This window comes from Jaculus jaculus, chromosome X, assembly GCF_020740685.1.
Source record: "Jaculus jaculus isolate mJacJac1 chromosome X, mJacJac1.mat.Y.cur, whole genome shotgun sequence".
Taxonomy (NCBI): Eukaryota; Metazoa; Chordata; class Mammalia; order Rodentia; family Dipodidae; genus Jaculus; species Jaculus jaculus.
Window position 1 is genome coordinate 84,459,130 of NC_059125.1, and position 72,089 is coordinate 84,531,218.

The following is a 72,089-nucleotide window of genomic DNA, read 5'->3' on the forward strand; positions in this document are numbered from 1 at the left end:
AGTATAAAAGCAAGAAGCTATGGATGCAGGTGCTCAGTCAGGTCTCTTTCTTTATTTTTATTTTATTTTTTATTTTATTTTTTATTAGTTATATATATATAGTGTATATATAGCCATGATGGTACCACCGTTAGCCTTCTTCCTATTTTCCTCCCATGGGGAGTATGGGTCTTTCATTTTGGGTTTGGCCATCAGTTATGGGTAAGAGGTAATGTCTCTGTGTATAATATCTCAACATGCAGCTCTGACAATCTTTCCACCCCCTCTTCCACAAATTTCCCTTAGCCATGATGGGTTCATTTTAGGTCTATTTCAGTGATGAGGTCTTGGGAGTTTCTGTGTCTCTTGATATCTGATTTGGTAGAAGCAGTGTTCTCTGTGTTTCTCTCCTTCACCTTGCTCTGATACCAGATTCACCAAGAAAGCAGCACTTGCTCATTACCCCACTAACTCTATGGCTTCATCTGGAGCCCTGGTGAGGTGCAATGGGCTGATTCTCTCCTCAAGTTCTGTGTCCATCAGATAAAGAGAGCAAATTCTTCAATGGAGAGTGGGGTCAGTGCAAGATACGTGGATACCTATTATCATTTTAGAGAGAATGTAATAGGTGTAGACCCTCTTTTAACCCACTATTGGTGGCAGCTTGATATTGGAGAGTGGACTCACTTTTTGGATATGGTTCTGACTTGTTTGCCTGTTTCAGGTATGGCTTCCATTCCACCAAGTGGATCCATTAGCCATATCAAGAGCAGTTGGTACCCCACCATGGCTGTGTGGCACTATTGCATTTGGGTGAGCATCATATCAGGTTGATTGCTGCTGAATAGCTTAGACCACAAGTTGCTTAGACAGTTGTTGATCATTTTCCCCCAGTTTCTCATGTAACACCTTCTGGCACTAGACAAGCTAACTGTCTGGGAATTGACTCTCTTCCGATTTCCAGCCAGGTCACTCCACGTTCCGTTCCTTCCGTTCGGTGTCTTCCCAGCAGCGTATGGTGTCTTCAGCAGTAGGGTCTTATGATTAATCTTTGGTGGGTCATCAAGTACTCTGACAGAATTTTGTCGTCTTTTGGGAAACCTTGTAGGTCTCTCTGATCAGCAGATCATTGTGGATGTTACCCACATAACTGGGAGTTACAAGTCAGTGCAAAGGGAAAAGAAGGAAGATAAATATAGGTAATATAAAAGACAAAGAAAGAAGAGAAAGAAGGGAGTAAGAGAGAGAGAACCAAGAAAAGCTTGAAGATAGTCTTTTGTTTTTGTCTTTATTTATTTATTTATTTTTCAAGGTAGGGTCTCACTCTTGTCCAGGCTGACCTGGAATTAGCTATGTAGTCTCAGGGTGGCCTCAAACTCACTGCAATCCTCCTAACTCTGTCTCCCTAGTGCTTGGATTAAAGGTGTGAGCAACCATGCTTGGCCTTGAAAATAGGCTTTCTCATACCCTCTCCAGACCCCTGTGATTCAGTTGTTCTCTCTAAGCACCCAAGGAAGGTTTGATGTTTTAGTATGTCTTTAAGGATGTAGTATATATATATTTTTTTATTTTTGAAATATAATATTTTATTTTGTTAATTAATTTATTTATTTAAAATATTGTGTTCATTTATTTGAGAGCAAGAGAAAGAGGGAGAATGAGCACACTGCAAGCTGAACTTCTCTAACTGTGAGTTTACATTGTCAAAAATAATTTTGAACTTAGCATAAACTCAGATGCATATAATTATATAATGAATACTTATAATTTCAAGATACTTGATATTTAATTAAAGGCTCCACTTTGTAGGTTGCAGGTGACAGTGATAACATTTGAAAACTAAAAAGATATCATGAAATGAAAATTAGCTAAATGTACTACAATTTAAATCACAACAAAATCAGCCTAGAAATTACAAACTGTCCAATAAAATTCAAGGGCATACTAAATTTAGAATTGATTAACTAGATAACAGAGGAAAATATTCCTAAGCAAAAGACGTTTCTTTACACAAAGTAACAAATGGAGTTCCCAATGTCAAACTTGAGATCTCCTCTCCCTAACAGTTATACACCTATTTTTGACTGGCAAATACTTTTGAGATACAGTTTCATCTTTGTCACAAAATAAAATGCTGTGCTGGGAGACTATTCATTCTGGAAGGCAGATCAACATATTGACTGAAAATATTCCTTCTGTAAAACCTGCAGAGTTTAATCAGTCTCTGCTCTTCTATATGTATCATTTGTGGTAAGTACAAATACTCATTACAATGGTCTGAAAGAACTAAATTCAAGAATGAGGTACACATACTTTCTAGTGCTGATAGAGGTCTGAACCTCTCTGCCTATTATGATTTATGAGGTTGAATTTGACTCACTTTAGTATATGTACTAAAGAGCTTGTTAAAAGTGCTATGTGTATCTTTGTGTGTAAATTTACCATAAATACTCTAGAGGTGAGTTTACTATAACAGTTGTCAAAGTTTTCTCAAAGCACTGATATAATTAGATATTCCAAACCTTAGTGTACATACAAATAATTTGAGAATACTAGCTAAAATACCAAGTCCTTAGATACATATGAGAATTTTGTACTTATTCTTTAATGTCTTTATGTAATAATAATATTTTATTATTGATGTTAATTATTGTTTTGTTATAATTATATAATAAGTATTAATCCCAGTTCCTTGCTCATGCCATCTATCTGTTGACTTTAATTAAAATATTCTGTATTTAACCATAAATCATCACTTTTCCCATGCCCTGGAAGGAGATAGAAATAGGCCTTATAACATATATCTACCTTTTTAGGTAGAAAATTGATATAGCTAGTAAGCAAAAAAATATAGCTATGTTTTGAATTCAGCTACATTGTTGATCAAATTTGCCTTTTTAGTAATGTACCAGTGGTTCTCAAACTTGGAAACTATAGGCATTGTTTTCAAACCTTATTCAAATGAAGATTACACTAACCCACTGCTGGAGATTCTTGTTGAACTTAGCTAAAATGGAGTACCATGATGGTAGAGAACTTTATATTTGTGAGTTACAAACTACAGTAGTCACTCCTTATCCATGGGCTATGTTTCAAGAACCTCAGTAGATATATGAAATCATAGATAGTATCCTCTACTAGGTATGCCATGTTTTCCCTGTATTCTCTGCAAACTTCCACATAGTGTTAGAGTTAATTTACACTTCCATATTTTATACTATGGTATTTCCTTTGTATAAGTACCTTGGTGCTTTTAGGACAGTGTTAAGTAAAATAAATTAATAAAATTACTTGAACATAAATGTTGTACTTTTGTAAGAGTTGATGAGATAACAGGGTTGATTACAGAGTGGCTAATGGGTAAGTAGCATATACAGTTTTTGGATATACTTGACAAAGGGATACTTCACATTCATAGAGGAAGCATGGTGTGAGATAAAATTTTGCTACTTAGTATGTGTTGTAGTCATGTTTGCATTGCTGGTAGAAATCATCCAACCAAGAGAATCTTGTGGGGAAAAAAAAAGTCTATTTTGGTTTACAAGCTCAAGGGGGAAGCTCCATGATGACAAGAAAAACGATAGCATGAAAAGAGGGTGGATATCACTCCCTGGCCAACATCAGGTTGACAACCGGAACAGGAGGGTGTGCCAAACACTGGCATGGGGAAACTGGCTATAAGACCCATAGTCCCACCCACCAACAATACACTGCCTCCTGCATCCTTGAATTTCCAATTGCCATCAGCTGGGGATCCTAGCATCCAGAACACCTAGTTTATGGGGGACACTTGAATCAAACCACCCCAGTATGTTATGCCACTTAATACTTTTGAATTATTTATTTCCATAATCTTTTATTTAGTATCTTGGACTGTGATTGTCTAGTGGTAATTGAAATGATGCAAAGAAAAATATTTGTTGAAAGGGACTACTATTTACCAAATACCACAATGTTGTAATGAAGAGTCCTCCAAATAAAAGTAGAAGCTTATTTTTATATCATTTATCACTCCATTAATAAGTTTTACATTAGTGTAGACAGGTATTTCTTTAAAGGTACTGCTAAATTACATGCTTGATCTTTCCTTATAGTTTGATGCCTAGCTAACTATCTGTCCATAGAAAAGATGGATGAAAATAGAAATGCAAACCCAATCTCTCCTGATCCAGGCTTAGTGTTTCATGCCTGCAATCCCAGCACATGGAAGCTGAAGGAAGCAGGATTCCCTGGCATAATGTAAATTTAAGGTAAGCCTGGGCCACATAGTGAATTACAAGCCATTTTGTGCTATGGAGTCTCTGTCTCAAAAACCACACAAAGCATGTTGAAATAATACCTCAACAAATTCAGAATGGGTATTATTAAGTAAATAAAAAGAAGATAAACATGGATGTTGAACTCTCCTGGTAATTCTAGCACTTAAGAGGTAAAGATGGAAAATCTTCAGATGCAGGTCATCCTGGGCTACAATGCAAATTTAAAGAAAGTCCTAGCTAATAGGGAGACCTTCATTCAAAAAGCCAAAGAGGGGCTGAAGAGATGTCTTAGTGGTTAAGCCACTGTCTGTGAAGCCTGAGGACTCATGTTCAACTCTTCATATCCCACATAAATCAGACACATGGGGAGAGGCAAGCATGCAGGGTTGCACATGTATATAAGGTGGCACATGCATCTGGAGTTTGGTTGCAGTCGCTGGAGGCCCTGGCATGCCAATTCTTTCTCTCTCTCTTTCTCTTTCTCTCTCTCTCTCTCTCACACACACATACACAAACGCTCTCTCTCTCTCCTTCACAACAAGGTCAGTCTGTTGGGCTTGCCTCAAAGAAAAAAAAAAGAGCCAAAGAGAAAGTATATAGCTCAATGGAAGAGTGTTACCTACCACATGTAAGGGCCAGGGTTTGACCTACAGCACTCACAACACAACAACAACAACAAAAGTGATCAAGATTTGAGGGAGAAAAGGGAATCATTATATTCTGCTTTTGGGAGTTAAATTATTACAGCTGCTATTTAAGTCAATACAGAAGTTATACAGTAAATTAAATGTAGGATTTTCATATACTCCAGCTGCAACACTTGTGAGTATAAATTTATCCAAATTATTAACCATACTTACTTCTACAATAGTCATAATAAACAAATTATGGAGTCAGACTAGGTGGCTATCAAATGGATAAAGACAATGTGGCATATACTCATGTAGCTTTAAATTAGAATTAAATTACATTATTTACAAGATAATGGAGGAACCTGGTGATCATTAGATTATGTGGAAAAAAGCCTGGCTCAGAAAGATGATCATCATATGAATTTTCCCTTGTGTAGAATTTAGTGGAGCAAAAGAAAATAGGAATATTACAAAAGTAAAATATAAATGTTTAAATGGGATTAAGAAATGTCTCATCAGTTAAGATAGCTTGCTGCACAAGCGTGAAGGCCTGATAGGTTCTTCAACTGTCCAAGTTCAATTTTTTCATCACCCAGGTACAGAGCTAGTCAAGGCCATGCATGCATATAATCCCATTCCTGCAGGGTGCAGAGATCAGAGAATTGCTGATGGTGCTTGATGATATGTAGTTTAAATGTGGAGTGTCTCCAGAGCCTCATGTGTTTGTGATTAAGCCTCATACTTAATCCCCACTTAGTGGAGCCTTTAGGAAGTAGAACCTTGGAGGAGGTAAGTTACTGTTGGCAGTACTTAAGATATGCACTACTCATCTCACATCACACACTACACATACTATATAAACATACACCACTGAAAAACACTCCATTAAATGTTTATAAATACACTGTAAGAAATACATACTTCTACATCATAAATATCACTGTAAGGGGCAGTTCATAACAGAGATCCTGAGATAATATAGAGAAACAGGATGATTTTGATTCTCAAATATTATATAAGTTATATTGATGAAGACTAATATTTAGTGTAAAAAATAAAATAAAGATAAAATAAAATAAAGATACTCTAATGAAAACAACCCAAAAGACACATTCCTTTTTTTAAAAATCGGTCAAGATCCTACTTCCTGACATTTCACATTTTTTAATATATTTTATTTTATCTATTTTTGTACTCAGTGTATACAATCGAGTTGGTACCATTATCACCCTCCTCCCTGCCCTCCCCCCTCCACAGGGACCCTCCTTGTTGGGGTATACAGTTCATGCATTGTGGGGTTAGCTATCAGTTTGGGGTAGGAGGAAATGTTTCTGCATATCATGACCCAACATGTGGCTCTGACATTCTTTCTGCCCCTCTTCCTCAAATTTCCCTGAGCCATGTTGGGATCGTTTTAGTTCTGTTTCAGTATTGAGATCTTGGGAGCCTCTGTGTCTCTGGATATCTGGTTTGGTAGGGGTTAATTGTTCTCTATGTCTATCTCCTTTGCCATTGTGCTGGTTCCTGGTTTGCCAAGAAAACAGCATTCTTGCATGTTTCCCCAATTATTCTTAATTTCAGCGGGGGCCCTTTTGATATATGATGGGGTGGTTCTCTCCTTAGGATCTTCATATATCTGAAAAAGAGAAGCAGATTCTCTGACAGAGAGTAAAGTTAGCACCAGAAGAATGTGATATCCATTATTTTTTAGAGAGAGTTTAATAGGTGTAGGCCCACTTGTAGCCCATGATTATTGGTAGGAGCTTGATAATGGAGAGTGGGCTTATGTTTGGATATGGTTCTGACTTGTTTCCCAGCTCTAGCTATGGGTTCCATTCCACTGAGCAGATCAGTTAGCCAAATCAAGAGCAGTTGGTTTCCCACCATGGTTGTGCTCCACTGTTGCACTTGTGTGAGCATCACATCAGGTTATTTGCTGCTAAGTAATTTAGACCATGAGTTGTTTGGACAGATATTGGTAATTTTTCCCCAGTAGCTCATGTAGCACCTTCTGGCACTCAACATACTAACTGTCTGTGAACTGTCTCTCTTCCAGCTTCCAGCCATATCACTGCATGTTATGTGCCAACAGCATATGGTGTCTTCAGTAGTAGGGTCTGACCACTAACCTTTGGTGGGTCATCAAGCGCTCTGACAGAAGTATAACTTCTTTTGGGAAACCTTGTAGATGCCTCTGATCAAAAGCTCATTTTGGATGACATCCACCTGGTGGTACTTGGAGTTATAGGCCAGTGCCCATGAAGAGAAGGAAGAAAAATATAAGCGATATAAAAAAGATAGAGAGATGACAGAGAACAGGGAGAGAGAGAGAGAGAGAGAGAGAGAGAGAGAGCGAGAGAGGGAAACATAAAGAGGAGGAAATGAAGGTATAAAGGTCAGTTTTCATCATAACCTCTCCAGGGCCTTGGGAAACAGGTGTTCCCTCTAATACCTTGGTGAAGGTTCAACTATTTGGTCTTTTAGGATGTAGAGTTTTATAGGACCATTGTCGTTTGGGTACAGTTTTGTATAACCCCAACCCCTCCTTTGCCCTCCCCTCCCTCTCCACCCTCTCTATTATCCAGTCTTTCAGATGCTTGCTAGGTATGTAAGCAATTTGTGTAGATTCAGGTTAGGAGCTGTAGATGAGTGAGACAATGAGATCAATATCTTTCTGTAATTAGCTGAGTTCACTGAGAATGATCTGTTCCAGGTTCAACCATTTTTCTTCAAATTTCATTGTGTCATTTTTCCTTACTGCTGTACAGAATTCCACCATGTACATATACCATATCTTAGTTATCCATTTGTCTAATGATGGACATCTGGGTTGATTTTAGCTCTTAGCTTTTACACATTGAGCCACTATAAACATGGTTGAGCAAATCTCTCTGAACTAAAGGATGGAGCATTTAGGGTACATGCCCAGTAAGGTAATAACTTGGTCTGTTGGTAATGCTATAGTCAGCTTTTTTAGGAGTCTCCATATTGCTTTCCAAAGTGGTTGTACCATCTTACATTCCCACCAACAGTGGACTAGGATACCTATTTCTCCACATCCTCACCAGCATTTATTTTCATTTAATTTTTTTTATGTTTGCTATCCTTACTGGGGTAAGATAGAATCTCAAAGTTGTTTTAATTTGCATTTCCCTCATGATTAGGAATGAAGAGTTTTTCTTAAGTGTGTGTTTGCCATTTGTATTTCTTCCTCCATGAACTACCTGTCCAGTTCTTTGCTCCATTTTGTGAGTGGGTTGTTTGACTTTTTATTGTTTAGGTTTTTGAGTTCTTTGTAGACTCTAGAAATTAAGCCTCTGTCAGTTGGATATTTAGCAAATATTTTCTCTCATTCTGTAGATAACCTATTGGCTCTGCTTATTGTTTGTTTGTCTGTGAAGAAACATTTCAGCTTCATATATTCCCACTGGTTGAGTGATTGTTTAAGAGCCTGTGCTACTGGGGTTTTGTTCAGAAGTCTGTTCCCATTAACATGTCATGGAATGTTCCTTCTAAATTTTCTTCCAGTAAGAGCTCAGTTTCTGGTGTTATATTGAGGTCTTCAATACATTAGGACATGATTGTTGTGCATGGTGAGATGTGTGGATCAAGTTTCACTTCCCTGCATATGGTTATCCAGTTTGTCCAGCACCATTTGTGGAAGATGCTGTCTTTATTCCAGCCTATATTGTCAGAGCCTTTGTCAAATAACAAGTAGTTGTACTTACTTGACCCAAATCCAGGTCCTTGATTCTATTGCATTGGTCTACACTCCTCTTTTTATGCAAGTACCATGCTATTTTTATTATTATGGCTTTGTAATATAGCTTTAGATCAGGTATGGTGATGCCTCTAGAGGTGTTTCTTTTGCTTTGGATGTGCTAGTATATCCAAGGCATTCGGTTTTTCCAAATGAATTTTGTGATAAACTTTTCTATCTCTGGGTTTTGATTGGAATTGCATTAAATTTGTAGATTGCCTTTGGTAGTATTGCCATTTTCATAATATGAATTTGCGCTATCCAGGAGCATGGGAGGACTTTCCATTCCTCATGTCCTCCTCAATTTGTTTCTTGAGTTTTTTTTTTTTTTTAATGTTTTCAGTATATACAACTTTCATTCACTTGGTTAATGATATTCCAAGGTATTTTATTTAATTTTATTGTTCCTATTAAAATGGGATAATATCACTTATTTCTTTCTCTGTATCTTTGTCACTTGCATATATGAAGACTACTGAATTTTGTGCATTGATTTTGTATCTTGCTACTTTGCTGAAGGAGTTTATCACCTTTAAGAGGTTTTGGATGAAGTTTTGCAGGTCTCTTACATATAGAATCTTGCCATCTGCAAATAGCACTTTCTTAACTTCTTCCTTTCTAAATTGTATCCCTTTTATTTCTCTCCTGTCTTATTGCTTCAGCTAGGAATTACAGTACTATATTGAAGAATAGAGGTGAGAGTGGAAAACCCTGTCTTGTTCCCGATCTCAATGGGAATACCTTCCATCTCTCCATTAAATGTTATGTGGGATTTGGGAGCTTTATATATAGCCTTTATTGTGTTAAGATATAAATAGACCATGCCAATTCTCTCCAATGTTTTGATCATGAAGTGATGTTGTATTTCATCCACTATCCATTTATTGTTTAAAACTGTGCTGTTCAGTTTCCAGGAGCTGATGGGATTCTTGGGGGGGGGGGGTTGTTGTTAATTTCTAGCAATATAGTATTGTGATCTGATATCATGCAGGGAATTATGCCAATCTTTCTAAATATATGAAGGCAGGCTTTGCGACCCAGTATATGATCTTTTTTAGAAAATGTTCCATGGTCTTCTGAGAAGAATGTGTAGTCTGTGGGTTTGGGGTGGAATGTTCTGTAGATATCTGTTAGGTCTAAATGTTCTATTGTTTTGTTGAGCTCTCTCATGTCGCTATTGAGTGTCTGTTTAGATAATCTATCTATTGCTGATAATGGTGCTTTAAAGCCCCAACTATGATGCTGTTGGTAGTTATTTCTGTTTTATTGTCAAGTAGGTTTTATTGTATGAATTGTGGTACAACTGACTTTGGTGCATACAGATTGATGATTGTGATATCCTCTTGATGTATTGTATCCTTAATCAGTAGGAAGTGGCCTTCTTTGTCTTTTTCATTATTTTTGTTTTGATGTCTATTTTATCAAATATTTGTATGGCTACGCCTGCTTGTTTTTTATTCCCATTTTCTGGGATTATCATTTTCCATCACCCTTTCATCCTGAGGAGGTGTTTGTCTTTAGTGGTGAAGTGGGTTTCTTGAAGACAACAGATTGAGTGGCCCAATATTCTGATCCACCCTGTTAGCCTGAGTCTCTCTCTCTCTCTTTTTTGTTTGTTTTGTTTTGTTTTGTTTTTAGAGGTAGGGTTTCTCTCTGGCCAGTCTGACCTGGAATTAACTATGTAGTCTCAGGGTGGCCTCAAGATCATGGTGATTCTCCTAACTCTGCCTCCTGAGTGCTGGGATTAAAGATGTGTACCACCATGCCCAGCTCAGCTTGTGTCTCTTGATGGGTGAATTAAGGCCATTGATATTTACAGTAATGACTGTGAGGTTTGATTTGATCCCTGCCATATTATGTTGGTTTATGTAGTTTGGTGTGTTCACGGACTTTATAACTTTTTCTGCCTTCTCTGAGTTTGGTTTTTGTGATTTGCTTCTTGTAGACAGTTATTTGATTGATTACTTGATTCTTCTGTGTGGAGATTTTCCTGAAATACTCTCTGTCGATTTGGTTTTGTGTTCATATAGTTGTAAAACTGAGTTTTGTCATGGAAAGCTTTTCTGTCACCATCTATTATGATGTATACTTTTGCTGGGTAGAATAGTTTGCATTGGAAAACAAAGGTTCTTAGAGTTTGCAGTGCTCTGTTTCAGGCCCTTCTGTTTTTCAGGTTTTCTATTGAGAAGTCTGAAGTAATCCTGTTGTGGATACCTTTACATGTGTTGTTTTTCCCTAGCTGCTTTTGGGATTTTCTCTTTGATGTCAATGTTTACAGTCTTATTGACAATATGTTTGGAGTTCTGTTAGTTTTTTGTATCTTGATGGGCCTTTCTTTTGAGAGAGTGGGAAAGTTTTCTTCAATTGTTTTGTTAAATAAGTTCTCCATGCCTTCAGTCTGAATTTCTTCCCCCCTGGTATTCCCATGATCCGAATGTTAGCGTGTTTAAGGGTTTCCCACAATTCCCTTATGTTCTGTTCACAGAAATTTTTGAACTTATTGAAACTTTTGCACTCTTGAACTGTTTCTTCTGCTTTGACTTCCAGATCAGAGTTTCTATCCTCCACATGGCTGATTCTATTCAGAGCTTCTGAAGAGTTTGGGCTTGCTCAATTAGGTTTGCATTTTCTACTACTTTTCTATGTATAGTTTCCATCCCTCTGTCAAGTTCCCTTTCCACATCATTTTCATATTTTCTTGATGCTTCTTGGAATTTCTCCTTGCATTTCTTTTTGTCTTCATTTAGCATAGTCAGCTGGTTTTTTAGGTCCTTTTTTTTTCTCTCTCCTTCATATCCTTTAGCTTTGTTTGGACCCCTTGCATTTTATTGTCTATTAGGTCTAGTTTAGTGATGGCAGCATCAACATGATTATCAGTCCTTTGTTGCTTTTCTGCAAGTTCTTCCAGTAGCTTGGTCTGGGTTGCATTGATCATAACTTAATTTGGGAGTTCTGATCCTAATGTCTCTTCTAAGTTTTTTATTATCAACATCCACTGTTGGACTTGCCAATTTTATTGGATTTACTTTCATTTGATTTTTATGTCATTCTTTTGAACTGTGGTCTGCCCATCACACTGTGGGGGCAGAGATAATGGGAATGTGGTCGCCATGGGCAGGGGAAGTGGTGCCACTTTGCAGGGGCAGGGGGTAGAATGGAGCAGAGAGGGTCCAAAATTATGTGGATGCGTAGCTGAGCAGAGAGGGTCTGAAGTCAAGCAGGGGTGGGGCAGAGTAGAGAGTGTCTGAGTATTTATGGATGGGTGGGGGGAATCTGGGCAATTGCCTATACCAATGGCACTGTTGGAACTGCTCTGGCCTGTGTCCCCTTGCCTGCAGTTAGTGTAGGAGTAGGCTGAGGCTGGGTATGTGATTAGGACAGTTGCTTGTGTGGGGGGAACTGGTGAGTTATCCAAGAGAGTGGGAATTAGCTGATTCCCTTTTTTGTACCTCCGCACCCTCCCACTGGCATACTATTAGATATTGCTCTCCACTAAAAGACCCAGTGATCCCTTAATGCCTTGCTTCTCCTTTCCCAGGAGTTGTGGCATGGTTAGGCAGATGCCATCTTGACTGTAAGCTCTTAAATTTCACATTTGATATGTTCTCATTGCCAAAGTTCTTGGCACTGGAAAAGGGATTTAAGTGGTATATAAATTCAAAATAAAGAGAAATCACTTTTAATTGCTAAAACTGAAGAGAAGCATGGTGAATGAAGTGACATTTGAAACATCTTTAAAAATGTATACAATTTTGACAAGTTGTACTAAAGAGGACACTTCAACAGTTCCAGTTCAAGGGAAAAAATGTGACAACACATGCAAAAAGAAAAAAAGAAATGAGAGTACATGAGTCACTCTCAGTACTTGTTTCTACTTATTGGGCTGTCAGACTAATCTTACAAAGAAATCTATGTAAGGCATGTTGGGATAAAGAACCATTTAAAGAATTAGCAAGCTAGATATGGTGGTGAATGCCTTTAATCCTAGGAGTTGGAAGGCAGAGGTAGGAAGATTGCAGTGAGTTCAAGGTCACCCTGATATGACAGAGTGAATTCCACATCATCCTTGGCTAGCACAAGATCCTACCCCTACCTCAAAGATAAAAAAAAAGAACAAACAAACAAAAAAAGGAATTAGCTAATTGTATTTCTTCTATTAATTTGTCTAATTTAGTTTCACTGACTTTTTTCATGATTTGGGAATGATATTGAAAATTTGCAGCAAAATTCAAATTCCACTAACATGATACAATTGGACATACATGCTCAGCAAATTAAAGGGGAAAGGTTAACTACACCAGAGCCTTATGAATAAGCTCAACTTAAATTACCATTCAGTTATCTCTCCTGAGCTCTGAATTTGTGCACTGGGCATTGACTATAATGCCCTTCCCCAGACTGTGATGCTTTTTAGTCCATACAGTAATATTTTCACATATTATTTTTATAATATTAATATGCAATTCATATTTATTAATATTTCTACTAAAAGAAGGGATGTATCATATAAATAGCTGTATTTCATCTGACTACATAAGATGGGTTGAAAGTAGCTAGGGGAAAAGCTGAATAGCATTGCAAATATTGTCAAAAGTCCTGGTCCTTATTAATAGGAGATTCAAACACCACCATTAACATGCTATTCTATTCTTTCTAATGTATGAATCCCTATTCCTTTTCATAAAGTCCTTTTCATGTTTTTTTACATAAAAGTTCCCCATGAACTGTCATCAGTCATCTACATGAATAAGAGCTGAAAACTTTGGAGGAGAGCATACTAGTTTTTTTATTATTATTATTAATTAGCTTTGTACTCAGCAAATACAGTCAATCTGGTACCATTATTAGTCTTATCCATTACCTACACCCTCCCATTGGCCCCTTCTTGTTGACGTATAGGGGTCATGCATTCTGGAGTTAGCCCACAGTTATGGGTAGGATAAATGCCTGCATATCACTGAAGCAGACCAAAAATGAACCCAACATGACTCAGGGAAATTTGGCAGAAGACGGGGGTGAAAGAATGTCAGAGCCACATGTTAGGAGCATACTATAGTTTTCACTTAGGTATATGACGAAAATACATGTCAATGCCATTTCTGAAGTGAGATGATATTGTACATCCATTTATGTACCTTATATTTGTTTTCACAGGAGAATATGAGCTTTGGCTCCACACCTGGAATTCAAAATCTATGTCTATCACCTGCTAAGCATGTGGTACTGGGTAAACTACTCCAACTTGAAAGAAAAGTTATTTCCATGCATGTAAAACAATTACATATGACCTCATGCACAGTATGCAGTCAATAAGCAGTGACTTTGTCTTTAATATTTATGTAATATACATTTCAAATAAATGTCAATCATTTCATTAAATTGGTGATGTGTAAATATGTGTGAATGTGTGTGTGTGTGTGTGTGTGTGTGTGTGTGTGTGTATGTATGTATGTCTTTAATTTTTTAGGAATTCAAAAAGCCACAAAAAATCTTGAAATCAATTTTGGGATAGCTATTGAAGTATTTGGAAATTATTGCCCCAGGGACTGATTCTCATTTGAATTGGATATTTGAAATGACTGGAATTAAGTCATTTATGTTATTGTGAGAAGTAAAATAAATCATTTAAGCACTGACTTCTTTTCTAATAAGCATGCCCATCAAATGAATCTTATTGTTTTCTTTTAAAATGGGCTATTTAATTTTTACCCTTTGGTATGAATTTTCTCTTTTTCAGACAATAGAATATATTACACTACATTAAAATGTTAAATAGCATTAAAGTTCTGAAGAACAACATGCTGTAGTTAGAATATTTCAAAGAAAACTTTAGCAATAATCAGAACATCAGTTTATTTGATAGATCTTTTAACTCCACAATGTTTTCAAAAGAGTGTAAATGGAATACTCCATTGATCTACCATTGACATTTATATATACACAATAAAATATTTTATTATATTCTATCTAATAAAAACTATAATTTTTATTTTGTCTATATTTGCATATATATATATATATATATATATATATATATATATATATATATGACCTAATTCAAAATATACAACAGGAATGCTGCTGAGAATACTTTTCTATTATTAAATATCTACAAGACAAACCTATATGATAATAAAATTTTATCCTTTGGATATGACATTAACTTCAAAAAAGCCCATGCTTTGAAGGTTTGAACTTCACAAGATCATGTTATTGACAAGTAATTTGATCAAAAGAGCTATAATTTTATAATTGGTTGAATATTCTGGCTTATGCTTAGCAGAATAGTCTGTCAGGATGTTAGGCTTGGTCAAAGAAAGGTCAGCAGGACCATGGTTTTGAAGGGTATTTTCTTAGCCATGGACCCTTCATCTCAGTTTCTTCTTGTTTTATGAATGCCATCAGGTAAATAGCTCACAACGCCACATGTTCCCATTGTTACTATTATTTTGTCATTCCACAGTCTCATTGCAATGGAGCCAACTGATCATTGCATGAAGTATCTGAAGCAATGAAGCCATATAAATATTTCCTATATAAATTAGATTTGCTTAGATTTTTGGTCTCAGAAACAAACAGTGACTTACACATGGAATAAGTGTGTGTGTGTGTGTGTGTGTGTGTGTGTGTGTGTGTGTGTGTATAGATAGATAGACAGTCAGATAGATAGATAGAAAGATAGATAGATAGATAGAACAAAAACAATGACATTTGAAATTTGATATTTTTTGTTTCAAACCTTGCCAAGTACATGACTGTCAAACTGCAGCAGATTTATGAACTTTTAAATTTCCCTATATGATCTACATCTAGTATTAATTCATAAAGAAAATTTGATCTTAAATAAAACAATAAATGATAAATGTGGAGTAGATACTGATATGAGTGATATGAATAGGTAATGACTTAGCATGTCATTTTGAGAGCAAAGGCACCTTTCTTGGTTCTTGTGTGTGCAATGTAATTCACTAGTTAAGGAGTCAGAAAACTCAATGTAACACAAATATGAATCAGTGTCCTTTGGTTTCTTGTCTTATGAATTTGACCAATGAAATCCACAGACAAGAAAATAAAGTTAGGAAAGATTTGCTTTTTGACTGTCACTTGGGTGATTTTTTAAAATTAATTAGTTTTATATTCAGCAAATACAGTCACTTCGACACCTCATCACTGAAGCAGACCAACAATGAACCCAACATGACTCAGGGAAATTTTGTGGAAGATGGGGCAGAAAGAATGTCAGAGTCACATGTTGGGTCATGATATGCAGAGACACTTATCCTACCCATAACTGAAGGCTAACTCCATAATGCATGACCCATATACCTCAACAAGGTGGGGCCAAGGGAAGGGGGTAACAAACTGACTCTATTTGCTGAATACAAAACTAATTAATGAAGATTTATTTTTTATAGTTTAGAGCTTTAGGAAGGAGCTTAAGGGAAAGAATGAGTTCAGAGCTGAACATTTCCCTGAAAAAGTAGGTTCCCTGAAAACGGTGAAGCCCAGCCCAAGATCTCTGAGAGCATTTCTTATGTGAGTTCCCTGTATTGGCAGCTGGTCTGGACAGTTTGTTCCCAATTCCATGTGTCTAATGTCAGGTGCTGGAAAAAAAGACCTTACATTCCTTCCTCTCCCAGGGTGGAAAAATGCTAAGAACAGAGGCTTTCATTCAATGTTCTGGGGAGGATTTAGGAGAAAAGATAAAAAACAGATTCTCCCCTCTGACATTTCTGACCTGTTGGAAAGTGAACCATCTTAGATTTTCCCTACAGACCCAAGGACAATTCCAATATTTAGCCAAGAGAAAGTCGTTTACTTTGGGGTCTCATCATCCCTAAACTGCCTCAATATCTGTGCAATTAATAATGTAGATTTAAAAGAAAGAAAGTACAAGATATCCTACAACTTTTCAATTGTGTTCTACTATTTAGAAAGCTGAGCTATTGTAGCTGGTAAGATGCCTCAGAGGCTAAAGGCACTTACTAGGCAACTTTCCCTGCTGAACTCAATTCCCATCCTCCACATAAGATGGCACAAAAAGTGGCAATCATGTTCATGTGCAGCCACAAGAGGCCCTTAGTATGTTGATTTCTTGTAGACAAGCCAAGGCAAATTAACATTCCAGATGATCAAATCTTAGTTATACTGCTGTATAAGCTCTAAAATCAAGATATCTGAGCTTGAAATCAAACTTCCAAAGATCAAAATGGTGAAAAGGTAGATATAGCACTTGTCAGAATATAACTTTAAACTCTGAAGAGTTAAACAAAACCCACCATTTCACAGCATAATCCTCTTGTAGTTCAGTATCTAATAAAACTTACTATACATATATAAAAGCAAAACACATTCACCCACAACAGAAAAAAAAAAAACAACACTCAATACAAAGAGATCATACTTGATAAAGACAACAGAAAGAACAGAGACTGGCTATAAATAAATTTTTTAAAAAACTATTTTTAAAATTTATTAATATTTTTATCAAAAAAGTTGCACACATAGATTTCTCTCTTCCCTGTCCTAATTCTGCTGAGGGTTTTCAGTGGGGTTATTGGTATTGATTGTGTGGAACTAGGGGCTTCCGTCTCTGCAGAGATGGGGAAAACATGGTATCTTGGGCTATTTCCACTCATGCTAAAGTTCTTAAAATCTTTTTACTCACCCTTCTACAATGCTCCTTGAGCCTTGGTGTGCAAAACAATGATCATATTTCCTGTTGCTTTCTCTGTAGACTCTGGATCTCAGTTTTTATGAGGGTTGAGTGGCCAGTGGCTAGTGTTCATTGCCATTTCCCTGGAGCTGGTTTTCAGGCTAGCTGTGAGAACAACATTCATAAGTCACTGCTTCCTCTCTAATTAGTGACTTCTGGGCCAGGGAAGATGAGGTGTAGGTGACCCTTTTCCTGGTAGACAGTTTACTCTGGCTATCACTTCTTAATGTATTGTGGTTCTCCCCAATATTCTCTTCCATCTGTACAATAGAACAGATTCCCCAATCAAAATCAAAAATAGGTTGAATAAAAGGGGATAAGCCTACTCTTTAGAAAGATATATTGTCAATCTTACTCATTACAAAGACATATTGATGTATATATCCACTCTTCTTAGCTAGAGAACAATTGTGACTCTCTCTGGAGCTTATTTGGTTCCTGTTCTGAGGAATCTGGCTTGGTTTCCAGAGTGATATATGAGTTTTACCTCACCCATTGAGCATGTCCCATGTCCAATCTGTGAGCAGTTGTTTGCCTATATCAGTTGTGTGCCACTATTGCACATTGTACACTTCTTGTTCAGCTGGATGATTTTGCAACAGGCAGGATCTCCTGCTTAACCAATAAGTTGACAACTGTTATTGTTTTGTTTTTTTGAAGAATATTTATTTATTTTCAGAGAGAGAGAGAGAGAGAATGGGCACACCAGGACCTTCAGCCACTGCAAACAAATTCCAGATGCATGTGCCACTTTGTACATCTGGTTTGGTGTGGGTACTGGGAAATTGAACTCAGGCTGTTAGGCTTTGCAAGCAAGCACCTTAACCACTGAGTCATCACTCTAGTCCTCTTTTTTTTGTTTTTTTTTTTTAATTTTTAAATTTTTATTAACATTTTCCATGATTATAAAAAATATCCCATGGTAATTCCCTCCCTCCCCACCCCCAAACTTTCACCTTTGAAATTCCATTCTCCATCATATTACCTCCCCATTACAATCATTGTACTTACATATATACAATATCAACCTATTAAGTATCCTCCTCCTTTCCTTTCTCTTCCCTTTATGTCTCCTTTTTAACTGGATAATTACACAACCACAACAAAAAGAAATCTATGAGACCAATTTCCCTGATGAACATAGATGAAAAATCCTAAACACAGTATTTGTAAACTGAATTCTAGAACATATTAAGGAGATAATGTAAAATGACCAAGTTGTGTTCATACCAAGGAAGAAAGCGTGTTTAAGTCAAGTAATATAATACACACATAGAATAAAGGATAGAAGTTGCATGATCATCTTAATAGATACAGAAAAGACATATGATAAAATTCAACATCCTATCATAAAAAAGCTTTGAAGAAAGTAGGAATAGAAGTAGCATGTCTCAATCTAATACAGGCTATATATGAATAACCTATAGCAGGTATTATACTAAAGAAACATAATCTAAAGGGCTAGGTGTGGTGACACACGCCTTTAATTCCAGCACCTGGGAGGCACAGATAACAGGATCACCATGAGTTTGAGGCCACCCTGAGACTATGTAGTGAATTCATAATCAATGTGGGCTAGAGTGAGACCCTTCCTTGAAAAACTGCATCTGTCTGTCTGTCTATCTATCTATCTATCTATCTATCTATCTATCTATCTATCTATCTAGAGAGATCTAAAAGATATCTGAAGTCAAGTTTGAGCAAAAGGTGCCCAATTATGCATGTCTTATTCAAAATAGTCCTTTTAGTTTTGTGTAGCACAATAATGCAAGAGAACAAAAAATGAATACAATACAATAACAAAGAAAAAATCAAATTATTACAAATTGCAAATGACATAGCTCTATATTTTAAAGACCCTCAAAATGTCAGCAAATTATGAGATGTGACTAATATTTTCATGAAAAAATATCAGTACCTTTTCTATATATTGACAAAGACTAACCAAGAAAAAAGAAATGGGGAGAGACATATCATCTACAAGCACTTAAAAATATATGTAATAAACTTAATTAGCGATGTGGAAGAATTACATGATTTAAACTTATTTTAAAGAAATTGATGAAGGAAATTGAGAAAGAAAATAAAACAGAATGACTTTTCTTGCTCAAGGATTGGCAAAGCAAATGTTATAAAAGTGGATATATTATTAAAACAATGTACAATTTGAACACAATAGCTATACAAATTATAATTACAATTGTTGAAAATTACAAAAAAAAACCACACATCAAATTATAGTTTAGAGCTATAGTAAGGAAAATAGCATTGTAGTGCACTATACAGATATGTAGACCAATATTGGGGAATAGAGGACCCAGAAGTAAAAAGCCCCTTCAACAAATGGTGTTGGTAAAACTGTTCTACATTAAAAGGATGAAAATAAATCCATATCTCCCACGATGCAAAAAATCAATCTTAAATTGATATAAGACATTAATGTGAAAAGATCTGAAACTTTTAACCTAGATTAAAAAACAATAAGCCAAATATTTTGAGCTCTAGGAATAGTGAAGGACTTGCTATATGTACTCCAATATCACATGAAATAATCCCATATATTGGCGTATGGGATTGTATAACATTGGAGTGTTTTTTAACAACAAAATTATCAGCAAAGTGTAAAGCCAGGGGTAGCATGAGAAAAATCTTTTTTCCACCTATGCATCAAACAGAAAATTAATATCTAGACTACATAGAGTACTGTAAAAATTAAACACCTAAAATCATCTAATCAATAAATTGGCAAATGTACTGAATAGCCAATTTTCTAAAGAATAGAAACGGATTCATTATAAAGATTTAGAAAATAATGTATTCATCATACTTAGCTATCAAAGAAATTAAAACTGTTCTGGTATTCTATCTTACTTTAATGTAAATGGCTAGCATAAAAAAATAGGAAATTTTGGACAGGATGTAGGGAAAGAAAAACGCTTACATATACTTCTGGAGTAAGTATAAAATGGTATAGCCACATACCACAGAGGTATAAGCGATCCATATCTATTGATATAATATTCACAGTTGGAAACTGGAAGGAATGTGGCTGGGAAGATGGATGGCTCAGCAGCCAAAGACACTTGTTTTCAAATCCTGCTGCCTCAGGTTTAATGACCCATACGCAAGTAAAGCCTGATGCAAAGTGAAATATGTGTCTGGTATACATAATGTTAACAAAACCTGGTGTGCCTACACATAAACACACATATGCATAAATTGTTAGCTTTTTTAATAGATGAATATTTTTTAAAGTAAATGGAAGGAATTTGTATTTCCATCAACAGAATAATGGATAAAGTAAGTGTTGTACATGTTCACAACAATTTTTAAATTTATTTTTCTTTTTTAAAAATTTTTATTACCATTTTCCATGATTAATAAAAAATATCCCCTAGTAATTCCTTCCCTCCCCACCACCCACACTTTCCCCTTTGAAATTCCATTCTCCATCATATTACCTCCCCATCAATCATTGTACTTACATAAATACAGTATCAACCTATTAAGTAACCTCCTCCCTTCCTTTCTCTTCCCTTTATGTCTCCTTTTTAACTTACTGGCCTCTGCGACTAAGAATTTTCATTCTCACGCAGAAGCCCAATCATCTGTAGCTAGGATCCACATATGAGAGAGAACATGTGGTGCTTGGCTTTCAGGGCCTGGGTTACCTCACTTAGTATAATCCTTTCCAGGTCCATCCATTTTTCTGCAAATTTCATAACTTCATTTTTCTTTACTGCTGCCTAGAACTCTATTGTATAAATGTGCCAAATCTTTATTATCCACTCATCAGTTGAGGGACATCTAGGCTGGTTCCATTTCCCAGCTATTGTAAATTGAGCAGCAATAAACATGGTAGACCACACACTTCTAAGGAAATGAGATGAGTCCTTAGGTTATATGCCTAGGAATGCTATAGCTGGGTCATATGGTAGATCAATCTTTAGCTGTTTTAGGAACCTCCACACTGATTTCCACAATGGCTGGACAAGATTGCATTCCCACCAGCAGCGTAGAAGTGTTCCTCTTTATCCATATCCCCGCCAACATTTATGGTCATTTGTTTTCATGATGGTGGCCAATCTGACAAGAGTGAGATGGAATCTCAATGTAATTGTAATCTGCATTTCCCTGATGACTAGAGATGTAGAACATTTTTTGAGATGCTTATATGCCATTCGTATTTCTTTCTTTGAGAACGCTCTATTTAGCTCCATAGCCCATTTTTTGATTGGCTTGTTTGATTCCTTAATTTTAACTTTTTGTGTTCTTTGTATATCCTAGATATTAATCCTCTGTCAGATATATAGCTGGTGAAGATTTTTTCCCATTCTGTAGGTTGCCTCTTTGCTTTTTTCACTGTGTCCTTTGCAGTGCAAAATCTTTGTAATTTCATGAGGTCCCAGGGATTAATCTGTGGTTTTATTGCCTGAGCAATTGGGGTTGTATTCACAAAGTCTTTGCCAAGACAAATATGTTGAAGGGTTTTCCCCAACTTTTTCCTCTAGCAGTTTCAGAGTTTCGGGTCTGATGTTCAGGTCTTTATTCTACTTGGACTTAATTCTTGTGCATGGAGAGAAAGAAGAATCTATTATCATCCTTCTGCAGATATATATCCAATTTTCTCAACACCATTTGCTGAAGAGGCTGTCTTTTCTCCAATTAGTATTTTTGGCACTTTTATAGAGTATCAGGTGGCTATAGCTACTTGGGCTTACATCTGGGTCCTCTATTCTGTTCCACTGATCTACATGTCTGTTTTTGTGCCAGTACCATGCTGTTTTTGTTACTATGGCTCTGTTGTCTAGGTTAAAATGAGGTATGGTGATACCACCAGCCTTATGTTTGTTGCTCAGTATTATTTTATAGATATTCGAGGTTCTTTGTGATTCCAAATGAATTTTTGTATTGTTTTTTTTCTATTTCCATGAAGAATGCTTTTGGAATTTTGATAGGGATTGCATTAAATGTGTAGATTGCTTTTGGTAAGATTGCCATTTTCACAATATTGATACTTCCCATCCAGGAACAGGGGATGTTTCTCCAATTTCTAGCATCTTCTGCAATTTCTCTCTTGATTGTTTTAAAGTTCTCATTGTAGACATTCTTTACATCCTTGGTTAGGTTTATTTCAAGGTACTTTATTTATTTATTTTTGATGCTATTGTGAATGGGAGTGATTCTCTGATTTCATACCCTGTGTGTTTGTTGCTAGCATATCTGAAGGCTACTGATTTCTGTGTATTTATTTTGTATCCTGCTACATGGCTGTAGGTTTTGGTCAGCTGTAACAGTTTGCTAGTAGAGTTTTTAGGGTCCTTTATGTATAGTATCATGTCATCTGCAAATAATGATAACTTGACTCTTCCTTTCCAATTTGTATCCCTTTTAATTGAGTCTCTTGCCTTATTTATGTGGCTAAGCATTCCAAAACTATAGTAAATAAAAGTGGGGACAGTGGACACCCTTGTCTTGTTTTCTGATTTTAGTGGAAAAGCTTCCAGTTTTTCCCCATTTAGTAATATGTTGGCTGTATGCTTGTCATAAATAGTTTTTATTATATTGAGATATGTTCCTTGTATTCCCAGTCTCTGTAGGACTTTTATCATGAAGGGATGTTTCATTTTGTCAAATGCTTTCTCTGTGTCTAAGAAGATGATCCTGTGATTTTTGTCCTTCAACCCATTTATATAATGTATTACATTTATGGATTTGTGTATATTGAGCCATCCCTGCATCTCTGGGATAGAGCCTACATGGTTAAGGTGAATGATCTTTTTGATATACTCTTGTTCTCCGTTTGCCAATAATTTGTTGAGAATATTTGCATCTATGTTCATGAGGGAGATTGTTCTGTAATTTTCTTTTTTTGTTCTTTCTTTGCCTGGTTTTGGTATCAGGGTGAGGCTGGCTTCATAGAAGGAGTTTGGTAGAATTCCTTCTTTTTCTGTTTCCTGGAAACGCTTAAGAAGCAATGGTCTTAGCTCTTCCTTGAAGGTCTGGTAAAATTCAGCAGTGAATCCATCTGGGCCTGGACTTTTTTTAGTTGGGAGATTTTGATAAATGTTTGGATCTCCATGTTTGTTATAGGTGTATTTATGTGATTAACCTCATTTTGATTTAATTAAGGTAGGTCATATAAATCAAGGAAATCATCCATTTCTTTCAGATTTTCATACTTTGTAGAGTATACACTTTTATAGTATGTCCCTATGATTTTTTGAATTTCTCTGGAATCTGTTGTGATGTTACCTTGTTCATCTCTGATTTTATTAATTTGTGTCTCTTCTCTCTTTCTTTTGGTCATATTTGCTAAGGGTTTATCAATCTTGTTTATCCTTTCAAAGAACCAACTATTTGTTTCATTAATTACTTGGATTGTTTTTTTGGTTTTTTTGTTTGTTTCTATTTCATTAATTTCTGCCCGAATCTTTATTATTTCTTCCCGCCTTCTGATTATTGGTTTGCCTTGTTCTACTTTTTTCAAGGCTTTAAGATGAAGCATTAGGTCATTAACTTGTGACCTTTCTAATTTCTTCATATAGGCACTCGAGGGTATAAATTTACCTCTTGGAACTGCCTTCCTTGTGTCCCAGAGATTTTGATATGTTGTGTTCTCATTATCATTTGACTCTATGATTTTTTTGATTTCCTTCTTGATTTCTTCATTGACCCATTCATCATTTAGTAGTGTATTGTTTAGTTTCCATGATTTTGTGTATGCTCTATAGCCTTTCTTGCGACTGATTTGTAGTTTAATTCCATTGCGGTCAGATAGAATGCAAGGAATTACTTCAATTTTCCTGAATTTGCTAAGATTTGCTTTGTGTCCTAATATATGGTCTATTTTAGGGACTGTTCCATGTGCTGCTGAAAATAATGTATTTTCTGCAGCCTTTGGATGAAATGTCCTGTATATATCTGTTAGGTCCATTCCTTCTATGACCTCATTTAGTCCAAATGCCTCTCTGTTTATTTTTTCCTGGGATGACCTGTCAATTGAGGAGAGTGGGGTGTTAAAGTCACCCACCACCACTGTGTTTGGTGTTATCTGTGACCTTAGTTCTAATAGTGTTTGTTTGATGAATTTGGGAGCCCACCTGTTAGGTGCATATATGTTTAAGATTGTAATGTCCCCCTGTTGTAGTGTGCCCTTAATCAATATAAAGTGACCATCCTTATCTTTCTTGACTAACGTTGGACTAAAGTCTACCTTGTCAGATATTAGGATAGCAACCCCTGCTTGTTTTCTAGGCCCATTTGCTTGAAACACCGTCTTCCAACCTTTCACCCCAAGATAATGTCTGTCCTTTGTAGAAAGATGAGTTTCTTGGAGACAACAAATTGTAGGATCTTGCTTTTTAACCCAGTCTGCAAACCTATGTCTTTTCATTGGCGCATTGAGGCCATTGATATTAAGAGGTATTATTGAAAGGTTTGTGTTTATGTTTGCAATTTTTTTGTGTGTGGTTCTGGTTCTACCTGTGCTCTCTTGTGTTAACTAGTATTTGAATATTGCTTGTTTTTCCTAGCTTACTTATATGTGTGCTTTTCCTTTTCTTCCACATGGAGGATTCTACCAAGTATTTTCTGTAGAGCTGGTTTTGTCTTCAAATACTCCTTTAACCTGCTTTTGTCATGGAATGTCCTTATTTCTCTGTCTATTTGAATGGATAGCTTTGCAGGATAACGTAAACTTGGTTGACATTTGTTATCCTTCAAAACTCCAAGACCTTCTGGCTTTAAAAGTTTGTGTTGAATAATCTGCTGTAATCCTGATGGGCTTGCTTTTGTAGGTAACTTGATTTTTCTCTCTAACTGCTTTCACTATTTTTTCTTTGGTGTGTGTGTTTGGAAGTTTGATTATAATATGGCAAGAAGAGGTTCTTTCCAGGTTTTGTCTGCTGGGGTTCTAAAGGCTTCCTGTATCTGCATTGGCACCTCTTTCCCAAATTGGGGGAGATTTTCTTCTTTGATTTTGTTGAAGACACCTACTATGCCTTTGGAGTGGAATTCATTTTTTTTTTTTAAGAATTCTTTTTTTTTAATATTTTTGTTAATTTATTTGAGAGCAACAGACAGAGAAAGAGGCAGATAGAGAGAGAGAGAGAATGGGTGCGCCAGAGCCTCCAGCCACTGCAGACAAATTCCAGATATGTGCGCCCCCTTGTACATCTGGCTAGCATGGGTCCTGGGCAATTGAGCCTGGAACCGGGTCTTTAGGCTTCACAGGCAATCGCTTAACCACTAAACCACTCTCTTCAGCCCTGAAGTGGAATTCTTCTTCTTCTACTATGCCCTGAATTCTAATATTAGATCTTTTCATAGTGTCCCGAATATCTTGAAATTCCCACTCATACTTTTCTATAAGTTTGTCTTTCTCTTTTTTGGCCTGTATTAGATCTGCCACCTGGTCTTCTAGCTTAGATATCCTGACCTCTCCTTCATCCATTCTACTGGTGAGATTTTCTACAGAGTTTTTTTTTTTTTTTTTTTTTTTTTAATTTGAGAGCGACAGACACAGAGAGAAAGACAGATAGAGGGAGAGAGAGAATGGGAGCGCCAGGGCTTCCAGCCTCTGCAAACGAACTCCAGACGCATGCGCCCCCTTGTGCATCTGGCTAACATGGGACCTGGGTAACCAAGCCTCTAACCGGGGTCCTTAGGCTTCATAGGCAAGTACTTAACCGCTAAGCCATCTCTCCAGCCCTCTGCAGAGTTTTTTATTTCATTAACTGTGTTCTTCATTGCTAGTAATTCTGACTGTTTTTAATTTATTATTTCTATTTCCTTGTTTATGTCTTGTATTGCCTTCTTTATTTCATGAAATTGGTGTCCTGTGTCTTCTTTGATTCCTTTGATTTCCTCTTTGATTTCCTCTTTGAGTTCCTCTTTGACTCCTTTGATTTGTTCTCTCACTTCTTTGGACATATTTACAACCATTCTTTTGAAATCTTTCTCAGGCATTATCTGTAACTTGTTCTCACTGGAGGTCATTTATGATGCATTAATACTTTTAGGTGGATTTATATCGTCTCTTTTTTAGTGTTTCTTGTGTTATAATGTATATATTTTTGCATCTTGGATTAAGTTAATGCTTGGATTTTCTAGCTTGCTGGGTATTCTTATCTGTATCAATTGATTTGATATTATGTATTTTCAGGGTAGGAGCTTAAGGTGTTAGGTGTGGCTCTTTAGTCTTTCGGGGTATCTATAAAGGTGCTCCTAGAGGTTGAGTTTCCCTGATATGGGAGCATTCAAGTAGGCTGAGTGGAATAAAATACAGGTAGATTCTAAAAGATAACTAAAAGCTGTACCCAGTCAATCAAAAGCAGCCCCAAGTATGTATGTCTGAGTAGTTATTATAACAACCAGATCCTCTATCAACAGAGAGGTTAAGATTTCTGTTCTGTTGAGGGATCCAAGTCAGCTTGTGACCAAGTGAGACCCTTCCCTGGTGCAATCCAAGTTACCTTGGATGATTTTGGTCTCAGTCAAGTTGCTGCCTGGTCGTTGGGCTGCTGTTCTGATTTCTGGAGCTGGCACTGGTTTTCCTGCAGGGCAAACTGAGCCTGGCAACTGTGGCCCTGCAGATCAGCACACCCACTACTGGAACTGCTGCTGCTAAAGCTGCCTCTACTGGGTCTGTTGCCATTGCTGCTGAAGCTGCTGCTGGGCCCACTGCTGCTGCCTCTGCTGCTGCTTCTGTAGCTGCCACTGCTGGAGCCACCGCTGCTGCTGAAGCTGTTGCTGCTGGGTCCAGTGCTATTGGTGTCACTGAGGCTGCTGCTGCTGGATCTGTTGCTGCTGCCTCTGAAGCTGCTGCTGCTGGGTCTGCCGCTGCTGCCACCACTGGTTCTACTGCTGCTGGGTCTGCCAATGCTGCTGCTACTGGATCTGCTGCTGCTGGGGCCAATGTGGCTGGTGCTGGAACCGCTGATGTTGCTGCCAGACTCTGCTCCTTCTTGGGTCCTGCTGTTGGCTCAAGTTGGCATGGCCGGGTCCTGGGAAGTCTGCGCTGTTCGCTGAAGCTGGGCTCAGGCGGTGGGGGAGGGGAGGGAGCTGCAGCTTCTCTAGTTCTCTCACGGTTCCACGTTCTTCTACCTCGTGTTCTGCTCCTCCGTTGCTCACTGCTGCTCTCCCTTCACGTTTCTTGAGGTGCGGAGAGCGCTGGTGTCAGTAGAAGCTCCCGCACCTGGTTTTTCCTGTGGCTGGAGCTGAGCCTGGTGGCTTTTTGGTGCACTGCCACTGCCACCGCCGCTGCCGCCACCACAGTTGGTGGAGCTGCCAGGGCCGCTTTTGCTGGCCTGTGAAGGCTCTGGATGCTCTGGATCTCTTCTACTTCTCTGCTGCTGCTTCAATTTCCTATACACCTCACTTTTTAGTAAAAGTGTGTATTTTGCTGAGTTTTTTTGGTCTTTTACCCCCCAGGCTGCTTTGGCGTGGTACCTACACTGCCATCTTAACAGGAAGACACAACAAAATTTTTTGCAATGAATAACAATAAATTCATGATTTGCCAGGAAAATGGATAGAATTGCAGAGTATTAGGTTAGGAAAAATAATATCTATTCCAAATTACATATGCCATCTTTTCTTTAATACATAGTATCTGAATTATTATGCTCAGGTAAGTATATGTATGTTTTTCATGAAAGTAGAAAAGGGATCATGAGAGGAGAGGATGATATCTTAAGGAATGAGGGATGGAAGAGAAAAGATAAGGTAATCGAATGCATGTTTCATGAACAAAAGTAGATACTTTGCAGAAGTTAGGTAAAAAAAAAACAAGTGCAGAATTAGAACAGTGGAGGAGGTTATTGGGGAGGGGAGTAAAAATGAACGACATAAAATTGCATATGTTTGAAAATAACATAATAAAATTTGTGGGAATATAGATGGGACTAGAAAATATTACATTATATGAAGTATCCCAGTCCACAAAGGCAAATGCCAGATTCTATTCTGTGAAGGTTGCACATGTATATTTAAGTGTCTACATATGTTAGCAAAAGACCCCAAACCAGAAAAATCTCCATGGCATATGAAATAAAAATAACTTAAGGAAGTACGTATGGAAGGCAATAGAACACATGAGATATGAAAGGCAAAAGGGAAATTACAGGGACTAAAGGGCACAGAAGGAAATGGGAGATGGAGGGGGAGGAGTAAGTTTGAGGAGAATTTTATTTGAACTGCACAAGTACATCTTCCTCAATGTTGTATTTACAAAACATTTACATTATATTCAATACTACAAATAAAAAAATCCCCCAAACAAGCCTTTAAAATATAAAAGAAATTTAAAGTTAAGGAAAAGCACATTAGGTTTAGAAAAATCCTATATCAATTATTAGTCAATATCACAATGCACTACAGCAGTGAATATGTGCATATTTATTTTATTTTATTTAGTTTTAGTTTTTGAATAGTTAGTGAAAGACATTACTTTGAGAAATTAAAAGGTCAGTTTTACCTGATGCTATTATGTTCTAGCCAATAGTTCCAGTTAAGGTTTCAGCCCATAGCCAACATGTATGACCATATAAGTGATTTAAAATGGTAGATTCACAAACATAGTTAACTATGTCATGGTTTTAAGACAATATGTTTAGTGATAACTTTTTTTTAAATTATTTATTTATTTATTTGAGAGCGACAGACACAGAGAGAAAGACAGATAGAGGGAGAGAGAGAATGGGAGCGCCAGGGCTTCCAGCCTCTGCAAACGAACTCCAGACGCGTGTGCCCCCTTGTGCATCTGGCTAACGTGAGACCTGGGGAACCGAGCCTCAAACCGGGGTCCTTAGGCTTCACAGGCAAGCGCTTAACCACTAAGCCATCTCTCCAGCCCTAGTGATAACTTTTAATTGATAACTAGCAACTAGAATAAATGAAGACTTGTATATCAAACTATTTTCCTACCAAATGCAATGGTAATGTGGCAAAAAGTCATATTCCTTACATTTTTCTAACAACTTTTCCCTCCTAATGTCTTCCTTAAATAGATTAATTCAACAAATTGTAAGATGAAATGGAAAGTGTCTGTACAAGTGAGTACAAGTTTAGTGACATGGGAGGCAGAGATGGGAGAGTCACGGGAGCTCATTAGCCCCAGTAACCCAGAGTCTGGAGCAGTGAACAAGAATTCACGCCTCCAAAAAGGTATGAGGCGAAGCCTGACACCTGAAGTTGTTCTCTGACCTTCACACACGTGGTGTATCTTGTACATGGAAATAACTACAGATATGTAATAATATACAAATCAAAAAATTGAAATTATCAATTTTAGTAAGCCAAATATCTCTAAAAATTAAAATATTTTAAATTATAAAGGAGTCATTAATAGGAGTAATTTTGCTGATGATGCAATGACAAAGAGAAATAATCTTATGCATGACTGTTTAAAGTAGAATTCAAAATTATTTCACCATTGTATTTCAACCAAATAGTAAGTAGCATGGCTTATGCAATCAGTAGAATGAAAAAAAAAAAAAATGTATGATTTGCAGAGACATTTAGCATACCAATAACTGGGGACTAACTCCATAATGCACGACCCATTTACATCAACAAGGAGGGTCTAATGGGAGGGGCTAGATCATAGATGAGCCTAAACAATGGTACCAAACTGCCTGTATTTGATGAAAAGAAAACTAATAAATCAAATTTAAAAAAAGAAGATAAAATCTAAAAAAAAAAAAAGTATATTTATACCTTCATTTGGAAAACTGAGGACCTTTGACTCACCTGCTATGTTTATAATCTGTGGAATTGACATTTTGATTGTGTTTGTGGGATATTTTTCTTTACCTTCATCTTGGGTCCATGCATTTGACACCTATGCAGTGGGCTGGTGAGGTATCTCAGCATTAAGTGTGTTTGAGTGAGACCTGGGCAAGAATCAGGCCCACCTCATTATTCTTTTGTAAAACTTTAATGGGGTAAGGGGCTACAAACTAGCTGACATCAGACAGGTTAACAGTTTACTTCTCAAGCATGTGATAGAAATTTAAAATAAGTCGTGGCTACTACAAAAGCCTGGGTGAGGGCTTATATATGATTTTACACAGTGTAGGGGAGAGTTTTGAGCTTTTTCTGTAAAGGTTAGAAGCTTGGAATTGTTTAGATAACTTCATCCAATGCTAACAGGTCATCTTCTTTCTAGCTGGAGGACTTATGTTAGTTAAATTCTGAGAAACTCTTGTTTTAATCATCAATCAAAAGGACATTCAGATAGGACATTTTATCTGAAGTCACTATTGGTACAGAAGTTTCCACTGAAAAGAGTTTTGATGATGTCTTTAGTGGTATCTTCATGACAAGTCCTGAAACATTGTTATTCAGCTAGTCATTCTTTTGTACTGGATTGACAGAAAAATGTATACAATGTTTAGTTAGATTTTCAACTTAAATTTGGATAAAATTGATGCATAATTTTGCTGTGCATTTAATTTTACCACTGTATAATGCATTATTTAAATAAGGATGGAAAACATAGTAAGTTACTTATTTCAGTTTTGTTAGCATTTTGCTAATGTCTTTTAAGTGATAACACTTTTAATTTTTTAATGTTGAAATAGAGATGAAATGAAGAGCTTGAAGTACTAGATTTCATTCAATTTTTCAATAACAAAGCACTAGGGTGAAATACTGAGCACTATTATCAGTAATTCCATACCTCAACCAACATGGGCCTTTGTTAGAACAGGGGTGGGTTAAAATATTTTAATGTGAAGAAGTGTTAAGTGTAGAACCCCAAAATAATAAATTTAAAAATGGAATCACTGCCTCTCTCTCTCTCTCTGTCACTCTCAAATAAATAAAAATAAAGAAAAAAATTTTTTTGTTAAAAAGGGCTGGAGAGATGGTTTAGTGGTTAAACACTTGACTGTGAAGCCTAAGGACCCGAGTTCGAGGCTTGATTCCCCAGGACTCATGTTAGCCAGATGCACAAGGGGGCGCATGTGTCTGGAGTACGTTTGCAGTGGCTGGAAGCCCTAGTGCGCCCATTCTCTCTCTCTCGCTCTCTGCCTCTTTCTCTCTCTCTGTTGCTCTTAAATAAATAAAAATAAACAAAAAAATTTAAAAAATGAAATCAATGATGCCACATGCTATGCTTACAGAAAATACCATATCAAACACTGTAAGAACTTTTCATTTTATAAAATAACAATATTTTTTCTTCCAATTAAGCAAAGAAATGTTGCTGAATCTCCATCTGTAGACTCTGAAAACAATAGCATTGTGATATAAGAATATACTCAGGAAATTTATGATATCTGGAATCAGGAAGAACACTTTGTTAAACTATATTCAAAGCATGAATGATTTTTTTTCTTGTACCTTGCTTAACCAATTTTAAGATCTAAAGGCACTCATTACAGCCTAAAGCAGCCACAAAACTTTAGCACATGAAAAGAATATATAAGCTCATGGAAAAAGTGAGATAGAAAATGTGTTCAATCATTTGAAATGAGAAAATGAAGTGACTTGCATGACTCATTTTGTGTTGCCTTTTTAAAAAGGAGATCTTCATTGCCATTTTCTTTCTTTCTCTTAAAACACTATATAAAAGTACAACTTTTACAGTCACCTTGAATCTCATCAGCTATTCTAGGCAATTTTAAATGCATGAAATATATCAGGAACTCATTATGAATCCAAAGGAAAATTAGAACAAGGAGCATGGTGTGTGTGGGGGCACACCAATCTCCTTTTGTCCTTTTCTTTTTCTGGAGTCTATTACTATGATTTATAACAATTTGACACTTATGGACCATTTGTCATGCCCCAGACAATAAAATAGGTGGCTCTATTAATTCCATTTTACAGATGATGAAACAGAAAGCCAAAATAATTTTTTTGCATATCAAAACAAGAATTTTAATTTATTTCTTTGTGTATTCAAAACCAAATGAATACTATGCAATATGAGGGGTCAAGTTCTTCTTGAAGATAAGCATATTTAAAAGATTAGTGAAAAAAAACTTAAATTTAAAATTCACTTGGTGATCAATGATGTTGATGGTGAAGGATTTAGAAAAACTTCCCTGTTTTGTGTTGATCATTTCATTGCATTTCAATTTATGTTAATAAAAAAACCAAAATCTCCTAAAATAATAAACTTCAAGATTTAACCATTGAATGTGCTACTGTTAGTTATATCTGCTGTACCCTGAGTGGCAGCTTTATAATGATCGTGGGTTTTGGGGGGATTGTTTGCTTTTGGTTTTTTTGTTTTATTGAGGCAGGGTCTTACTCTAGCTCAGGCTGACCTGGAATTCACTATGTAGTCTCAAGGTGGCCACAAACTCATGGCAATCCTCCTACCTCTACCTCCTGAATTCTGGGATTAAATGTGTGAGCCACCATGGCTGGCTAATGGTATTTTTTAAATATTTTATTTTTATTTACTTATTTGAGAGAGAGAAAGGGGAAGAGTGAATGAGAAAGAGAGAGAGAGAGAGAATGGGTGCACCAAGGCTTCCAGCCACAGCAAATGAACTCCAGATGCATGCACCCCCTTTTGCATCTGGCTTATGTGTGTCCTGGGGAATCAAACCAATGTCCTTTGGCTTTGCAGGCAAGTGCCTTAACCACTAAGCCATCTCTGCATCCCCTAATGGTATATTTTTATGCAGTTAGTAAATAGTGAGTATTCCCCTAATGGTATATTTTTATGCAGTTAGTAAATAGTGAGTATTTTTCCTTGTCTTTCAATGCTGATTAGAGAGGGAGTCTAAAGGTAGGGACTCAGGAGAAAGGACAGAGTAAGTGAGGTATGATCTATCCTTACCAATGGGAACAAGTGAAGAAAGGCAGATTAAAAATAATTAATTAGAGCCGGGCGTGGTGGTGCACGTGTTTAATCCCAGCACTCGGGAGGCAGAGGTAGGAGGATCGCCGTGAGTTCAAGGCCACCCTGAGACTACAGAGTTAATTCCAGGCCAGACTGGACCAGAGTGAGACCCTACCTCAAAAAACAAAACAAAACAAAACAACAACAACAACAAAAAAAATTAGGAAACCCCTATAGAAGGCACTACCTAAGAAACTTCAAGTAAACTGTAAAGCTCATTTTGTTCCTAAGCCTCAATATGGATAACAATTGACTAGCACTTACTAATTTCAAAACACAGTTCTCTATTATTCAAAGAAATATACCCATTTAATCCTTAGGATAGGCCCATAAAATAGGTACTAACATTACCCCTATTTTCATGGTGCCTGACATACTGACACAAGACCATCATAATGGGAGGAAAAGATCATGACATAAAAATCAAAGAGAGACTTATTGAGAGGAGGAAGGGATATGATGGAGAATGCAGTTCAAAGGGGAAAGTGGGGGGAGTGATGGTGTTACCATGGAATATTTTTTACAATCACGGAAGTTGTTAATCAAATTAAAAAAAAATAGAAAAAAAATGATTAATTTTTTTTTCATTCTGGGCCTATGTATGGCTGAATATAATGCTTTCTGGTTCCATTAGTTTTTGCTATAATTTCATAATATCATTTTTTACAGCTGAATAAATTTCCATTGTGTATAAGTACAACAATTTCATTGTTCTTTCATCAGTTGATGGAAATCTAGGCTGACTGCATTTCCAAGCTATTGTGAATAGAGCAGCAATGGACATGAATGTGCAAATATCACTGTAGTAGGTAGCATGGGTTGTCTGTAGAGTCTACAATGTTAGGAAAAGGCCAGGGGTGGGGCTTTAGAAAGGGATGGCAGAACACAAATGATAAAGTTAGTTTGTGGAATAATTGAGTTGGAATGAGTAAAGAAGGAACAACATGGGATGGGAAGAGAGGAGAAGGATTTAGAGGGGGAAGGTTAGCTAAACCCTAGAAGATATGAATAGCAATATGGAAACCTACTAACTTGTAAACTAAACATATGGCTAAAACTAAGAAAAACAGACATCAGTACCCTGCATGGATGGAAAATGTTTCTCCAACAAGCCATACATTATTAGATGAAAATACTAATATCAGTTATGGATTATCTGTCTGTGAATTATTGGTAATGAATCCTCAAGGTCCTCAAAGTAATGAAGGCCATTGCATTTCTTCTTAATTTCTGATAAAAACTAATTATAAGACCATGTCGCTGAAGATCTTCCACCATTTGGTTGAAGGACATAAAGAAATTATGATGGCAATCAAGTGGAAGTTTATTCTTACTAGATAGCTTTCACAATGCCTCAGATGCTGTTCAAAATGCTGAGGGAGAACAGTGATCAATACTCCAATGGAATAGTGGACACTTGGTGCTAAAATACTGACCTACTATGAAAAAAGTGCCCATCATGCTAAAATATTTGTCTGCAACAAAAAATAAGCCCACTGGTACAATAATAACATGATTGGGATTTCTAGTTGGGTTTGATACCTGCTCTATAAGAGTGAATTCATGCCTTGTACTGTAATCTAACTCAAAATCCAATAGTGGGGGCATCATAAACTCCAGGAGGTATATTACAACTATTATATTTATAAATTAATATTTCATCAAGCCTACTTTCTAAATATATGTTTATACCCATCGATTAGTACTACTTATAGCATTGGTCAGAAAAAATCACAGTGCATGATTTTAGTGATTAAGTGCAAAAATGTATGTGACTATTGAATCCTCAGTCTACAATGAGGCTGTGTATCACCCATCCAAGACTCAAGGAACATAAAAGAAGATGGTGATGGAAAGAATAAAGAATGCAAGAACTGGAAGATATGGAAGAATGTTGTGGCACTTTGTTGTCTAGACATGACATAGCCATTACACTAATAAACTGAAAACAGATGTGATTATCTGTACAAAACTTGTAGGTCACAGGCTCCATCAACATTCCATCATGGCTAGAAGAGTGGCTCATGAAGCCATACACTTTCCTGAGGTAATAATCATACTCAATGGCTTCCAGCAATGAAGAACACAGTTAATGAAATAAAAAACTCTGTAGAAAATCTTAAAAGTAGAATGGATGAAGGAGAGGACACAATATCTACGCTAGAAGACCAGGTGGCAGATCTAATACAGTCCAACAAAGAGAAAGACAAACTTATAGAAAAGTATGAGTGGGAATTTCAAGATATTTGGGACACTATGAAAAGATCCAATATAAGAATTCAGAGCATAGTAGAAGAAGAAGAATTCCACTCCAAAGGCATAGTAGGTGTCTTCAACAAAATCATAGAAGAAAATTTCCCACAAATTGGGAAAGAGGTGCCAATGCAGATAGAGGAAGCCTTTAGAACCCCAGCCAGACAAAACCTGGAAAGAGCCTCTCTTTGCCAGATTATAATCAAACTTCCAAACACACACACCAAAGAAAAAATAGTGAAAGCAGTTAGAGAGAAAAATCAAGTTACCTACAAAAGCAAGCCCATCAGGATTACAGCAGATTATTCAACACAAACTTTTAAAGCCAGAAGGGCTTGGAGTGATATATTCCAAGTTTTGAAAGATAACAACTGTCAACCAAAGCAACTTAGCCCTGCAAAGCTATCCATTCAAATAGACGGAGAAATAAGAACATTCCATGACAAAAGCAGGTTAAAGGAGTATTTTAAAACAAAACCAGCTCTACAGAAAATACCTGATAGAATCCTCCATGTGAAAGAAAAGGAAAAGCAAACATATAAATAACCTAGGAAAAACAAGCAATACTCAAATACTAGTTAACACAAGAGAGCACAGGTAGAACTGGAACCACAAAAAAAAAAAACCTGCAAAAATAATTACACACCTTTCAATAATATCTCATAATATCAATGCCCTCAATGCCCTAATGAAAAGAATTAGGTGTGTAGACTGGGTTAAAAAGCAGGATCCTATAACTTGTTGTCTCCAAAAAGTCACCTTTCTACAAAGGATAGACATTATCTTAGGGTGAAAGGTTGGAAGACGGTGATTCAAGAAAATGGGCCTAGAAAACAAGCAGGGGTATCTATCCTAATATCGGACAACATAGACTTTAGTCCAACGTGAGTCACAAAAGATAAGGAAGGTCACTTTATATTGATCAAGGGCACACTCCAACAGGAGGACACTACAATCTTAAACATATATGCACCTAACATGTGGGCTCCCAAATTCATCAAACAAACACTATTAGAACTAAGGTCACAGATAACACCAAACACAGTGGTGGTGGGTGACTTTAACACCCCACTCTCCTCAATTGACAGGTCATCCCAGGAAAAAATAAACAGAGAGGCATCTGGACTAAATGAGGTCATAGAAGGAATGGGCTTAACAGATATATACAGGACATTTCATCCAAAGGCTGCAGAAAATACATTCTTTTCAGCAGCACATGGAACAGTCCCTAAAATAGACCATATATTAGGACACAAAGCAAATCTTAACAAATTCAGGAAAATTGAAATAATTCCTTGCATTCTATCTGACCACAATGAAATTAAACTACAAATCAGTAGTAAGAAAAGCTATAGAGCATACACAAAATCATGGAAACTAAACAATACACTATTAAATGATGAATGTGCCAATGAAGAAATCAAGAAGGAAATCAAAAAATTTATAGAGTCAAATGATAATGAGAACACAACATACCAAAATCTCCTGGACATAATGAAGGGAGTTCCAAGAGGTAAATTTATAGCCTCAAGTGCCTATATTAAGAAATTAGAAAGGTTGCAAGTAAATGACCTAATGCTTCACCTTAAAGCCTTGGAAAAAGTATAACAAGGCAAACCAAAAAATCAGTAGATGGGAAGAAATAATAAAGGTTAGGGCAGAAATTGATGAAATAGAAACAAAGAAAACAATCCAAAAAATTAATGAAACAAAGAGTTGGTTCTTTGAAAGGAAAAACAAGATTGATAAACCCTTAGCAAATCTGACCAAAAAAAAGAGTGAAGAGACATAACTTTATAAAATCAGAAATGAACAATGTAACATCACAACAGATTCCATAGAAATTCAAAAAATCATAGGGACATACTATAAAAGCATATACTCCACAAAGTATGAAAATCTGAAAGAAATGGATGATTTCCTTGATCGATATGACCTACCAAAATTAAATCAAGATGAGATTAATCACTTAAACAGACCTATAACAAACATGGAGATCTGAAGTTATCAATAATCTCCCCACTAAAAAAAGCCCAGGCCCAGATGGATTCACTGCTGAATTTTACCAGACTTTCAAGGAAGAACTAACACTACTGCTTCTTAAGCTTTTCCAAGAAATAGAAAAAGAAGGAATTCTACCAAACTCCTTCTATGAAGCCAGCCTCACCCTGATACCAAAACCAGGCAAAGAAAGAACAAAAAAAGAAAATTACAGAGCAATCTCCCTCATGAACATAGATGCAAAAATTCTCAACAAATTATTGGCAAACAGAGAACAAGAGTATATCAAAAAGATCATTCACCCTGACCAAGTAGGCTTTATTGCAAAGATACATGGACGGTTCAATATATGCAAATCTATAAATGTAATACATTATATAAATGGGTTGAAGGACAAAAAATGCATGATCACCTCATTAGATGCAGAGAAAGCACTTGACAAAATCCAACATCCATTCGTGATAAAAGTCTTACAGAGATTGGGAATAGAAGGAACATATCTCTATATAATAAAAGCTATTTATGACAAGCCTACAGCCAACATATTACTAAATGAGGAATAACTAGAAGCTTTTCCACTAAAATCAGGAACAAGACTAGGGTGTCCACTGTCCCCACTTTTATTTAATATAGTTTTGGAAGTCTTAGCCATAGCAATAAGGCAAGAGAGACACATAAAAGGGATACAAATTGGAAAGGAAGAGATCAAGTTATCATTATTTGCAGATGATATGATTCTATACATAAAGGACCCTATAAACTCTACTAGGAAACTGCTTGAGCTGACCAAAACCTACAGCCATGTAGCAGGATACAAAATAAATACACAGAAATCAGTAGCCTTCATATATGCTGATAACAAACACACAGAGGATGAAAGCAGAGAATCACTCCCATTCACAATTGCACACAATAAAATTAAATTCCTTGGAATATACCTAACCAAGGAAGTAAAGGATCTCTACAATGAGAACTTGAAAACACTCAAGCGAGAAATTGAAGAAGACACTAAAAAGGGGAGAAACATCCCTTGTTCCTGGATGGGAAGACTCAATATTGTGAAAATGGCAATCTTACCAAAAGCAATCTACACATTTAATGCAATCCCTATCAAAATTCCAAAGGCATTCTTCATGGAAATAGAAAAAAACAACCCAAAAATTCATTTGGAATCACAAAAAAACCTCAAATATCATAAATAAAACTGAGAAACAAAAATGAGGCTGGTGGTATCACCATACCTGATTTTAACCTATACAACAGAGCCATAGTAACAAAAACAGCATGGTACTGGCACAAAAACAGACATGTAGATCAGTGGAACAGAATAGAGGACCCAGATGTAAGTCCAGGTAGCTATAGCCACCTGATATTCGATAAAATTGCTAAAAATACTCATTGGAAAAAAGACAGCCTCTTCAGCAAATGGTGTTGGGAAAATTGGATATATATCTGTAGAAAGATGAAAATAGATTTTTCTCTCTCTCCATGCACAAGAATTAAGTCCAAATGGATTAAAGACCTTAACATCAGACCTGAAACCCTGAAATTGCTAGAGGAAAAAGTTGGGGAAAACCCTTCAACATATTGGTCTTGGCAAAGACTTTCTGAATACAACCACAATTGCTCAGGCAATGTAACCACAGATTAATCAGTGGGACCTCATGTAATTACAAAGATTTTGCACTGCAAAGGACACAGTGAAAACAGCAAAGAGGCAACCTACAGAATGGGAAAAAATCTTCTCTAGCTATATATCTGATAGAGGATTAATATCTAGAATATACAAAGAAATCAAAAAGTTTAATAATAAGGAAGCAAAAACGCCAATAAAAATGGGCTATGGAGCAAAATAGAGCATTCTCAAAGGAAGAAATATGAATGGCATATACGCATTTAAAAAAGTGTTCTACATCACTAGTCATCAGGGAAATGTAGATTAAAACTACATTGAGATTCCATCTCACTCTTGTCAGTTTGGCTACCATCATGAAAACAAATGAGCATAAATGTTGGTGGGGATGTGGAAAAAGAGGACTGACTCTTCTACACTTCTGGTGGGAAAGCAATCTGGTCCAGCCATTGTGGAAATCAGTGTGGAGGTTCCTAAAGCAGCAAAAGATTGATCTACCATATGACCCAGCTATAGCCCTCCTAGGCATATAGACTAAGGACTCATCTCATTTCCTTAGAAGTATGTGCTCAACCATGTTTATTGCTGCTCAATTTATAATAGCTGGGAAATGGAACCAGCCTAGCTGTCCCTCAACTGATGAGTGGATAATGAAGATGTGGCACATTTATACAATAGAGTTCTACTCAGCGGTAAAGAAAAACGAAGTTATGAAATTTGCAGAAAAATGGATGGATCTGGAAAGGATTATACTAAGTGTGGTAATCCAGGCCCAGAAAACCAAGTACCAAATGTTTTTCCTCATATGTGGATCCTAGCTACAGATGATTGGGCTTCTGCGTGAGAAGGAAAATACTTAGTAGCAGAGGCCAGTAAGTTAAAATGGAGATATGAAGGAAGAGAAAGGAAGGGAGGAGGATACTTAATAGGTTGATATTGTATATATGTAATTACATTGATTGTAATGGGGAGGTAATATGATGGAGAATGGAATTTCAAAGGAGAAAGTGTGGTGGGCGAGGGAGGGTATTACCATGGGATATTTTTTATAATCATGGAAAATGTTAATAAAAATTGTGAAAAGAAAAAAAAAAGACATCCAACAGAAGTGAGAGGGAGATAATAGGGTATGTATACTTAAAATATAGCAAGTCTATGAAATATTCAAAAATTAAAGTAAAAATATGACAATTTCATTGATTTGTCCAAATAAAAGGCTTTCTCATGATCTCAGAGTTCTGTGGGAAAATGGAATAACCTTTTAAGAGTTGAGGCCTAGTGAAAGGATGTTAGGTCCTTAAAAATAGGTCCTTGATACCAGGCGTGGTAGCACACGCCTTTAATCCCAGCATACGGGAGGCAGAAGTAGGAGGTTCACCATGACTTCGAGGCCACCCTGAGACTCCATAGTGCATTCCAGGTCAGGCTGAGCTAGAGTGAGACCCTACCTCGAAAAACCAAAAAAAAAAAAAAATGTCCTTGAAGGGTTTCTTGGGACTAGATATCCCCATCTTCCTTTATTTGTTTGTTATCTTCCATGAGGATAATGTTTTTTTTTTACCATCTACTCCTGCCATAGCCAGAACGCATCATGTCCCACCACAGGAGCAGGAAATATATATAGATATACATATTTTATCTTCATATGCATTAATAAGTTTAAGGTGGTTATCATTGTCTTGCCTAAGAGCCATTATTTCATTTTGTGAGTTAACATATTAAATTCTTGATCTATGAAATGCTGATATTATAACTGTATTTACTGAACTTTAAGAAAATAATGAATTCTTGTTATTTTACTATGTCCTATTTTTCAATATTTATGAGACTTGCTTCCACTTATTTCAAATTTTCTTACTGGATTATATAGTACTTGTAGTTCATCCAGGTATAGTTGGTCAAAATTTTCAGCTCATGAGTTCAATACCAGTCTGAACAAAACAGAGATAACCTTTAACATATCAGAATATATAATATTTAAAAATCTTCTTTTGACCTTTGTAAGTTTGAACGTTTATTCTAGTCACCACCCAATACATTTATTTATGCCATACCCATTGCTCACATTGTCTCTTTTCTTATTCAGATTTACCTAAGGGTCCATATTTTTGGACACGCTATAATGCCAAAAGGAAATATTATGACATCAAAAGTGCTAGAACACTATTGACACTCCTCCTTTTAGTTTTACTCACAGCATTTATTCAATATGTATATTTCACTTCTTTTGTAATAAATTCTACTTCCTATCTATGTGGTACAGATTGTTTCCCATTCAGTAAAATGTCACATTTATTATGTTTTATATTTTATATTAAATATCATTGTTTGCACTCTTGAAAGTAAAAGCAAAAACAAAATCCTACTAAGAAAAGTTGTGTTTTTTTTTTTTTTTAACAAGAGCAAGTTTCTTTTGTAACTGCTATCCTCAATGAATTTATTCCATCTTCACTATCTACTACTCATTTATTATGATCCAGACAGTTTTGGCACACAATTCCTACTTTCATGGACCATATTTTCTAGTATATGTTTGGGAGTATTCAATGGTACTCTTGTTTATTCAATTCTATTTATAAAATGTCAAAAACTATACTACTACTATCATCATAAATATAAATAGGATAGTTAAAAATAGTTTTGAAGACCAAGTGATATCTGGAAAACAAGACAGAATAAGTTCTTAAGTAAACAACACATTCTTTGAAATTAAAGTAAGTTCATTAACTTATTCCAAAAATGAGAACACTACATGGGGAAATTGTATACAATCATTTCTTCAATAAAATTAATATATAGTTTTGACTCATGGTTTGGTATGTGTATGTTTTGAAAGTTCAGATGAGGCTTAGAGTTTTCTAATTTCTGTAAGGTAAAGATTAAGAAGAGCAATGTAAAAACAAGAATCAGAAGCTGATTGTGGTGGTGCACACTTTTAATCTTAGCACTTAGGAGGCGAGGTAGGAAGATGATAGATTTCAAGGCCATCCTGAGACTACATAGTTAATTCCCAGTTAGTCTAGGCTAGAGCATAAGCCTACTTGTAAAAAAAAAAAAAAAAAAAAAAAAAAAAAAAAAAAAAACTGAATAAATAAATAAATAAATATAAATAATGAATTACAAGAGATGTTATGACTAGATTGCTTGAGAAGGATGTGGTCTTGGGCTGGAGAGATGGCTTAGCGGTTAAGCGCTTGCCTGTGAAGCCTAAGGACCCCAGTTCGAGGCTCGGTTCCCCAAGTCCCACCTTAGCCAGATGCACAAGGGGGCACACACGTCTGGAGTTCGTTTGCAGTGGCTGAAAGCCCTGGCTCTCCCATTCTCCCTCTCTCCCTCTATCTGTCTTTCTCTCTGTGTCTGTCACTCTCAAATAAATAAATAAAAAATGAACAAAAAATATTAAAAAGAAAAAAAAGAAGGATGTGGTCTTCATCCCCATCACTTTGGATATCCTGGCTAAACCATAGAATCAGCCACAAAAGCATTCGTTTTCTTGTTCTACTTCACTGTTTTATCATTACATGGTATCCTTGTCTTAAGAACACTAGTTTTGAGTTGAAGAAAGGTTTGGCATTAATGCTGAAAATTATTGAGTACAATTTTTTTCTTTAGCATTTTCCATTCATTATGGAATAGAAGAGTTCATATGTATATGGAATTTATTATAGAAAAAAGAAATATTTCACAATATAACAGACCACACATACATACATACATACATACATACATACATACATATATATGTGTGTGTATATATATGGTATATATATGGTATGAGTATCATTCAAAATGTAAATGCAACAGGAATAGATGAATGTATGCATAGCCATCAATAATGACAAATAATTACTGTAATTTCCAGAAAACAACAAAACAAAAATTTTCCTCATTGGATCCTTTTTCTTTAAAAAATATCTAGATTGTTTTTTGTTTATTACTTTTAGCTAACATAGAAAACTTGTTTGTCTAATACTCATTTGTAACTGATACTACTATTAATATATTTATAGAATCAGTTACAGACTCTTGTGAATAGGTCCTATCTTGCAATAAAACAGAGAAGAATGGAGACCACAGTATTTTTGTTTTAATAGCAGATAATATATTTGAAGCTTTTTATTATAAGGTAGCTTTCTATAAAATCCTTTTCAATTATTTTCAGATTATTGTGAAGACTCTGAGTCTGTTAGGTTGTAGCTGTTATTTTCACATTGCTGTAATAAAATACCTGACTGGTATTGGAGGAAAGGGCAAATATCAGCTTAAATTTTACAGGATAGCTTTATTATGGCAGGGAAAGCATAGTATGAACAAGACAGTAGGAGAAGGAAATAGGCCAAGAGAGCTGGCTAGTGAACACATACTAGGGCTGGACTAATAAACCTAATGGTCCATCCTCAGTGACACACCTCCACTACCCAGGTTTCACCTCCCAAATTGCACAAGCCTGGACATTGAATATAAGGCTTAATTATGAACATATGAGTGACATTTCTCATTTAAACCATCATATTCTGTCCATAGTTCCCATAGACTCACAACCATCTGAGGATACAAAATTCATTCAATCCAAATTGAAAAGTCCCAATAGTACCTGTCAGCCCCAAACACTGTTCAACAGCCCGAAGTCTTATCAGAAACTCTAGACAGTCTCTTAACTGTGACCTGTATAAAATCAAACCAAAGTTGCATACTTCCAACACACAATGAGGAGCATAAGCATTCACATTGGAAAAAGAAGGCAGAGCAAGTATAGACTAGACCAATGCAAATACAAAACATGCAGGAGAAACATCAAATCCCACACTTTCATATCCAATATCTGGGATTCATGATGAAATGCTCCAAAAAGCTTGAATAGCTCTGTCCCTCCAGCTGCACTGCTTATAGACTGGGGAAAATTCTTCCCGAGCCAGCAGCTTTCCATGGTGGCTATCCTATAGTCCTGGCATCTCCAAAATCCTAGTGTATCCACTATAACTCACAACTCATCTTTACAGCTTCATGTCATGACCTCGTAGATCCTTGATGCAGGGATTTCAAATTGGCCACATATTGCCCTGTGGCCATCTCCAGAACCATGTGAATTTCCTGACCCTTATTTCCTGAATTTGTCATATGTCCAAAGCCAGTACCCGTTGGGTGATACTGCCAAACTTAGTACTAGGGTGAAATAAAGCCAACTTTGAGGAGCAGAGAACTCCTTAAGCATTGTGCCTTCAAGCCTCCTCCATTCAACAGAATCAGCATTCCTCCTAATTGTCCTAATGCAGAGCATCTGACCCAATCCATAATTATAGTAATGTCTTAAGCAATCATAGTTAATGGCTGCAGTCTCTGTGTCACGCAAACCTGCTTGTCTTTCCTCCCCCACATACATTAATCTATTACATTTAAATTCAAATTTGTTTAAGTTCACATGAACTGAGCAGAATATAGCCTCTAGGTCAGTTCCTGGCAAAGATCTGTTTCCTCCTGAAACCTCATAAGTTAAGCCTTCACAGTTGACAGTTCTTTCAACATGTAGGTCTTTTAAACTTTCATCACAGAGGTCCATCAAGTTCTTTTTACAGCACTGTAATGTACCTCTAAACTAAAGTTCCAAAGACTTGCATAATGCTCCCACAACCCAGGTCCAAAAGATGAAAAACCACATGGCCAGTGTCATAGCAGGAATGGCCACATGTCTCAGTATCAATTTTCTGTTGTAGAAAGCTTCTCATTTCTGGGAAAGAACACCTGTTCAGAATAAGCTTATTGAAGGAAATCATATTTTAGGGCTTAGAGTTTCTAGTAGATGCTTCATTACGTGGGAAAAGCATAAAAAAAAGAAGAAAGCTGGCTCACATGTTATCACATACATGAACTTCGATATTAAGCTTCACCATGGCAGGGAAAATATCAGGAGGAAGACAACAGAGGAAGGAAGTAAACTGAGTGAACTGGTAAGTGAGCACGTAGTAGTTCTGGACTAATAAACCTCAAGGTTCATTCCCAGTGTCACATCTCCTCCAGCCAGGTTCAATCTCCCAAGGCTCTGCCAGTCATATTTGAGTATGAGGCTTAATCACTAACAGATGTGGTTATAAGTGGCATTTCACATTGAAAGCACGGCACACATAATGTATTTTTAATTCTATACTTTGTTTAAGAAACAAATACTATACTGTTAGCTTATTACTGTTCACAAACATGGAAGTTTGTCAAGATATCTGGCAATGTACCTACCACAGAATGTCATCTGAAAGACACCCTCTAAAATTTGTCATTGATTTGTCTTTGTTTTATTTGCAATACTGAATCAGGGTATCCTTATTATATTTTTGTTGTTGTATACTTTTTTATACTGACATGCACAGATCACAAAATATGTTGACTTTCCAAACACATGCACTCATGTACCTTATGTTGCAATTTAGATATAAAATATTCCTAAATTTTGAAATTCCTCTCATGCTTTATTAATGCTCATTTCTAAGCTATCCTTTTCTAATTTTTGTACTAGTTTAGTTTTCTTTTTTTTTTCTCTTTTGGACATCAAAATAAATGAAATCACAGAGTAGGTAACATTTGGCATCTTGCACAGCCTCACATTTATATCCACTCACTTGTTGATAGAATAATTCACTCCACTTTCCCTCAATAAGTAATATTATATTATGTGGTTATATTATGATTCATGTAAAGAAATTAGAAAAAAAAACAACGAAATTCAGCTTGTCCAACTATTATCTCAAATCATTCTCTTTCAATGCTGCTGAAGCCTACATGTATAGGAGATTTTCTCCACATAAAACATTTTTCTGTCAGACCCCATGTTAGACACCATATGGGCATTTTGTAATTTAATTTACCTCTGAAATTATCCACCTGGAGATCGAATAAGGTCTCATTATTTGAAGATCCAATCGCTAATTTTGCCTCTATTTTGTATGCCAGCAGCAAGTATGGGCCTCTGAGATGACAATACCTAGTTTCTATAATTCAGGGTTTCTGTGATTCTTTTCTTGGGTTTGATTGTTTTGTTGCAATGCCTTACAAAACTCAGGAAAACAATTTTGCTCACCACTTCACTACACATATTATTATAAAATGTTCATATTACAAAATGATGGAAAGATGCATAGGCAAGGTATTTTATATTCCAGGAATCTATACATGTGTAGCTATATAGAAACTCTTATAACCCACTTAAAAAATATTTTACTTGTTTATTTATTTGACAGAGAAAGATGGAGAGAGAGAAAGAGAGAATGGGCATGCGAGGGCATCCAGCCACTGCAAACAAATTCCAGACGCGTGCTCCCCCTGTGTATCTGGCTAATGTGGGTCCTGGTAAATCAATCCATGGTCTTTGGCTTTGTAGGCAAATTCCTTAAATGCTAAGCCATCCCTCCAGCCTATAACCCACTTTTAATACTATTCAAAAGTCTAAAAGTTCAAGGTTTCTTCTAAGACTTAAATGCCTGTAAATATTTTTCTTTAAAGTTGCATACTTCTGAGGCAGTTCACAGAGGAAGAAATACAAATGGCAAACACACACTTAAGAAATAATCCATAATCATGAGGGAAATGCAAATTAAAAAAACTATGAGATTCCACTTTGTCCCAATAAGGATAGCAAACATCAAAAAATCAAATGGAGAGGACTTCCAGCCAAGATGGTGACAGCCTAGCTGCCCTGCAAATCCCTGGAAGAAAAGGCAAGAAATTTAGGATTTTCTGGGTCTTCTTGTCAGTGGGGGACTCAGAAGAGGAGAAATCAGTGAATCGCGGAACCCCTCATGGGCAGGTGGACCACCCATTTCAACAAATAGCTATTGCTCCCTTCTGCCGTCCTGTGCACTATCCCCACCCCATCACTGTCCTGCCCACCTCCCACAGTGCCCCGCCACCATCCCACATAGCGTCCTGTTCCCCGTTGCCGTCCCACGGCGCCCCACCACCGTCCTGCACCCCATCCACATTACGCCACTGTCCAGCACCACGTCCTGCACCCCACCACCTTCCTGCGCATAGTCATGTGCCCTGTCCCATGTCCTGCCACCGTCCTGACCTGCACCACGTCACTGTCCCAGGCACCATCCCACAGTGCCCCACCACTGTCCCATGCCCTGTCCTGCACCCTGCCGCCATAATGTGCCCCACCCCAAACCCCGTCCCGCCGCCATCCCGCACCCCTTCCTATGTCCCACCACCATCCTGCATCCCATCATATGCCCCATTGCTGTCCCATGCACCTTCCCACGGTGCCCCGCTGCAGTACCTTGCACTACCACCGTGCCCTTTCCTGCACCCCACTGCTGCACCCAGCCATGGGCCCACCACCACTGCGGAAGCTTAAACTGCTCTGCACATTTGCCCACATTACTGCTCATGCTGCTGCACATTCAGTGAGTCCAGTCCCACACAAACCCAGACTGTGTCTCTGGCTTGTGCCAGTTCAGGTGGCTTCCCAGCCAGCCCCCATTCTCCTGAAATGGGGGAGCACAGACTGTTTCCAGGTCCCAGTGTTCTCAACCACAGTTTGGGCTGTTCAGGCCTTAGTACCTCAGTCCCCCTCCAAGCTCAAACGCAGGAAGCTTTGTATTACCACGTGAATACAGGCAACTTTGGTGCCTCTGTCAGGCAGTAGATAGGAGGGTGTGGCAAGTGGGACTCAAAGCCCAGGCTGCTTAGCAACTGTCCCAGGCTGCCCCAGATTCCCATTGCACTAGAGCACACGATGATATACCCACCTATTTGGCCATACTCTGTCATGGGCAGACCACAGCACAAAAGAAATAACATGAAAAATAAAATGCAAGAAAATCCAGTTAGATCACCTAGTCCTACAATGAATAATACATCTAACCAAAACATAGAAGAATCATCAGAATCATAACATAAAGTTGAAGCTATGAGCAATGCAACTCTGACCAACCTACTGATAGAACTTGCAGGAAAGCAACAAAGGGCTGACAATTGTGTGGATGCTACCATCACTAAGTTAGAATAAATTGCTAAGACATTGGAAGGAGTTCAAAGAGAATTAATGGATTTGAGGGAGACTGAAAAACAAAGAGGACCTTAAAAATCAGCTGGCCATACTTAATGAAGACATAAAGAAATGCAAGGATGAATTCCAAGAATCATCAAGAAAATCAGAAAATAATATGAAAAGGGAGCTTGACAGAGCAATAGAAATGATGCATAGAAAAGTAGTAGAAAATGCAAACTTAATTGAAAAAGTCCAAAACTCACTAGAGGCTCTCAAGAATACAGGCAGTGAAGTGGAGGATAGAAATTCTGATTTGGAAGACAAGATGGAAAAATACAGTTCGAGAGTTCAAAAACTTCAGTAAGTTCAAAAGTTCCTGTGAACAGAACATGAGGGAATTGTTGGATACACTTAAATGTCCTAATATCAGAATTATTGGAATACCAGAAGGAGAAGAATTTCAGACCAAAGGCATGGAGAACGTATTTAACAAAATAATTGAAGAAAACTTACCCAGTCTCTTAAAAGAAAGGCCAATCAAGATAGAAGAAGCCAACAAAACTCCAAACAGACTGGACCAAAGGAGAAACTCTCTAAGACATAGTATCATTAAGACTCTAAACATTGACACCAAAGAGAAAATCTTAAAAGCAGCTAGGGAAAACAGCACACCACTTTAAAAGATAACACATCAGAATTACTTCAGACTTCTGAATGGAAACCCTGAAAGCTAGAAGGGCCTGGAATGAAACTCTCCAAACTCTAAGAACCTATGGATTTCAACCCAAACTACTCTACCCAGCAAAAGTATCCCTCATAATAGATAGTTGGGAAAAAAAAAAAAAAAAAAAAACTTTCCATGACAAAACTCAGCTTTACAATTGTATGAACACAAAACCAAACCTACAGAGAGTATTTTGGGAAATTCTCCACAAAGAAAAAAAAATAATAATAACCAAACTCAAATGCCTACAAGAAGCAGATCACAGCAACCTAACCCAGAGAAAACACAAAAATCTTCAAAGCACATGAAATGGCAGGTATCAAATCAAACCTCACAGTCATTACCCTAAATATTAATGGCATTAATTCACCCATCAAGACACACAAGCTAACAGGATGGATCAAAAAATTAGACCCTTCAATCTGTTTCCTTCAAGAAAACCACCTCACCACTAAAGACAGACACCTCCTCAGGATAAAGGGGTGGAAGACAATATTTCAATCAAATTGGAATAAGAAACAAGCAGGTGTAGCTATATTAATGTTAGAAAAAATAGACTTCAAACCAAAAATAATCAAAAAGACAAAGAAGGCCACTTCCTCCTTATCAAGGGAACAATCCATCAAGAGGATATTACAATCATAAATCTGTATGCACCAAACATAGGGGCAACACAGTTCATAAAACAAAACCTACTTGACAATAAAACAGAAATAACCACCAACACCATCATAGCTGGGGATTTCAATACACCATTATCAGTAATAGACAGATCATCCCAACAGAAACTCAACAGGGAAGTAAGAGAGCTCAACAAAACCATAGAGCACTTAGACCTAACAGACATCTACAGAACTTTCCATCCCAAATCCACAGACTACACATTCTTCTCAGGAGACATTGGAACATTCCCTAAAATAGACCATATACTGTGTCACAAAGAATGCCTCCATATATTTAGGAAAATTGACATAATTTCCTACATGATATCAGATCACAATGCTATATTGCTAGAAGTCAACAACAAATGACCCACCAAAAATCCCAACGGCACCTGGAAACTGAACAGCACACTCTCAAACAATAAATGGATAGTGGATGAAATGAAAAAGGAAATTGAAAAATTCCTGGAATTGAATGACGATTGCCGGAGACGGCAAGCATGCCATTTCAGGATCATGAGGAATCGAGCGCTGAAGAGCTGCTTGACACAGTTCCAGCCCAGCTGTCTCTTCCTTGAAGTCCGATGTGGCCCCTCTATAGAAAAATCTTTGGCTCTCTACGCCACAGCAATATGTGGTTTTCTGTATAATGTTTGTCTTTCTCTGTCTTTCACTTGGTGTCCCAATCTCTAAGTTTACTTTTCCAGTAAAAATTGTTGTCGGTAAAGTGTTGGTCAATGTACCTGAAAGAGGCTCTGGCATAGAATTGGAAAAACAAGAAAATGGGTCAAAGACAATTGTTTTCTTTAAAGGCCTTAAAGAAAGTCAGGCGTGGAGTACAGTAAACTTAGGAGGAAACAATGAACCTCCTGGAACAACGTAAACATTGTTATATGACTAATTTTTCTAAATGGTGGCAATTGCAATTGACTCTTTACCAGGAATCCTTACAGAAAAACAACCGAAGTCAGAAATAGTTCAAGGGGGGACCAAAGTCTAAGTATTGGAGGGACGTAAAAAGGAAACTTCAAAATAAATAATTAAAGGATAAATGGATCCGCTGGATCAGTGATTAATGATGGGAAGCCCCATTTGTGGTTGTTTTGCCTCTCACCTTTAATAAAGTAATTGAAAGTAGAAGTCCAGGAAATCACAAGTGCTTGACCGCACATACATGGGGAAAATGTAAAAACAGTTAATCATTACAGGGGCCTGACGACTTTACTTGAGGTGAATAATTATGGGATTGTTTGATGATAAGGAATAACAAAAAGTTTCTATGAATTCTGTGAAATTGTACCTTTCTTAAAGTCTGTTCTTGCATGACGTGATCAGAAAATAAAAGACTGAGGCTAAGAGCTGTGGCAGGAAGAGAGAAAAAGAGAGAAAGAAAAAGATAGAAAAACTCAGCTGCCTTCAGCATTAGCCTGTCAGCTTGCACCAGAACTTGACTTCGAGTCGTTATTTCGCCGCTCCCTTTCACACCTCTCTTCGGGGACCCTCCTTCAAGCCAGGGCTGGACCCTGGCAGAAGATGAGAACACAACATACCAAAACATATGGGACACAATGAAGGCGGTCCTCAGGGGAAAATTCATAGCACTCAGTGCCTTCGTTAAAAAGACAGAAAGATCCCAAATCAATAACCTAACCATCCACCTAAAGGCACAGGAAAAACAAGAAAAATCCAACCCAAAGAGCTCCAGAAGGAAAGAAATAATTAAAATTAGAGCAAAAATCAATGAATTGGAAACCAAGGAAACAAATAAGACAATTGACAAAACAAAGAGCTGGTACTTTGAAAAAATAAACAAGATTGACAAACCCCTGGCAAATTTGGTCAAGCAAAAAAAAAAGGAGAAGTTTCAAATTAACAAAATTCAAAACGTAAAAGGACAGATCACAACAGAAATAAGTGAAATTGGGAGAATCATCAGGACTTATTTCAAAAACCTCTATTCCAAATGGTGCTGGACAAACTGGATAACCACATGTAGGAAACGGAAACTTCATCCACACATTTCACCATGAAATGCAAATGGATCAAAGACCTCAATATAAGAGCAGAAACTCAAATACTACTGGAAGAAAACTTAGGAAGTACTTTGCATGATATAGGAATGGAAAAAGACTTCCTGAACAAAACCCCAGTAGCTCATGATCTTAAACAATCACTCAACCAATGGGATCATATGAAACTGAAGAGTTTCTTTACAGATAAGCAGACAATAAGCAAATCAAATAGATTACCCACAGAATGGGAAAAAATATGTGCGTGTTATCCAACTGATAAAGGCCTAATCTCTAGAATCTACAAAAAAACTCAAAAATCAAAAAAGTAAGACGTCAAACACCCACTCAGAAAATGGGGCAAAGAGCTGAACAGGCAGTTCACAGAGGAAGACATACAAATGGCAAACACACTTAAGAAAATGTTCATCATCCCTAATCATCAGAGAAATGCAAATTAAAACAACTATGAGATTCCACCTTACCCCAATAAGAATAGCAAACATCAAAAAATCAAATGAAAATAAATGCTGGCAAGGATGTGGAGAAGCAGGAACACTCATCCACTGTTGGTGGGAATGTAGGATGGTAAAGCCACATTAGAAAGCAATATGGAAACTCCTGAAAAAGCTGACTATACAGATACCAACAGACCCATTTATTCCCTTACTGGGCATCTACCCTAAAACTTTCAAACCACAGGCCAGAGAGATTTGCTCAACCATGTTTGTAGTGGCTCAATTCGTAATAGGTAAGAGCTGGAATCAACCCAGATGTCTATCACTAGAAGAATGTGGTATATCTACACAATGGAATTCTAAACAGCAGTAAAAAAAAAAAATGACACAAAGAAATTTGAGGAAAAATGGTTGAATCTTGAACAGATCATTCTCATTGAACTTACCCAATCACAGAAAAAAGAAATTGCCACATAGTCTCACTCATCTACAGCACCTAACCTGAATCTACCCAAGATACCATACATACCCAGCAAGCATTTCATGGACTAGACACTAGGCAGGATGGAGAGGGAAGGGAGGGCATCAAAGGGGTGGGAAACACTAATCTAGACACAAATGGCAATGGTACCATAAAATTCTACTTCCTAAAAGGTAGGCCAAATGGCTAAACCTTCACCAGGCCCTTACAGGAAACACCTTAACCACAACTCACTGGAGAGTGTGGGATTGTCTAACCTTAATCCTCTACATCTTCCCTCCCTCCCTCTCCCTCTCCCTCTCTCTCTCTCTTCTCTCTAACTCCTAAATATTAGTTACTTTTTTCCCTCATTTTCTTAGGGGGCAGTCACCTCTAACTCCCAGTACCAGCATGGGTTTATCACCCACAATGAGCTTTTGATAAGAGAAACCTACATGGTTTCCTAAAAGAATGACAGATTTCTGTCAGAGTACTTGATGACCCACCAAAGGTTAGTGGTAAGAACCTATTGCTGAAGACACCATATACAGCTGACATGTAAAATGGAACGGCATGGCTGGAAGCCAGGAGAGTCAGTCCCCAGACAGTCAGTGCATCTAGTGCCAGAAGGTACTACATGGGCAACTGGGGGAAATGATCAATATCTGTCCAAGCAACTCAGGGTCCAACCTACTTGGGAGCAAATAACCTGTTGTGATGCCCACACAAGTGCAATAGTAGCACTCAGCCATTGTGAGGAACCAACTGCTCTTGATTAGGCTAACTGATCCCCTCAGTGGTACGTGACCCATAGCTGGAACTGGGAAACAAGTCAGAACCATATCCCAATATAAGCCCACTCTCCAATATCAAGGTACCATAAATCATGGGGTACAAGAGGGCCTACACCTATTAAAGGATCTATAAAAAAAAGTAAGGGTTATCTCATTTGACCTGGTGCTAACTTACTCCCCATTGAAGAATCTGTTACTCTTTTTCAGATAGATGCAAATCCTAAGGAGAGAGCCACACCATTATACCTCAAAAGGGCCCTGACTGAAACGCAAGGGTGCTGTTCTCCTGATGAAACAGGTATCAGCACAAGAGGGAAGGAGAACAACACAGAGAAAAATCAACGTCTACCAAATCAGGGAGCCAGAGCCCCCGAGGCCCTCAACACCTCATCACTGAAGCAGACCAAAAATGAACCCAACATTGCTCAGGGAAATTTTGCAGAAGAGGGGGCAGAAAGAATGTCAGAGCCACATGTTGGGTCATGATATACAGAGACATTTATCATACCAATATCTGTGGGCTAACTCCACAATACATGACCCATATACCTCAACAAGGAGGGGCCAATATGGAGGGGGTAGGTCATGGATGAGTCTATTAATGGTACCAAACTGCCTGCACTTGCAGAATAGAAAACTAATAAAAAATATACATATAAATAAAATAAAATAAAATATGGAAAACATAGACTTAAATAAATGGGAATGCACAGACATTTGAAAGGAGATGACTTAAGAATTTTGATTAAAAAGTAATAAAAAACCTCCCCAAAAAGAAGAGTCCAAGACCAGATGGCTTCTCCACAGAAGGGGAGAAAATATTTGTGTGTTATCCAACTGACAGAGGCCTAATCTCTAGAATCTACAAAGAACTCAAAAATCTAAATAGTAAAAAGTCAAACACCCACTCACAAAATGGGGCAAAGAGCTGAACAGGCAGTTCACAGAGGAAGAAATACAAATGGCAAACACACTCTTAAGAAAATGTTCATCATCCTTAATCATCAGAGAAATGCAAATTAAAACAACTATGAGATTCCACCTCACCCCAATAAGAATAGCAAACATCAAAAAATCAAATGAAAATTAATGCTGACAAGGATGTGGAGAAGCAGGAACACTCATCCACTGTTGGTGGGAATGTAGGATGGTACAACCACATTGGAAAGCAATATGGAGACTCCTGAAAAAGCTGACTATATAGATACCAACAGACTCAGTTACTCCCTTACTGGGCATCTACCCTAAAACCTTCAAACCACAGGCCAGAGAGATTTGCTCAACCATGTTTGTAGTGGCTCAATTCGTAATATTTAAGAGCTGGAATCAACCCAGATTTCCTTCACTAGAAGAATGGATAACTAAGATGTGGTATATATACACAATGGAATTCTATACAGCAGTAAGAAAAATGACACAATTAAATGTGAGGAAAAATGGTCTAACCTGGAACAGATCATTCTCAGTGAACTTACCCAATCACAGAAAAAAAAAAAAAATTGCCACATAGTCTCACTCATCTACAGCACATAACCTGAATCTACCCAAGATGTCTTACATACCCAGCAAGCATCTCATGGACTAGACAATAGGATGGGATGGGAGGTAACATAGGGCAAGGGGGGGGGGCACAAATGTAGACCCAAATGGCAATGGTACCATAAAATTCTACATCCTAAAAGGCAGAACAAATGGCTGTACCTTCACCAGGCCCTTAGAGGGAACACCTGATGCACAAGACACTGGAGAGGGTAAGATGAAGACAGACCTCAATCTTCTACAGCTTCTGTCCCTCTCTCTCCTCTTCTCTTCTCTCTCTCTCTCTCTCTCTCTCTCTCTCTCTCTCTCTCTCTCTTCTCTCTAACTCTTATATATTAGTTATCTTTTTGTTCCTTTTCTTAGTGTGCACTGACCTGTAACTCCCAGTACCAGCATGTGGCTATCATCCACAATGAGCTTTTGATCAGAGAGACTTTCAAAGTTTCCTTAAAAAAAAAAAAAAGACAGATTTCTGTCAGAGAACTTGGTGACCCACCAAAGGTTAGTGGTAAGACCCTGCTTCTGAAGCCACCTTGTGTGATTGACATGTAAAATGGAATGTCATGGCTGGAAGCTGGAAGAGAGTCAGTCAGACAGTCAGCATGTCTAGTGCCAGAAGGTGTTACATGGGTGACTGGGGGAAAATTACCAATATCTGTCCAAGCAACTCATGGTCTAACTTACTTAGCAGCAAATAACCTGTCATGATGCCCACACAAGTGCAATAGTAGCACACAGCCATGGTAGGAAACCAACTGCTCTCCATTCAGCTAACTGATCCCCTCAGTGGTAAGGGACCCATAGATTGAGCTGGGAAACAAGTTAGAACCATATCCAAACATAAGCCCTCTCTCCATTATCAAGCTACCACCAATCGTGGGATTCAAGATGGAGGGCCTACACCTATTAAATTCTCTATAAAAAAAGTAAGGGTTATCTCATTTGTTTGGTGCTAACTTACTCTCCATTGGAGAATCTGCTTTTCTTTTTCAGATATATGTAGATGCTAAGGAGAGAGCCAACCCATCATACCTCAAAAGGGCCCTGGCTGAAACTAATAACAATTGGCAACATAGGCAAGGGTGCTGTTTTCTTGGTGAACCAGATACCAACACAAGGGGGAAGGAGACCAACACAGAGAAAAATCAACTCCTACCATATCAGAGATCCAGAGGCCCACAACACCTCATCAGTGAAGCACACCAAAAATGAACTCAACATGGCTCAGTGAAATTTTGTGGAAGAGGGGGCGGAAAGAATGTCAGATCCACATTTTGGCTCATTTAATGCAGAGAAATTTATCCTTCCCACAACTGTGGGCTAACTCCAGAATGCATGAACCATATACCTCAACAAGGAAGGGCCAAGGGGAGGGGTAGGGTCACAGATGAGCCTAATAAGGGTACTAAACTGACTGTATTCACTGAGCACAAAACTAATTAATAAAAAAAATTAAAAAAATGAATAAAGTTGCATACTTTTAATGTATACTTAGTGGCACAGAGTAAATATTAACATTTCAAAATGGAAGAGTGGAGATACAGAAGAATAGACTGGAATAAAATGAGGTTGAAGCTTAACAGAATAAATGCAAAATCCTGCATTCCCATCTGAGCTACAATGGGAATGGGTATTCCTACCCTGTATCCTTATTACCTGTGCCACATATGACCTCTCCCTTGGATCTGCTCATTTGTTGCCTACAGTTTTCCTCAGTAAATGTCCAACATTTCTGACATTCCCAATATACTGTAATATCCATTTTAACTTGGGCTTTTTCACAGCTTTGTGTACTGCCTATTCAGGAACTCATGCAGGAAATTCAACACAGATATGCAGTGCCTGGTCTTGGTGTCTTTCTGCAAACTTAAAAAAAAAAAAAAAAAAAAAAACACCCTCCATGACCCACTCACTTTTCCATCTGCATGCCTGAAAGTCCATCACTATGTGGATAATGTCAATTTATGTCCTTACCTAGAAAATATGCCTAGCCTCCTTCTACCATGGCTGCAGAGTTCTGAGTCCCTGCCTGGATAAACTTGAGGAAACAATTCCCTAGTTTCCTGTTCCAGCTCTGGAATCTCTGTGTTTAAGCACCCTCCTTTTATGAGCCAGAGCTTTTATGGGTGGAGTTTTGTCCTCTAGGTGCTTTTCTTATTGTCCCAGTATAAAATGAACCAATTAACCTTCATTGTACTTTTGGAAATTATTATGCTATGTGACATAAGCCAGGGCCAGAAAGACATCACATTAGTTCTATAAGATCTATAGTATAATCTCTCTCCCCATCTCTCTCTCTCTCTCTCTCTCTCTCTCTCTCTCTCTCTGTGTGTGTGTGTGTGTGTGTGAGAGAGAGAGAGAGAGAGAGAAAGAGAGAGAGAGAGACAGAGAGAGAGGGACTGTGGGTACAGGTCATGGAAATAAAAAGAGGTAAAATGAGAGAAGAAGAAGAGATCTTAAAGGACATGGGAAAACTCATAGGGTAATAGACTACATGTGATATGAAAACAAAAGAGGCTCCCTTTGGAAGACTGAAGGGCAAGAGTGGGGTGAGTGGTAGTGTAGGGAAGAATGAAGGAGCAAAAGTAAGAATGAAATATTATGAAAATATTATGAAATTCATTACTGTATATGAGTCATCAGTGTGTTATGGCAGAAACAGACAACACATTTATATGTCCACATTATAGCAGAATGTATTGAATAAAAAATATTTACATGATATATTAGTTCCATTGGCTACAATTTGCTGAGTATTTCCAATTTCCATTGAGAACTAACCATTGCCAAAATAGGTTCTTTCATTCTAAATTTAATTGTCAATATTAACTCTCAGAACACATATTACAAATCACAAATAATTATATAATTATATATATACATATTGTTATAATTATAATTATATATATGTTATAATTATATATATATACATACATATGCATATATATATATATATATATTAGTAAAATTTGCAAGAAAATGGGTAGACTTGGAAAAAATCATACTACGTTAACTCACACAAGCACAGAAAGACAAATGCCACATATTCTTTCTCATACGTGGTTCCCAACATAGAATAGGTTCAGTTGCAGGCATATTGACAAACAACTAAAGGGACAGATAATAGGGGTGGAAATGTTTAGTGGGGGGAGAGGAATAGGAGGTGAGGGAGGATTTACACAAAACTAAAGCCACCATGAATTAGTACAATAGAAATCTGTCTCCTGGATAGGATGGTAAAATATATAACCCTCGATAGAAGTGTGTGGAAATCATCTGGGCAGAAGGGCACTAGAGAGGGCAGGAGGAAGCCTATTCCTAAAACCATGGGCTCTGGATTGTAACTCCCAGTACTAGAAACAGGTTACATTCCACAGCAAGCTGTTGGTCAGAGAGATGTATGAGGTACCCCAAACAACGCAGGCTTCTGCCAAAGCACTTAATTACCCACCAGAGCTAAAATGTTAGACAATATTGCTCAAGAAATCACAAGTTGCTGACACAGGACATCAACAGATCATGCTAGAATTTTAAAGGAAACCAGCTTCCTGATTGCCAGCCCTCATATTGCTGGAAAGTGCACATGAGCTACTAGGAAAAAAATTGGCCACCAATGTTGTGAACAAGCAGGGAATTCTGCTACATACAAAATTGACCAGCCAGACAAGATGTGTACATCTGTGCAGTAGTGGCACTCAGTCTATGTGGATAACTAGTGGCTCTCTGAATGGATAAGAGATCTGCTCAGTGGGAAGGAAATCATAGTTGTTATTGGAAACCAAGTTAGAATCCTATGGAGATGTTGTTTATGAACTCTGGTGAGAAGCTTCCACTAGTCTTGGACAAAAGAGAAGCTACACCCATCAAAATCTAGCCTGGGCTAGAGTGAGACTCTACCTCAAAAAAAATTAATTAAAAAAATTAAAAAGCCCGGAGAGATAGCTTAGCAGTTAAGGCACTTGCCTGTGAAGTCTAGGGACCCAGGTTCAATTCTCCAGGTCCCATGTTAGCCAGATGCACATCATTGTACCTGATCTGGCATTTGTTTGCAGTGGCTAGAGGCCCTGGTACACCCATTTTTTTCTTTCTCTCCCCTCATCCCTCTGTCTCTAATAAATAAAAAATAAATAAAATGATAAAAAGTTCAAAATGTCTATGAATTATATTATCAGTTTTAACATAACAATACCTCACTTATTTATACCAGTGTTCTATGTTAGTTACTTTTCTCACTGATGTGATCAAATATTGATAAAGCAACTTAAGAGAGGAAAGAGTTAAGTGGATCATTGTGTGAAGGTATTCAGTCCATCATGGCAGTGTGACAGGTGGTTCTGTGGCACTTGAGGCATGCTGCTACAAGTCTTCCTTTTTAAGTAACAGAACAGAAAGTGAGACTGGACCTGGAAGTAGAGCTTGGATACAACTCCAAGGTCTGTGAAAATGTGACAGTAGATGATTCATTAGCCCTAGAGGCATGCTGCTTCATGCCCCCGCTTTTTCATAAGAGAAAAGAAAAAGAAACTGGGACTTGCAGTGTGGCTTGTGTAAAAACACCAAGCCCCTTGAAGTCATGGTGGGAGGTGACTGACTCCGTGACTTTGGAAAGATGCTGCAACTTTTCACCTCTTCGTAATAGAATAGAAAAAGAGACTGTGTCTGGAGGTAGTCTCCAGTGATCCGAATTTTCAAAGTAGTCCCCATTCCCAAAATACCACAGTCTCTTCAAAACTGTTCTAGCACATAGGGACTAAGTGTCCAAACACATGAGCTCATTGTTCATATTTTACATTGACAGTCACACCACAACATCCACAGTAATGATTGGTCTACAACCTGTTCTTTTAAAAATATTTTATATATTTATTTGAGAGTGTGTGTGGGTGAGAGAGAGGCAGATACAGAGAAAGAAAGCATGCCAGAGCCCCTAGCTCTGCAAACTCCAGATTCATGTGCTACCATGCAGGTCTATCTTATGTGGGTACTGGGGAATTGAACTTGGGTCTTTAGGCTTTACAGGAAATTACCTTAACTGCTAAGTCATCTCTTCAACCCCACAACATACTTTTATTTCCCTAGTAACTCTCTCATTAGTATACCTTAGGCATAACTCAATCCTTCCATTCATTACCAGGTCTTTCCACTTAAATTAGTTAAGCCAGGCTCTGTTATTGGAATGTCCTAGAAACACATATATTGGGCCAGAAAAAGTAAATCTCAATTGGCAGTGAGGAAATGCAAAAAGAAAAAAAAAGTATTAATAGACATGGTAAACAGAATTATAATGGTTTCAAAACAAAATTGTCTGAGTTTCTATATTTTTTGATTTTTTAAAACTTATTTTCAAGCAGAGAAATACAGAGAGTAAGAGTGAGATCAAGAGATACACACACACACACACACAGATAGAGAGAGAGAATATTGGCAAGTCAGGGCCTCTAGCCGCTACAAACAAACTCCAGATGCATGAGCTACTTTGTGCATCTGGGTTTACATTGGTACTAGGGAATTGAACATAGGTTGTTAGACTTTGCAGACAAACCACTCAGCTATCTCTCCAGCCCCAGACTCTATGTTTACATTAGTTTTGACCAAATATTTACATATTGAAGCCTATTATGATGAAAATGTCATTTATAAACTTTCTTTACTTTAATCAGCAAAAGTGGTGGATATTGGCATATGATGATTAATTATAGATGTTAACTTGGATGGGGAATGGAGTACACATTTTAAATTTTGCTTCTATGTCTTTCTGGATAATAATATTGAATTAATTCATATTTTTCCCATTATGAGTGAGCATCATCTTATTCACTGATGATCTGACTAGAATCAAAGCCATAGATGAAGGAGATTTTTGCTCTCTATCCTTTCTGTGCTGTCCGAATGGAAACATTTCATTCCATTTTTGTTGCCTTTTGTTCAGGGCATTGAAGTTCCAATGAAACACATAATTGGTTTTCCTTAAGTTCTCATTCATAGATGACAGATATTCTTTTGTTCTGAAGAATTCTCACATATACTATGATATGTTCCAATTTTGCTCATTTTTTTTCTTTTTCTCTGATGCATTTTATGGAGGATAGTACTTATAAAATTGAAATGTCCTCAAACTTACCACAATATTTCTGCTATATCATTATCTCACATTTTAGACTGAAACAATGAGTTGTGTTATAATGACAATACATGTTAAACACTGTATTTGAGCTTACACTGAGATAACTTGATAGTGCTCAGCTAAATATATTGTTCTGCCTTTGTTTCTTACATTCCTAATAAGAGACTATCTATAAAAACAGACTTAACAATCTGTGTCCTCTGAGAGTTTAGTATGCAATTTTTTTTATAACAGAAATGGGTCCAAACAAGATTTTTGAAGATATTTGGATAATGTAAAAGTTCTTTGATTAAATAAAAAATGAGCTGACAATTTGACAGTGTCATCTTACTTTTCTGAGATGAAATAAATCCAGTGTTTCTGACTTTCAAACATTTGTATCTCATCTATAATATAAGATTCCTCTATCTGCTTTTGACTGGAAGACACACGTGGAAATATGTAAGGTCTCAAGGTCTTCATTAAGGCACCTAATTTAATGCAAGGATGCTATAGTGCAATATTGTTTGGGTCTCTAAATTATGGATATATCTCTCCTCAAAGACACATAATTTAATAAGAAAAAATGAGATTTATTTAATTTCTTTAGGGGAGAATATAATGCTAACAAATTGTCAGATGATGTCACTAGGAAAGTGAGTATGCATTGCTCATGATTTTATACATTTAGTCATGATTTTGGGTAAATTCTAAAGTGAAGTGTAGCATAAATGGACTTAGTACATAATTCCAGAAACAGACTGAGCCTTTGTATTGACTAACTTCGTAAGTTAAGTTTTTATAAAAGAATTGCAAGATTCTGTGTTCAGAGATGTGATATTCTTGTGATATTCTTAATTCAGGCTAGAAACAGTACACTGATAATGAAAGCTATCATGCACAGAAACATCTTATGTGGAATTTGAGGCTTATAATCCTATCAAGAGAGAAATAAGTGCCTTGAAAGTTATGTAAAAGTATTTTCCATGAAAAATATATACATTCTTATGCAAGGAGAAGTGAGGTTTTAGAAAGAGGGATGAAGAATCATTACAGGGGCTGGAGGGATGGCTTAGCGGTTAAGGCATTTGCCTGCAAGGCCAACAATTCCACGTTTGACTCTCCAGGACCCACGTTAGCCAGATGCACAAGGGGGCACACGAGTCTAGAGTTTCTTTGCAGTGGCTGGAGGCCCTCGCATGCACATTCTCTCACTCTCTCTCCCTCTTTCTCTGTCAAATAAATAAATAAAAATTATCTTTAAAAAAGATTTTAAAAAGAATCATTATAGGAAATTTTTCAGTTGAAATTGAATAATTGATGGGGATATTAATTTGTGTTATCCAAAGTTAGAAATTAAAGCATCTTGCAGGAAGCTGTGAAATATATTAAGCGGTTAATAAATGGCCAAGTATAGAGGACCTCTAAGAGATTATAATTTGAGCAGTGTCCTGATAGTATTACAGGTGATTGGAACAAAGTATAGATGTATTAGTCATTCATAAAACATTGGGATAATTTTTTTTAAAAAAGGAGAATGTCATATGCCTTCTGATTTTTAGCTTCTACCTCACAATCTATCACTAATGTCTCCCTTTGACTGAACTCAATTTAAAGCAAGAGTCCAGGTAATCTATGTAGTTAGCCCCCTAATACAGTAAACAGGGCTCAGAAAGATAAGTACTCTCAAAGAAGAAAACGAGGGCTGGAGAGATGGCCTAGCGGTTAAGCGCTTGCCTGTGAAGCCTAAGGACCCCGGTTCAAGGCTTGATTCCCCAGGACCCACGTTAGCCAGATGCACAAGGGGGCGCATGCATCTGGAGTTCGTTTGCAGTGGCTGGAGGCCCTGGCATGCCCATTCTCTCTCTCTCTCTCTCTCTCTCTCTCCCTCTGTAACTTTCAGACAAATAAATAAAAATACAAAAAAAAAAAAAGAAGAAAACGAATTAACCATCTCACTGGGCTGTTAGAAGAGTCTACATATGAAATACACAAAACTATTTTTATAGGAATATGTATATATATATTGTAGTTTTATAGGAATTCAAAAAGATTAAAATATAGTGATAATATAGAGCAAAAAAGACAGCTCTTTTTTAAAAAAATAATGATCAGAAAATACATTTTTAATGGATGATACTTGTGCTAGTATTTCAATGATGGGACTTTCAGTTTTCACTCAGAGCATAAAGAATGTTCTAGATAGAAGGAACTGAGAGGTAAACACCAGCTATGACCAACAAATTGTTGTATTTAAACAATACTACAAATAGGTCTAAATTTCGCAGAAACCTAAAATATAGCAAAGCAGGAGAATACAGTTTTAAGTATAACACCAATATTATTTATACAAATAAAGAAATTTACTGCTGATCCTTGGAAATCACATAGTATCATTTTTGTCACACTATTAGGACTTCATACATTCAAGAAGAAGAGACATTCACCTTACTGATAGGAGAGGCCATCTGTCCTTTAGAGAAGACCACACATGATGAGAATCTTGTCATAGCAATCATGTATAAAATCTACCCCACCTTGATGTTATTATAACATATACATATATAAATATATGCTATAATATATACACATATATCATAATGGCATTCAATAGGCAATTGGTATAAATATGTAAATTATATTCTCTTAATAAAAATACATTTATTTTCTGTATGGCACAAGAAAAAATCATATTCTTTATGGTTATTTTGCTGAAATAAAATTTATACTATTTCATTAGCAAGTTACATTGAGTCACTTTTTCCTTGTTCTAAGAAATTACCAAAATAATACAGAAACTCAGATATGAGAACTCTTGTTTGTCCATTGAGGTAATTGTTTGAACTGGATGCATTAAGGTAAGAGAAAGGGTTTTACATTGACATTGTAAATATCAACATTGAAGCTGCATAATTATTATTTATTCCAAAAAATATTTATTAAGTGTCTGTTATGTGCTAGGCACTGGAATGGGTTCTTAAGGTAAAGTAGTGGAAAAAAGTGTGGCTGGTCTTTATTTGGAGATTATATTTCAAAGGTGGCAATAGAAAACAAAGTATAAAGAAATGAGTACCTTGATAAATGTCAGATAATGTTGATTGCTATGTTCAAAAATTAAAATAGCTCAAGGGGTAGAGTGATGAAATTGGAGATAAATATTTTTGGGTGGGGAGTTGGGGATAATTTGTTCTGAAAATGTGATAACTAATAAAATAATAACCCAAGTTTAGTTAAAATGAATAAATTAATCACATAATCACCAACATAAATTTTGACTTAAGAAATAAGAAAAAAATATTTGCAAAATCCAAAGAGTTTGCCTTTGCTTTTAGAAATGGGATGGACCTAGGTTTTCTTATTACATTAAAGAAAGTAAAGCAATGGTTCTCAGTTGGCTGCTCTGAAAAGCCTCAAAATTTCTTGATGTCTGGGCCCCACCAACAGAAATACTGATTTTGAGGGATTAGGCAAAATTACCAATTTTTTTTTTAATTTTTTTTTGTTCATTTTTTTTTATTTATTTATTTGAGAGCGACAGACACAGAGAGAAAGACAGATGGAGGGAGAGAGAGAGAATGGGCGCGCCAGGGCTTCCAGCCACTGTAAACGAACTCCAGACGCATGCGCCCCCTTGTGCATCTGGCTAACGTGGGACCTGGGGAACCGAGCCTCGAACCGGGGTCCTTAGGCTTCACAGGCAAGCTCTTAACCGCTAAGCCATCTCTCCAGCCCCCAATTTTTTTAAATAAGGGATTAGTTGGAGTCACTGTTAAAACAATTATCAGTTCATTTTAATTTACAACATAGCTTATGAATCATTGTTTTACAAATAATTTTAGGAATAACTCTAAAAATTGATAACCTTAACATTTCTCCTCATAGTTATGTGCTGCCTGTGAGTATATTATCATTAAGCTAAAAAAAAGCATTCCTTAAGGTTGTATAAATATATGAAGTTTCTTAGATATTTTAAATAAGTAATAATTATACTGAAAAATTTCCCTTTTAAGCCCATAAGCAATAGTAACAAAATTGAACAGTAAAGATGGAACCAATATGGTTAAAATATTCTGTTGTTATCCTCATGATATTCAGATCCAAAATATCAAGGCGATCACCTTCTGATCCTTCCATTATCATTGTCCTTCACCTTGACTTTAATCCAGGGGCTAGTATATTTCTAATTTAGAACTTTGAAAAAAATTACAAGGGTGTAAAATTAAAAATCTCTATATTCTAAAAAAAGAGCTCATACATTTTTTCAAGAGTAGTTATGAATCTGTTCTTCACCCATCTTCAAAACTCTTGAGTCCAGATGGACAAAGCATTTTTCAGAGAAGTCATCTGTCACACTTAAGCATGTGCAGCTTTGAAATTAGAAATTCACATGCTTGGAGAAAAGTGACTTGGAGAGGCTGCACCTGGTTTACACATGCATCATTAGCTCTAACCTTCTGAGTAATCATCTTAAGCAGGCATAGCATCGAAACTAAATTGACTCTAATATTCTTGTGGGTAGAATGAAAAGATAGATAACAGCTGTTTTTTCTATAGTCTAGTTAAATGAATAGATTCATTGAAAGCATTTTGATATTTTAGGATCAGGCCCATGATATAGTACAAAATAAGCAAATGAGGCAGTCTGTTATTAAGATCTAAAACTACATGCTTACTGCCAAGTAACAAAAAGCTATATTTTAAGGTATGTCATCAATACATCTTAAGCAATGTTTTTAAGCTATATCATATGATATTGAAGAGAATTGAAGTATCATTTCTTCCAATGCATTTTTTTTGTTTATTTATTTTTTTAAATTTTTTGTTTATTATTTATTTGAGAGCGACAGAGAGAGAGAGAGGAAGAGGCAGATATATATAGAGAGAATGGGTGTGTTAGGGCCTCCAGCCACTGCAAACAAACTCCAGATGCATGCGCCCCCGTGTGCATCTGGCTAACGTGGGGAATCGAGCCTCAAACCGGGGCCCTTAGGCTTCACAGGCAAGCACTTAACTGCTAAGCCATCTCTCCAGCCCATGCATTTTGTTATCAAATACAGTGAAGTTAAAATATACAAAACATAATCATTATCAAATACATGCATCCCATCGTGGTCTTGAAAATGCAGGCACAGATTGTACTTTTTAAAAACTAATATCTCATGGTTTTCAAAATATTTTATTACAAAATATTTTATTTAAAGATTTGTTTTAAGGTTAATTACTAACATGCTAAGAAATCCCCCATTTGGCCACATTTTTGTCCTGGCCTTTAAACAGTACATTATGTAGCTAAGTAATTTTATTTTCTAGCTTCGTTCCTCTGGTCTCTTCCCACATTCAATGTATATAAAACATGCTCATGTCCACAACATTGAAATAAAACTGCCAAGATATCTTGCATTTTGTTATGTTCTTATACTACCATCTTACACAAATAGGTATATATAAAAGAAAATAATAATTACTGAGCACCTATACATTGGCATTATTATACTATAGGTGGGCATAATAATTCAGAAAATGTACATTGTATAAGGTCACATAGACAGTAGGTGATGGACAAATGATAAATTTTCTGGTTATTCAGACTCCAAAATCTCATATTCGTGTCCTTCCATGGCACTACGTCTCCAACATATCTACATTTAAACATATTGTCCTGGGTAGGGGTAGCATGAAAAAGAAGGAATGTAAATGTAAGCACAAATTATTCTTCAAATTCTAAAATTGATTCAGATTTCATCCCCCACAAGACTAAAGGTATTTATTGTCTTTTAGTGTCCTTTATAGTTAAAGTGTATTGGAAAGTAGCTATTTCATTTTCTTCGCTTTTATGTCCAATTTTATTTATGTGACACATCTTTGTCAATGCAAATTATGGGTGTTCTAATATCTAATATTGCTTTCAGCAAAACCTATGTCTATGTTACTGCAAATATCATTAATGATATTCCTTTTATAATAAATTTATACATATTAAAACAGGTCTATTATATATTTGAAACAAGCCATGCACACAAAAACCACACAATTTTTCTAAAAAATTGTATAAAATATGATTTAACAGAAGTATTCACTAGTTAATAAAACTACATCTACTAATATTGATTATTTTAATCATTAATAACTAGATATTTTTTATGAAAAAAATAAATTGGTCAATTTCATACTTAAGAATTTTAGTAAAATGAGCAGACTAAACACATTATGCAAATTACTAAATTATTAGTACTGTGCTTTATATAATTATATAAAATATTGAAATTGTCCTAACATTGAAGTTTTCTAATGATATAAGGCCCCAATCTATGACACCATGTTGGGTCTTTACAAACAGAAGTGTTTCTATGAATAAACTCAAGGAAATAATGGCTAAACATTCACCTAGGTTATTAAGAATCCTTAGTTATAAAGCATATTTAACTATGATTCATAAATATCAAAACACTTCACAAAGAAACATTAAAATATTCAAATGGCAAAGTTCTAAAGTGTTGTATATACTCATGTTTAAAGCTAAAAATAGAAATGGGTATGATCAAAGTTCCAAACAAAGTGACCTGGAGCATTGGTGACATAGAACTGTATTCTCATCTTATCATTTGCTAAAATGTCTTATACTTTTGAGAATTTCAAGAAGTAAATCTTGGTTTATTGTTTTTCTTTCATATTTTTTCATGTTCGTGTGAGCAAACTGCATAGCTTAAAAAAGCTAAATAGAGAATTTTTAAATTATTTGTTCTATAAATAATGCATCCACATATTTCAAAACTCAAAAAACTTAAAAGAAATATTGTGATAATTTAGTACTTCATTCCTCTATGAAACTTACTTCTTCATGTGCTACAAATACTATTATGTGGTTTTTGTCGTCCAAAAGAGATATAGCTTATATAAAATCAAATTCATGCCTATATATCTTCATCTCCCTCCACCCTTTTATACTAATAGTAATACACTAATCACTTTGTTCTGCATCTCATTTTTCTATGTAACAATATATTTTAAAAATCTTCCCAGTTCCATCCATAAATTACTCTTCCACTATATTATATGGAGGCACAATGTTCCCTCGCGTGGGTGTATCATAATTTATTGTCCACTCTTTTCTTGATGGCTGCAATGAATAACCTTTTACATTAGGCATCCTGTGCATGTTTAACTATCTCTGTAGAATAAATTCCTTGAAAAGAAATAAATAGGAATAAGTGTAAGTGCAATTGTAAGTTGCCAATTTGATTTTCATAGATGGTGTCTCAATTAATACTCTCAATAGCAATTTATGAGTATGTGGTCCTCCAGCTGAAGACAATAAATCTTTGTCAGTATGCTAACTCCTTCAGTTACTTATCTAAAATTATAGAATAATCTTTGACATCTCCTTTATATGTACCTGTTTCATCAAATTCACCAGAAAGTTTTGTTTATTCAGTTTGACCATTTACCACCTCCACCCTCTCCAACACCACAATCAAGCCTCAATTGAATAAATACACTTTACATGTAACTGGTTATATCAATCCTTTCTAACAATATCTACAATGGTTTTTGTTAAATGAAAATTCATTTATATAATTCTTTTTTTTAAATATTTTTATTTAGTAATTTAAGAGAGAGAGAGAGAGAGAGAGAGAGAGAGAGAGAGAGAGAGGGAGGAGGGGGGTGGGGAAAGAATGGTTACACCAGGCCTCCAGATAAAACTGCAAACTCCAGACACATGCACCACATTGTACATCTGACTTCACATGTGTGCTAGGGAATTAAACTCAGGTCCTTAGGCTTTGCAGGCAAGTAACTTAATTGCTGAGTTTTCTCTTCAACCCATATCCAGCTTTTTTGTTTGTTTGTTTTTTTCAAGGTAGGGTCTCACTCTAACCCAGACTGACCTGGAATTCATTATGTAACCTCAGGGTGGCCTCAAAGGCATGGTGAGCCTTGTACCTCTGCCTCCCACATGCTAGGAATAAAGCCATGCACCACCATGCACGGCCCACATCCAGCTTTTGAGATGAGTTCTAGGAAGTCAAACTTGGACATCTCCATCCCAAGAGATCCTTATGCTTAAGCAAAAGCTTACAAGCCCAATTTTCATAAAAGGTTTATGGAAGTGTCTTTTCTTCCATCCAAGACTTTTTAAATACTTACATAGAACAAACCTTGGTATATCCCTCCCCTCCCCTGCTTTCCCCTTCATATCTCTGCTCTCCATTAGTCTCTCTTTTAATTTGATGTCATCATCTTTTTCTCCTATTATGAGGGTCTTGTGTAGGCATTGCTATGCACTGCAAGGTCTTAGATATCAAGGCCAATTTCTGTCCACACAGTTGTATATAAGAAGTAGTACCCATCCTTTGGTTCTTATATTGTTTCTGCCACCTTTTCCTGAATGGATCCTGAGACTTGGAGGGTGTGAGATGTTTCAGGGATGAACACTTCTCTGTCCCTTCTTCTCAGCACTATGTTGCCTTTTGGGCCATCCCAGTCGTCATTGTCATCTGAAAAGAGAAGCTTCTCTAGCTAGGAGTGAGAGTAGCATTAATATATGAAAGGGAGCACCAAATGAAGTGCTTTCAGGGAAATTTGGTGAGAGTAGTATAGGCATTTATCCAGACAAGAGCAGGCTTTATACCCCTAAGGCTCATGACATCCCGTGCCATGGGCTTTTGATTAAGTCTTCAGTACTAGGTATGTATTCCCTCCCATAGAGCTGGCATTCAGTTCAATTAAATTGCAGTTGGTTTCTCCCAGAGCAGAAATGCCACTATTGAATTTGTTCAGTTATTGGGCCTGTCTGTCCAAACTTGAGGCTTCCAGTGTCTACTGTTTTCACTGCTGATGACTTCTGTCTCCCATAAGGCTGCATACAAAGGGAGGTTTTCTGTTCAGCACCAGCTTGATATCTCAGTGACTTTGCCACTCAGGCATGTGAAGTCTGCAGCAATAGGGTTTACCATCTCTTTCTCATGGGAAACCAAGAGCCTTGGCAATATCCTATAATGTATTGGAGGCAACAAGGAACCTCCCTGGGCAATAACTCACTGGAAGGTATCCCATCTCTGGCACTGAAAAATTTCTAGTAACAATCTATGGCTTCTGGATATACCATTATTCAAGAAAGTAGATTTTCATAGGTCTTATTCAGAATATCATGAATTTTTATTGAACCTCCCTGCTGCCCTTCTTTTATACAATCTTTCCCACTGACCCTGATTAGGCCTTTCCCCTTGCTGTAATCTGTTCTTCTACTTACATATATACAATATCATCCCCTTAAGACCTTTCCTCTCCTCCCTCCCTTATAGACTTTTTCCAGTTTATGGGCCTCTGCTACTGATTTTTGGTTCCAGCTCACACACAAGCTTATACATTTATAGCTAGGATCCACATATGAGAGAGAACATATGGTTTTTGGCTTTCTGGGACTGGGTTACCTCACTTAGTATAATCCCTTCCAGATCCATCCATTTCTCTACAAATTTCATGATTTCATTTTTATTTACCACTGAATATAACTCCATTGTGTAAACGTACCAACTATATATTATCCACTCATCTGTGGATGGTCATCTAAGCTTGTTCCATTTCCTAGCTATTTTGAATAGAGCAGCAATAAACATTGTTGTTCAAGTATCTCTAAGGTAGTGAAAACAGTCATTAGGATATATGCCTAGAAGAGCTGTGGCTGGATCATATGGTAGATCTATTTTTGGCTGTCTCAAGAAACTCCACACTGATTTCCACAATGGCTGTAGCATATTACACTCCCACTAACAGTGTAGAAGGGTTCCCCTTTTACCTCATCCTCACCAACATTTACTATTATTTGTTTTCTTGATGGTAGTCATTCTTATAGGAGAGAGATGGAATCTCAAGGTAGTTTTAGTTTGCCTTTCCCTGATGGTTAAGGATGTACAACACTTTTTTAGATGTTTATATGCCATCTTTATTTCTTCTGAAGAGAATTCTCTATTTAGTACCACATCCCATTTTTTAATTGTATTGTTTGATTTCTGATTATTCTGTTTTTTGAGTTATTTGTATATTCTGGATATTAATCCTCTGTCAGATGTGTAGCTGGCAGAGACTTTTACCTATTCTGTAGGTTGTCTCTTTGCTCTCTTCACAGTGTTCTTTGCTGTACAAAAGCATTGTCATTTCATGAGATCCTAGTTGTTGATTAATAATTTTATTTTCTGAGAATTTGAGGTTATATTCAGAAAGTCATTATCTATGCCAATATGCTGAAGGGTTTCCCCTACTGTTTTTTCTAGCAATTTCAGAGTTTCATGTCTGATATTAAGGTCCCTGATCCACTGGGATTTGATTCTTGTGCATGGAGAAAGACAAGGATATATTTTTACTTTGTACTTATAGATATCCAGTTTTCCCAGCCCCACTGGTTGAAGAGGCTCTTTTCTCCAATGAGTATTTTTGGCACTTTTTGTCAAAAATCAGATGGCTGTAGCTGCCTGGATTAAATGAAGAGAATCCAGGGTGAAATCCTAGCTACGAAGAATACAGTCAGTGAAACAAAAAAAAAAATAAAAATTTTAAAAAACCACCTCTGTGGAAAGTCTCACCAGTAGAATGGATGAAGGAGAGAAAAGAATATCTAAACTAGAAGACCAGGTGGCAGACCTAATACAGTCCAACAAAGAGAAAGACAAGCTAATAGGAAGGTATGAATGGGAATTCCAAAATAGTTGGTACACTATGAACAGATCAAATATTAGAATTCAGCATATAACAGAAGGAGAAGACTTTCAATCAAGAGGCTTAGTAGGTGTTTTCAACAAAATCATAGAAGAAAAATTTCCCCAAATTGGGACAGAAATGCCAATGTAGATACAAGAAACTTTTAGAACATTTATGTAATTCTTCACTGATATTCATAAGATTGTTTCCATTAGTCACTAAAGCCACAGCCAAAATCTTTAAAATGGGCAATTTTTGGATCTGGGTATTAATAAATCTTGAACGTAAGCCAGGCATGGTGGTGCACACCTTTAATCCCAGTACTTGGAAGGCAGAGGTAGGTGGATAGCCATGAGTTTTAGACCTCCCTGAGACTATGTATTGAGTTCCAGGTAAGCCTGGGCTAGAGTGAGACCCTATCTCAAAAATAAATAAATAAATAACAACTTGAACTTAACTGGTATCCTTTCCTTGAGTTACATAATTTTTATCTCATTTACTCATTCTCCTGTTTCTCTATGCTTATCAATATCCAGTGCCTAAAAATCTTTATTTAAGATTCTGTCA